Genomic DNA, 72,089 nt, shown 5'->3' with positions numbered 1-72,089 from the left:
AAATGTTCCTGGCTAATGCAATAGAAGGAAAAAGGCCATGCTCCTCAAAAGCAGAATGCCGTCTTTGGAGGTTAAATGGCCTGGGTAGCAGCAGTCCCTACACTCATAAATACCAAGCATGGTTCCTAGGTGGCCAGAAAAAATGCATGGGGTGGGGGCAGAGGGAGGTTTCTGGGGACAGCTGGGCTCAGTGGGGGTAGCGAGGGAGCTTGTGCTATCTTCTCTTCCCCTTAAAGGGCAGCCTCCCCTGCTGCAAGCTTTTGAGGTACCTCCCGTTAGCCCAGGAATCTGAACTGCCCACAGGTTCCTGTCCACAGGGGTCTGTGCATCAAGACCGGCTGCAGTCTGAGGTCAGTTTGAGGGTCATTTTAGAAACAAGGGAAACATTATTGATGAGGCAGAAACTCTCCCTCTGATCTTCAGTTGGAAGGGATTTTCTGAACTCTGATTAGATGCCGGGGATTCAACTGAGGGTAAAACGAGCAGCTCACATTCCTAATGTTAGACTAACCCAGAATTGAAGGACCATAAGGCATGTGATGAGTGCCATATTAGAGGAATGCTCAAGTTGCGGGGGACATAGGAGATGAAATGGTCAACACTGGGGTAGGGAGAGGTGTCAGGGAAGGTGGTCCTTCTTGGGAGCAGCCATCCTGAACAAGGGCCTGCACACATGTCTTGCGTGAGTGTAGGTAGATCCATCTGGCTGGAACATCAGATTTGGAAGTAGGGTTTGTCCTAGAAGGTCAGCACGAGACAGATCAGGGTTAGATTTGCATTTTGGAAAAGATCACTCCGGCTACAGGGTGACAAGGTAGGTTGGAGAGGAAATGGGAGATGAGTTGGAAGATTGCTGTTCTAGCCCTGCCCAGCCTGCCGCAGGGGCAGAGAGGAAGGTGGCAGAGAGACATCAGGCCTGTTGTGTGAACAGGCTTTGGTGGTGGAGGGTTATAGGAGGTGAGAATAATTTTCATGAATGTGGCTTGACACATACCCATGTATTCGACAGATGGAGACAGGAGATCCAGTTAGATGATCAGGTTTTGGGGGAAGATACTGAGTTCAGTTTTGGACAAATTGACTTTGAGGTATCTGCAGGCCATCTGAGAATGACCCGAAGGTAGGGAGCTCTAGTTTGGGGCTCAAAGACATTGTCAAGTCAGTTGTATATTCAGACCTGGGAAACATCAGCTTTAGAGTAGAAACGGATTCCAAAGTGGCTAAGATTGCCCGGGGAGGTTACAGACAAATGGACACTGGGCCTGATTAGCCAACAGAATTTGCGTTTAAAATTTCTTACATCGATGCCCTGATGACATCGAGAAAGGCAGCTGTTTCACTGTAAGGGTCAACCTCTAGACCTGTATGAAAATCTTGCTCTGGGTGCCTGTGTAAACAGGGGCATGGATTCTTGGTAGAGGAAAAGGGGTTTGAATTTGGCATATGTACTACCATAGTGGGTATTCATGAGGTGAGAGGATACCTAAGCTAGGAGATTATGATGACTAAATCTTGGGCCACTGGAACCCAGATCATGTGAAACAAAGGAATGTATTAGGAGGGAAAAGTGTAGTTATGTGAAAATCTGCCCCACGTGCTGCAAAGCCGAGCTCGTCCTTCTTTCCTGTGGCCAGAACTGTGTTTGTTCTGTCTGGAGTAAGGAAGGAGGCAGGTTGTTAAACATGCAGAAAGAGGCATCGATGAGCGATTGATATCCTAAACCAAGCAGCCAGCAGCATGCCAGCAATCAATTGCTTTTCTCACCAGTTTAAATGTCCCCATCAGTACACACTCAGATGCTTTTACTGTCTGTTGACAGATGTAGCTTACAGGCCTGTGCATCAGACACTGAAAACAAACACACCGAAAGAACGCTGCTCTTCACTTTTGAGTGGATTGCTTCATTTTTCTGTAAGTCATCTAGGGCAAATAAGGCCAAGGTAAAGGCTTGAAGAGGTGGCATTGTTGACTGCAAGAGGAGCATGGGTGGAGGAAGGCCTTAGCTTCTGGTGACAATAGCCTCTGGACGATAATAGGAAAGAGGAGATCCTGGATGTCCCAGCAGGTGTAGGCCCAGGAGGCAGGGTTCTGGGGACATCAAGCTGCTGAAGCGTCCTGGGCAAGGATGGGTCCAACATATATCCTAGGGGGCAAAGCAAGATCGGGGATAGTTCAGCTGCTGGAAGGATTATGCTCAACTCCCGACTCCAGCTGGTTCAAGTGAAGCAGAGTAGTTTTATCGTCTCATGTTACTGAGAAGCCTGGGGGAGGTCAGCATCAGGCGTGATGGGATACAGATGCTCAAAGGCACCGGGCTATGTCTCTCTCTATCTCTTTCCTCTGTGTGGCTCCATTTTTGGAGCTTTTCTCACACAGTGGTTCAGTGGCTATCAGCCGCTGTGGCTTCTTTCACATAGCTTAGCAACATCAGTTGAAAGACAGTTCTGGAAAGAGTCCCAGAACTGAATCTCATTTGTGTCAGATGGACCAGTTGTTCATCCTGGAACCCATCCTTGAAGCCACCAGGATGCTTGCTGTGGTGGGTGTGGCTGGGGTTGGGTGTCTACGCGTGGAGATGGGGAGAGGTGGTTAATGCTCCAGCCAGATGACACGGAATGGGAATGGGATTGAGAGAGGGGTGTTCTCCCACAGAATGTCAGGGTTCTGGATGAGCCAGATCAGTAAGAGAAAGCAATGGGAGTCTTGCGATGAGTTGGGGAGGGGTCTGGCAGCAGCAGGCTCTGTGTCACACTGTAATTCTGGGTGACCTCATTGTTCATGAAAGGACCCTATAATCATGAAGAGAATGGTTTTCTGGGGGCAGGTGGGACCTCTGGGACCCAGCTACTTTATTGGCATTCAATGTTGGACACTGGTTTTAGAGGGGGTCTGGGAGAGCAGGAAATGTACCTGAATAATTCCAGGGGGCAGAGGGAGGTCAGGGCCCAAGCCCAGGGCTGGAGATAAGGGCAGTGGATTTTAGACCATATGCCACAGAGCCGGGCGGCCTGTTGGAGATGTCTCAGGGTGGGGTGGCCACTGAGCAGGAGGGTCTGGGAAACTCAACCCAGCTTCACCTAGTCACTACCTGTATGTATTTTGCATGACAGGCTTCCATTTGAAGGAAGGATTTAGTTGTCCAAAAAGGCTTAAAAAATCCACTGGACAAGGTTGGTGGGAACTCTGCATCTCACAAACTGGACCTGGATCTGCTCAAGTGGACAGCATGGTTTACCTCCAAAGTTGCATGGTGACACCCAGGACACAACCTAGGTGCCCACTGCTTTTCTCATGGCAGTATTGGGCTCTGAGGTGGCCCCTGCAGGGGTGACCATCAGAGAAAGAGGAAGGCCAGGAGACAGGCAGGGACTGCTGTGACCTGAGGAATGCTCCTAGAGGCAGGGAGGGCTGGTGAGTGGGCTGCGTACAGGGTTTAGTGTCTGTTGTGCTGCCAGGGACAGATGGTGGAGAGCAGACTCCCATATGTGACCTCTGCCAGTTATAGGGGATTTGACAAGAATCATGATTTCATTCCAGCATGGTGGGCAGGTTGGGAATTGGGACCCCACCCCCACCCCCAATGCACAGAAGACTCTTGTCCAACAGCTGGTTTATTATCATCATTCTTGTTGTATTGTTATCTTCTCTTTACTTACTTTTTCTGAAAGGATTGGAGGTGACTAGGAGAAAAGATCCATCCAGCTACCCTTCCGCTTAAATGTATTCACCACCAGGCACTGTGTGTGGTCTTGGGCATGTAAAGATGACACCTTCCTGGCCTCCAAGTCTGGAGCCCTCAGCCCAGAGGGGGTGCTTGACATGACCATTGCCAAGTATTGAGATAAAGATAATGCTAGGGGGATGTAAAAGTTGTCCTGGGAGCCCACCAAGAGAATCTACCTTCTGACCTGAAGATTTGCAAGAGCCCAGCGTTGGAGCTGGGGCTGGCTGAGAGCAGTGGGGCTTGGGAACGGCAGCGCCCAGTTACTGACGTACGATAAGGCTTAGCTCGGTCCAAGAGGGTGGTTCCTTGTGCCTGGGACTTAAAGGGCTGTAGAGGGAAGAGGCCACGTCTAGGTTGTGAAGTGCTTACCAGTTCGGACTTCATTTCTTAGACGGTGGGGAGCCATGGAAGGTTTTGAAGCCAAGAAGTGGAATTTGCAGATAGAGAATGGATTAGCTGGTGGCGGGAGGAAGGATTTGAGGTGGGGGACGAGACTTGGGAGCAGAGACATATCGTGGATTGAGAGAGGACGAAGGCTGAACTTCTATAGGTGGCAAAGAACGGTTTCCCGGGTCCCAGAGATAGGGGGAAGGAGCAAAGGGAGAGAGCATCACTGCTAAAGTCACCCAAGGGTCCCGCATGGGGTGTGATTGACAGGAAGCTGCACTTGACGTTTCTACAGAGACATCAGCTACCATCGACTCTCCCTAACAGAGGGAGGTGCTCAGTCATATCACTGATTGTCAAAGTAAGTACCTGGGAACAACTTCAGGCTTCTGAGCCCCTCAATGACGCCGGTGAGGATGTAGGAAGGCTGGGAAGTCCCATGGAAGGGTGTGTGAGTGTGTCTCCTTGGAGAGGACAGTGGGCATGGGCCGGGAAATGTATAGAGCATAGAGTTCTTCCTGCCACAAGCCTTGCGGGAGAGGGCAGGCTTCCGAGGGACCCTTGGAGATTCTGTGGTCTCCTAAGTGAGAGGACACAGAGGACCAAGGTCTGAGCCATGTCCAGGGGTTGTGGGGTGCAGGAGTGATGGCAAGTGGACAGCAGCACCTGAAAAGCAGGCCCTTCTCCCCTAATCTGTCTTGTCCAGAAGGGCCACTAACCAGCTATGACATGTGGGGGAGGAGAGGAACGCTGGACAGCAGAGAGAGAAAAGAAGAGCCATGCCCCGCTGTCCCCTTCCACAAGCGGCTAGCCCAGTGGGGGAGAGAGGAGTGATACTAAGACGAGTTTGGAGTTAGTATCATTACTGGGGACTGGACATTCACATTTCTGAAACGTGGCTATGATTGTGATTTTATGTGTATTTTCTTTTAACTGTCTACTAAGATCAAGGAAAAAGGTTAAGGGGTTTGCCCAAATTTTCACTGAGGCAGAAGACCACCTGCACTGGATACATTTGAAAGAAGTAGATCCAGAGACGAAAATAAAGCTGTGCTTTGACTGTGTCCTGCAGGTGCTTGCTCAGTGCCCCGGTTGCAATTATTTGCAGAGCATCACTCTGGCTCTATGCTTTGACTTGAAGAACTTGAGAGAGAATGCTGGTGTTTCACATCCTGCTCCCTCTTCTCTGGTGGCCTGCCTTCTGCCTGTATCGTCCACTCCTCTGCTCCTGCCACTAGGTGCAGGGTGCAGCTGCAGGGCTTGTAACCTCAGATGCTGGCTCCACCCTTGCTGTGGTTTCCTTGCTCCACTGGGCCCTCTGTAAATTAATGAGCATCTAATGACCTCTACACAGCCACTCCTCAGCCACCATTCCAGATTGTCACTCCTCCCCCCTTAGCTGCCTTCCCTCTTCTCTCTTGGCGATGACCTCGCTAGTTTCCAAATTCATAGTGCTCATGAGGCCACCAGGTCCAAACTCCCTCAATTTCTTGTCCCCAAACCAATGAACATCTGCAGCAGTATCCACCTACGTGTCTGAATCAGGCTGCCTTTTCCTGTTTGATGTGACTCTCCCTCCCATGGGTCATGTCCATCAGCTGCCTCAAGACACGGCTAGCTGGCTAGGTCCTGATTCCGTGCTGTCACCTCTGCCTTGCCACCGATCCTGCCCCAAAGACACAGACCAACCCAAGTGGCTTCCTTCTGCAGAACATTTTCTCAGCCGGCACCCATCCTTCTGCCCTGTCTGCCTTCTGCTCTTTGGCAATTCCCAGAAAGAATAATCTACTCCCTCACCTCCTTTTTACCCTTCTTATCATACTTGTAATATGTGACTACATTCTATTGATTGATTGGTTGATTGATTTTTTTTTGGTTGGCTGACTGGTACAGGGATCGAACCCTGGGCCTTGGTGTTATCAGCACAGTGCTGTAACCAGCTGAGCTCACCGGCCAGCCCCTTTCTCACAAAACTTTACATGAAATAGTAGCATATGAAGTAAACAGAGGAAGCCCTTTCCATTCTATTCAGTTTCCTCCCCAGTGGTGTGAATCATTTCAGATGTTTGTACATGTGTTTACAACCTACATTCATATGCATTCAGGTGACACCTAAGTTTTCCCTGAGTAATTGGCCAAAAATCTGCCTTTGGCTTCTGTCTGGGCCCTCGCTTTAGGCCTGTGTCGGTGTAAATTCTGGCGCTCTTGAGCTTTTCTATGATCTACGATTGTGTGTTCAAGAAAATCATCATCATATCTAATTAGGGTCGTGATATCCACTTTATGATCAAGGCATGTCATTGAGATTTGGGGCTGATACAAAAATAGTCACTGCAAATATAGGCAGGGATTTGGATGTGATTTGAAGTGAAAATCTCTCATGTTTCAGTACTGCACTGTTGCTCAGTTGAAGCATAACTGTGTATACATTGTCACAGTGGTTGATGATTTGTGAATACCGTTCATTTTATGTACAAAACCATTATTAAGAACTTTCAAATAGTTAAATAAAGAGTAAAATAGATTAGCAGTAAATTCGGATATTAAGAGAGACAGTCTAGGATAACTTCATAAAGGATGTATTATTTGGGGGTCTACAAATGTTTATAAAAGTTTAAATAATCATATTAGGCAAAGTAGTAGAAATTAACTTATAACATATCGTAATTCTAATCTTTCTGGAAATGCTTTAGTACACTGCCATATTATTAGTCAACTACTGCTACAATCACATAATGCTGCAGAGACAACAATGTCAGCATCTTGATGGTTCACAACCACCACCATTAGCTGTTTTTGTTCACGGCTCTGCAAGGCAGTTGGCTCAGCTGACTTCGGTCCGGCTCAGCTAGACTTGGCTGGGTGCTGCTGGACCCCAGGCTGCAGGTCAGGTTCATGTCTGCTCCATAGGTCTCCATTGCTCTGCAGCTGGTGGTAATGAAGGGCAACTTCTTCTCATGGCAAGTGGCAGACGCCTTGGCCACACCACATCTCGCCAGCACATTTAAACATCTGCTTCTGTCATGTCTGCTAACGTACCATTGGCTAAAGCTGCTCACCTGGTCTGGCTCAATCAACTGTGGGGTGGGATGGAGAGTCAATAGGGACGTTCTGCAAAGTCTTATGGCAAAGGGAGAGGATGGGAAGGAGGAAGTAGAATACAACTTACCACAGTTGCAGAGGAGGAGATACAGCTTTTCTGTGGTCACTTTACTGCTAGAGAAGAAAGGAGCCTCAGGAACTTAGCATCAACTTCACTATCAGCGGTAGAACTAGACAAAAATCAACTTGCCTCTTACTAGTTCTAGCGTGTGTGTGTACATACACACATATATTAATAATTATTTACCTACAATTATAATATCAGACTTTTATAATCTGGTTATTAAATTTTTAATAATAAAAATGTAATTATAAATTATAATGGATTTTTACAGATTTGAGTTTACTTTTGGATCTGAAAAATTCACTTCTACATGGTGATGTTTGAATTCTTTATTTTTTTGGTGTCTGGCTGGTACAGGGATTGAACCCTGGACCTTGGTGTTATCATCAGTATCACGTTCTAACCAACCGAGCTAACCAGCCAGCCCTACGTGGTGATATTTGGGTGATATTTGGGTTTGCTCTCTATTTCAGCTTAATATAGATTTTTTTTTTTTTTTTAACTCTTGGCCATTCAGCATGTGGCTGGTGCACCTCTCCTATTTTGCTCTCTATTAGATGTATTGGGATCATATCTATATATTATATATATTTGTCCTGCAATATGTCTTCAAGCTTTTTCGATACCAGCACGAGTAGAGCTACTTCGTTGTTGTTAATGTCTACGAATTGTTCTGTTAGTTTACAAATAATACCATCGTGTGGTTTATTAACATATCCCCTATAGATGCACATCGGGGTTTCTGGTCCACCCTGTCGCAGCGCTGCCATTACACAGTCCCACTTTAGCTCACTGCCGTCCGGTGACTGCCTGCACTGCTCTGGGATGGAGCCAACAGCCTCCTGAGACGTGCGTGGAGTGTCCCCTCTGCTCCCACCCTCCTCATGCCTCTTGTCCTTTCAGGAGCGTTTGATGCTGTCAGCCTCTCCCTCTTTGGGGTTTTGCGTGCTCCCTCTCTCTGGCTATTCTGCTCAACACCTTATGGCCACTCCTTCCCTCCTTTTAAAGCTGTTCTCAGGGACTCTTCTCATTTTCTGTTGCTCATTCCTGCCTAGACATTCCCTGGATGGTCCCCCACTGCACATACCCTGCTGCCTTTGGGATGGTCTGCAGCCTGGACCTCTGTGCCTGGCCTCTGGCTTGGGAGTCCCTGCCTCCTGGACATGCCACCTGGGGGTACTACGGGCCCCTCACTCAGCTGTCACTCAGATGTGATCTTCTTCTATTCTTGCTAGTTTGGTAATCAGTGCCACCATCCACCAAGCCTCCACAGACACTGCCTCCCCTCCGTGCCCCCATCTCATGGGCGCATCCAGGTGTGCAGATTCTGCCCTCCGGTCCTCTCACATCCACCCCTTCCTCTAATCTCCACAGCCAGTGCTCACTTCAACTTTTACTAGTGGTCACTCTGCCCACCCCCTGCCCACAGTTTGTTGAAGCCATCATGTGGAGGCCATGGCTGTTGCCACACTGGCAAACCTAGTAGGGTTAGGGCCTTGCTCTCACCCATGGTGCCCCCTGCCCTGCAGCAATGTAATCACAGGCACTGCCTGCACCCCCACTCTCATTTAAACTGCACATCACATTACAGGCCCACCCCAACCCACTGAATCCGAATTCCTGTCCTGGGGCCCAGGAGTCTGCATTTTTGATGCACTACTCAATGTACTCTTATGTGTGTGCACACTTATATTTTCTGGGGTCCAGTGCTATAGAACAAATCCAAGATTTTTTCCTGGCACATACAGTGTCCTCTCTGAGCTTCAGTTTCTTTATGTGCAAATTCAAACTCAGTTCTTGCTTAAAAATCTTGGGATTGTGTATGGTAACATACGTGAAACACAGTGCACAGCCTGGAGGTTACTAGACGTCAGTACCTCCATCTCTGCTGAGTTCTCAGGCTCTTCAGGTCCCATGTCAGTGCAGGGCCAGACCCTGACTGGCCCCATGAGGGCTCTGACAGTGAGTGGCTTATGCTTTGGTGCTTGCATTTTGCATGGCTTCTGTAAGCACCAAATTAAAGAGTTTGCGAATTTGATCCCTTGGTATCATATCAGATCCGAACTTGCAGGGTAAACCCAGCCTGTGTGTTGGTTCTTGAGTGCTTGCAACTCACTGTAATCTCTGGGTTCACTGTCACAGTCCTCAGTTTCCCCTCTCCCTGAGGGTTCTAACTGACTCATGTGCTACAGGCATCTCCCTTTGACATAGCTCCAACTGTCCAAGGTCAAGCTGAATTCTGAGCAGAGAATGGACCCCTCCCGGCTCCCCACACGGTACCCCATTAGGAACAAATGATTCAGTGTGTGCTGGTTATTCCTCCTTTGCCTCCTGCTCTCAAGCCCCATCCGTGTTCTGCCCTCTGGCCATGTTCTTTTGTCTGCTGGATTCCAGTGGGGCAGCTGCATTAGTCTGCTAGGGCCGCTGTAGCAAAGTCCCACAGACTGGGTGGATTAGACACAGACATTTATTTCCTTACAGTTCTGGAGGCTGGAAGTCCAAGATTGAGGTGTCTGCAGGGCTGGTGTCTCCCAGGGCCTCTCCCCTTGGCTTGCAGATGTGCCTTCTTGCTCTCCTCACGTGGTCTTCCCTCTGGGTGTGTCCTAATGTCCTCTTATAAGGACACCAGTCGTATTGGATTAGGGCCTGCCATAATGGCTTCATTTTAATTTAATTACGTCTTTACAGACCCTGTCTCAAAATGCAGTCTCATTATGAGGTACTGGGGTCAGGACTTCAGATTATGAATTTTGAGGGGACACATCTCAGCCTATAGCAGTAGCCACGTGCTGGAGACCAGAAGGTAGCAGAGAGGTTAGGATGTCCTCCTGGGTCCCCTCGACTCTGGCACCTTGGATGGGTAAGGGCAGCACCTCTCCTTCCACACTTCCTTCTGGAACCTCACTTCCCTCCCCCAGGAATTGTGATGACCTCCCCTGGCGTTTGTCCCTGGGTGCCTCAGCATCCCTTGTCCTGCTCACACTTCTAAAACTCTCCCTTCATTAGAGTCTCTCCATTTGAACCACCCGAGTTGGATTCTGTTTCCTGCCGGGGGGTTGATGGGTATAATGTGTTCATTCACTAATTTCTCAGCCCTATCTGTCTTCTCCCTGCTTGTCCCAGGCACCCAGGGACATCACTCCTACCTGATGGAGATCATTGGAATCCATGATTACGGAACATTGTGACGACGACACCCTAGAGGAGAGTGGAATTATTTCCTCCTCTACTTAGAGGGAAGGCTTCCTGGAGAAGGCGGCACTGGGGCTATAAGGGGGCACGGAGCTGGGTGAGTGGAGAGGGCGTGAGGTAGGACAGAGGTCACAGCAAAGGCCAGAGCGAAGAGCCCTCAAAGCAAGTCTGGCTCTCTACAGGCTGGAGTCCATGGTGTCCACGTGTCACCGGGCACTATCGTCAGCCTTTCCTTCTCCCTCCCCTCCCGTGCCTGGCCTGTCACTGAGGCTTGTTGTGTCTCCTGACAGGTCCTCATCTAGCTGTCCCCTCTACTCTGTCTCCTCTGCCACACCTGCTTGGTAGCCCGGGTATCTTATCTGGTCATTGCACGGCCAGAGGAAATGCAAACAGATGAGCCTTTTTTGGCACCAACTAGATGCCTTGCACTATGCCAGGCAGCTTAAGTAAATTGTCTTTCACTTTCATAATATTCCTGGGAGCCACAGCAGCATTATCCCCATTTGCAGACGAAGATACTAGAGCTTAGAGGGTTGACAAGCTGTGTGGTTCCCTCTGCTGGCAAGCTCCTTAGGATTCAGGCATGGGGGTGGGGGGTGACAAGTTTTGGTGGTTGTTTGTACTTCCTGCAGCCTCTGGGACTCGACTTGGGCAAGTTCCTAGGGTTGATGGATTGTAGTGTGCTCCAAATCTCAGCTGCTTAGAGACAGAGCTGATGCGTGGAACTTAAAGAGCAAGCTCTCCAGAGCCAGCTGGAGATGAAACCTTTCAGGAGATCTGGAAGCTCCATGAAGGGATGTTTTATTTCCCTGGGCATCTCCAGGAGCATTTTTACCCAGTGGGCCCCAGAGGGGAGACTCAGACAAAATATACGTATATTTTTGTTCTGAGTGCCTGTGAAATTGAGAATATCTTCAGCAGATTGGAAAGCTTTGGAGACATTACTCAGCGCCCTGCTCAGAACAGGCACTCAATAAACCTTTGCTGAACGCTGCTGAATGTTACTCATCGGCACAAAGACCCTCCGGTGAGTGCGCGCATTAGGGGACTGGAAGAAGATGTCAGCCAGCCTGATCGTAAAAAGTAATCTTTATGAATCCATAAAAAAGAACATGGATAACAGCTAGAATGTCAGCCGTGAGCACAATAAATATTTTCCCGAAGTTCCTTTGCCCATCAGAAGGCCAACAACGCATGCACTTTCAAAACCAGTGGCCTTTTTCAGCTTTATGTAAAATGCCAGTTTTTTTTATTGGAGCTGCTTGGGTTTGCAATTAACCAAAGTGCACAACAATCATGCCTGCCTTGATTGATGTATGGGGCCTAGAGTGCGCTTTAGAGAATTACAGAAGAGATAGAGAGAGAGATTGGAGTTTTAAGCACTGCCCAAATGCAGTTGCTTTGATTTCATAAAACTGTCCACTGCACGTGTTACAGAAAGTGGCCATCTATGATGGTGTGTGGTTCCTTCATCCAGTCATTCAGCCAGCGCTTGCTGAGCTCTTGCTGGTGCCAGGATGGTGCTGGAATGCAGAGTTGAGAAGACAGAGATCCCATCCTCAGGTGTGCATGGCCTAGTGGCAGGAGGGCGATGACAGTGGCGTGTCTCAAGTGCTGTGAGAGAGGCAGGCCCAGGCTATAGGAGAGGATGGGGCAGTAGATGGAAGGGGGAGTGGAAAATACGGCTTGGGTGGGCAAGGAGAAGTTCAGGAAAACTGAGGCCATTCTAGAAGGGAGATCCAGAGAGCAGTTGGGGCCTCTGGGCCCAAGCAGAGGCACAGACCAGCTGGAGGACTGGGAATGTGGGTGGCTGGAGTCTTGGTGGGGGACCATGGCAGGAGCTGGGCAGTGTTCTCATGCCTGTCAAGGAGCCTGCACACTATATCCTAACTGCTGCCTTAACGGGGACTCTATCTGCAACTTTCTAACTTGGAGAATTTGCTGGCTCGTTTCCTCCTCTTTCATTACTTTAAGGAAGTCTGTTCTCCTGAAGATGTGTAGAGTTGATGTCTGCCGGTGTGCTGAAGAGTTCCAGCAATGTTAGGCTCTATTGTCGCTAACCTGACACATCACTTCTACAGCAAATGCAAAGCCCCACTTCCTCCCAGCCCCTTTGGCTTCCTGAAAGGATGTCACCATCTGATCGTAAAGAACAGAAGGAAAGAAAATTGTGCCACTCTCTCCCTATATCTTTTACAGTCAAATGTCATCTGGGCAAGGACCTGCTTGGGAAAGTTGAGAAGCTGGAAGCCTGAGGAGATGGTGCTTGGAAGTGAGGTCCCTCTCACAGCCACTGTGTCTCTTACCTTTGTGTTGGAAGGTGGCCAGGCTTGCCCAAGAGCTATCTGTTGAGGGTTTGAGGCTTGGCATGGGGCTCTTGTCTCCCAAGTGCTCATGAAGGAAGGATCCCCAGGATTCCATGAGCCAAGCTTTGACCCTGCTGAGGGGCTACTTAGAGGCCCAGTGACCTTAACTGACTTCAGAGAGCAGCATTCCCAGTACCACTGGGTTTGGGCTTGTCTCCAGTCACAGGCATGTTGGCTGGCTTTGCTGCTGTTCTCTGGGGAGAAGGGAAAGTTTGCTCTCCAAAGCCTGACTCTGTGGCCTTCCATCCACCCTCCTACTGTCCCCACCACTCCAAGCGAGCTTTTTAGGATAGCCTACCTGCAGAGAGTTGTCCTGAGTGCACGGACTCACATGTGAGTGTGAGACAGTCTCAGATTCACACTACTTATGGATGACACCAGCTATGGGCGATGCCCTCTCAGCTGGCATGGGATTCTAGAACACTGGAGTTGGATGGGCCCTGAGGTCACTCTTCAGAAGGTGGTAATGCCGCCAGTGTGGAAGGTGGGCAGACAGCGGATTCTCTCTCATCCCGTGAGGACAGGAAGGTTGTCCTCTTTTGTGATGGAAATCTGTCTCCCTGAGGTTGGAAATCAGTGACCTTTGTTCTGACCTCTGCAAGTTCACAATAAATCTATCCTTCCTTCCAAGAATTATTATTTATAGCTTATGTTTTTATGGAGTTGATGGTTAAAAAGGATACCCATTTTGATACACGGTAAGTTCCCCTCTAAATCTAAATCTTCTCTAGGTGAAATATCACGGCCTCCTTCAAACATTCCTTCAGTGGCAAACTTTCCCTTTCCACACAGTCCAGAGTGTCAGTTTCAATCATAATTTTTTCCCCCAATTTAGAAAAGTAGTAAATGCTTGTTGTAGAAAATTAGGAAAATACAGAAAATGAAAAGAGGCAAAAACATGCCCAATGCATGGGCACTCCTTTCGGCCACACTCTCTCCAGACTGCCCCCACCCTGTCCCTGAACCTGCAATGGCAGTTTGGTTCTGTGGTGCTCAGGGTCCTCCGAGGTATTACCATTCAGCCCAGTGTACCGCCTCAATCTCAGGTTCAATTTAAACCCCACTGCTCGCCTTCCTCTGCACAGGCTCGAGCTGGGACCCTGGCCCTTAGTCCCTCTCGCCCTGCCCCTCCCTCGCCAAACAGCCCCTTCAGTGCATTGGGCCTGGAGCAGGAAAGAAAAGCCACTGCTGTCCTTTACTTCTTTGACATTGTCGCCTTCTTTTCTCACTAGATTTCAGTGCTCCCTGGACTGCAGACCTGCGAGGGCTGGTGAGTTTGTGAGGCACGTGGTGAAGGGGAGTTATTTGTGGGAAGCTGTGGAGCTCCACAAGGCACTGTTTTCCGATGGAGAAGATAAAGTTCTGGTTCTGCATGACATTTTAAAACATTTTTATTTTTAATTGGCCAATGATAATTGTATATATTTATGGTGCACAATGTGATGTTTTGATGCATGTGTACTTGTACATGGTGGAATAGTTAAATCAGCCACATTAATATATCCACCACCTCACAGTTATTATTTTTCTTTTTTTGTGGTGAGAACATTTAAAATCAACTTTTTTAGCAATTTTGGAATACAGTTATGAACCACATAATGACGTTTCGGTCAATGACAGACCACATATATGACGGTGGTCTCATATGATTATAATGGTTCTGTCCTATAGCCTAGGTGTATAGTAGGCTATACCATCTAGGTTTTTGTAAGTAAACTCGGTGATGTTCACACAATGACAAAATTGCCTAACAATGCGTTTCTCAGAACCTATCCTGTCGTTAAGTGACACATGACTGTATACAATACACTGTTATTAACTATAGTCATGGTGCTGTGCGGCAGACCTCTAAAGCTTATTCTTCCTGTGCAACTGGAACTTTGTACACTTTGACCAACATCTCCCCGTTTTCCACCCCACCCCTCCAGCCTCTGGTAATCGTCATTCTACTTTTCTGCTTTTATGAGTTCACCTTTTTTAGACCCCATGTATAAGTGAGATCACGCAGTATTTGTCTTTCTGTGGCTGGTTTATTTCACGTAACATAATGTCCTCCAGGTTCATCTATGTTGTCACAAATGACAGCATTTTCTTCTTTTTTAAGGCTGATTAGTATTCCATTGTGTATATACCCCACATTTTAAAAATCCATTCTGCTGATGGACATTTCAGTTGATTCTATATCTAAAAATGAAGGGTAAAAAATGTTGTTGAGGATATGGAGAAAGGGGAACTCTGTATGCTGTTGCTGGGGATATAAATTAATACAGCTATTATGGAAAATAGTATGAAGGTTCCAAGAAAACTAAAAATAGAATTACCACGTGATCCAGCAACCTCACTTCTAGGTACTGATCCAAAGGAATTGAAATTGGCGTGTCAAAGAGATAGAGCACTCCCATGCTCACTGCAGCACTAGTCACAGTGGCCATGTGACCTTTCTCCCCCTCCACAGCTCTCCTGAAACCTCGGGTCTGTGTTCTTGCTGTGGGGGTTTCCTTGTCCAGTGGGCTGCCCTCCAGGGTGACACACAAGCCACCGTTGCAGGTGTCACTGGCTTTACAGGGAGCACATGCATCCTTGCTATGGCGAATGTCAGGTGTGTGCGCAATCTACCACGTCTCATCAGAAGCTGCCAACATGTTGATGAACTATCAAATTCAGTGTGCTAGGATTTAACTAGGATCTTTGTATCCTATTACTGAAATTTATTTATTCTTTTTTTTTGCTATATCCTTTTTAAAATTTTGTTATTAATGCTATGCGAAATTGATCAAATAAATTGAATTGTATTCCACCTTTTTCTGTACTGTGGAACTGTTTTTATAACATGAAAATTATCTGTTCCATGAGCATTTGAAAGAGTGTGCTGTGATAACGATCTGACTTTATAGCTTTTCTGGGGAGGCAGTTCTTTGAAGCTGGTTTGCTTTCTCCCATGCTTGTTGGTTAACACAAACTTTTGTACTTCTCTTTGAGACAAATTTAGTAATTTGTGTTTTCCCATAAAAGGATCCATTTCATTGAGAATTTCAAAAATATTAGCAAAAAGTTCTACTACTGCATTCTCTTCAAGTTAAAAAAGAAAGAAACAACCCTCCATATCTCTTCTTGTCTCATTTTTTTATTTTTCGAGATCTCTGTTTCTCCTGCACCCCCTTTCTTTGCTGTACAGTGTATTAGACTTTTGAGATGTATGTCTACTCAAATGCATGTTTGCAGAAACTGGTCTTGGAACTATTGGTCATTTCTCCTAGTAGTCGATTTCCGGGATTTCTGCTGTATCTTATTATGTTCTCTCATCTGTTATCTTCGGGTTAAAAAATTCTTGAGTTGACTGCTTAGTTTATTTAGTATTTTCAAGTAATAAAATATTTACGTCCGTGAGTTTATTCTCATAGTCCAACCTTGTTTCTTTCTAGTAGTCCCCCGACTATCAGCCGCAAAGCTTCCACACGCTCGCGGATTTTTCCCAGGCTCAGAAGAGCCTATCCTTCTCCACCGTGACTCTCAGCAACCCCTCCCTAGGGACGTCCTGCTGTAGCAAATCCACCTTGCTGCTTGCTAGAGCAAAGCAGCCAAATGGAGGAGCCAATTAGCACGTGCGACTCTCATCTCTGCTCTAGCTTTTGGGATCTGTGCTCCAGCCGTCATGGATGGGAATGCCAAGTAAGAAAGCCACTGTTCTGTGTGTTTACGCCAACTGCACCAGCGTTTCCAGTAACAACTTCTGCAGGGCCTGCTGGTTGGACTGGCTCCAGCCACTTATGAGTTGTGCAAAGCCTTGCCCTGTCTGTCTGTCTGTCTGTCTGAGCTCCTCGGCACCCAGCAGTCAGGGATGGGGAACAAGGAGAACGTGAGGAGCAGCAGTCTACTCCTCTCCTTTCTTTTGAGCAGGACCCATTTCAAGAGGAATCATCCCTTTCCCCCTCTCTTTTCTTTGTATTCGTGCTTTGATCTGAGTGGATGGATGGAAATTCATGTATGTCATCTGATGGTTCACATTGCCTGGATTGGAGATATCTGAGTAGTTATGAACTTGGACCCTGACTTTGCCTCGGGTGGTTCTCCATCCCCTCTTCTGCCCCCAAGGTCGCTTATGATGACAAAGGATGGCACCTGGATCCCTGTGGAAGTCATCAGTCTGGAGAAAGGAGAGACCATCTGACTCATCCCCAAAGGGGAGAGGGACCTCAGCTGGAAAGATGTGCACAGTCTGTTCCTGGGGAAGTGGTTAAAGACTAGAGGGGATATGTGAATAACTCTCCTTTTTCCAACTATGGACATGCACTGTCCCAAATGGCTTTTCATGGTTGTCCCAGGAAGGCACTCAATGTAAAACTGCTCATGATGTTGGACATGTCCACCCTCTTCCCAACATAGCTGAAGGGGACCTTATCGATACCTTTCTCCCAGATGCAATGGAATGCTATGGAAACCATTAATCCTGGTGTCAGCCAGAGCCTATGGAGAAACTTGTAGTTAATAGCCTCCAAGAGCCAGGGAGTGGACTGAGGAGATACAGACCTGCACGGAGGAGAGCTCGTTTCCTCTTCCCTTTCTGTGGCACAGCAGCCAGCTGGCTCAGCAGGTCTGAGTTAGATCAGTGGCAGAACCAGCCTCTGAATTTGAAGGCTGTCCCCTCCCTCCTGAGCAAGAGCTTCCCTTGTTACTTAGTTATGTGTCTGTAGCTGCCCCACGGCCCTGTGGATACGTGGAGCTTGATGGGGACATGTGCTCTCCTGGAGCTTTGGCTGTGGGTTGTACGGTCCAGCCATGGCTGGCTAAAGCTGGGGACAATGGTGGCTGGTGGGATCCCCTGTGCTCTACTACTTCTGTGCTTGTGAATTTCCCCCAGTGAACCCAAGTTTATATCTGAACCAGGGTGCCAAGGTGCATGTCCTTTGCATGGCAGTGCTAAAATCATTGCTGCTACCCTCTCATACCAATCCTACTCTAATCTCTGCCCTTTCGTGACTGTGAGTTCCAGTGTTGAATGGGTATAGAATCCATCAAGGCAGCTGCTAACAATTTCTGAGTGCTACTACAGATTGGGCTCTGTGCTAAGAGTTTTATATGTATTAACTTATGCAGATAGGTGCAACCATCTTTTCTTTTCTATGCATTTCATGTTTTTTTTTTTTTTTTTTTTTTTTAGAAAAGGAAATAGACCTATAAATGGTGAGACTAGGATTTAAACATAGGCAGTTTGCTTTTAGAACCTGTGCCATTAAACTCTGTGCTGAGGATTTGCAGGTGGGTGGAGGGAGAGTTCGGGGGTAAAAAAGAATTTTGTCATCTTTAAGAACAGTACTTACAGTCCAAGATGGCTGCACTGTTTTCTGACCCCATGTTTCAGAATCTGGGCACAGGCAGCAGGAGAGGGAGAAGTGTCTCTTAACTTTCTCTTGACCCATGTTTACTTGCTTCTCACACACGACAGAGCCCCTGGCAGCCACTGGTTGTGCCCTCACGATGCACCCTGTGGGTCTTGTATCTGATATCATTGCTTCCGAGATTTCAGCAGTAGGTCAGCTGCAAGTCCTACGCTTTCAGAGGTAGGATTTCAAAATTTGTTTGCTTGCTTTATCTGTGTTCCTAGATATATAAATGGGAAGTGGGGTGGGATGAATCCTTCAGAGGGACTTGCCATGCTCCCCCTGGAGGCTGCCGAGCTGCAGCCTCCATTGCCCACAGTCCCTTGCAGCTCGGCTCTGGCTGGCGGCCTGGCTTCCCCCCAGCGGACCGCCCGTGAGGCTTGGAAGGAGAGGAGGGGCTGCATTTCCACTGCTTCTGCATGACTGTGGGTGTGTTGGGTTTTCCTGTGACAGCTGCAGCAGAGGTCCCAGTGTCGGGGAGGCAAGGCAGTCAGAGCAGGCAATGGGGTGGCTCTGGTGACAGCTGAGACAGTGGCCTCCTCATACCCTGGCTTCTTGACCATGACTGAGGCAGCAGCTTGTCCTTTGAGAGTTGTTCCCAGAAGCTCAGCTCTGAGCCTGCCCCACCAGCCCTTTCACCAGCTTTGTAAGGACCTAAGTCACTGTATTAAGTCCCTTTCACATGAACTAGGTAGAGTGTTTCATGTTATTTGCAACTGAACCCTGCTGATACAATAGGTTTTTGTTGTTGCTGATATTTAGTGAGAGTTTTTTTAAAAAATAATTTTTTCAGATTGAGCTCATGCTAAGCTAAATCCTCAGATTTCTTTCCCCATGAATGTTCTTATGGCAGGCACCCCCCATTCTGGGTGTGTGTGATCACCTGAAGTCACCTGCACTGGGCCCATCAGCACAGCAGGTGAGGGCCTTTTGAATTATAGTCTCAAAATTACGGGAATCACATTGCTCCTACTGCCAAAACCTTGTCCCAGGGCTCCAGGATGCTTTCTCCAACTGGGTTCCTGCCAAGGGTTTTCCTGGCTTGTTTTCTGCTCCTGGAAAGGAACAGCCTGTCCTCTAGTGCTCTGCTCTGCCAGGGAGCCCATCAGTATATCTACCTTCCTCTCTGTGTCTCTTAGGGGACCTCCGGGTTACTGGCTCTGACACCGTTCTCCTCCCCCTCCCTTAGGGCAAGTGTCCATGCTTTGCCAGGGGTTGCCTGGAGAGCCTTTCACAGCAGTGTGTGAGCAGGACCACTAGGTACAGTCTGAGTACATTTTCCTTGAGAATTCTTCTTAGAAGCATGTCTGCCCCAACTTCTCCAATACTCAGACCTTCCAATGGAGGGTGTATGGGAAGTTTCACTCTCATTGTAGTTCTCAAACTACAGCTTATGACCCTTTCACAGGATACAAGATTGATTTAGGGAGTTGTCCAGCACTGAATATATAGAACAGAAGTTCATTGTGAGTACGAATGGTGAGTACTGTCTTGAGCATCTTTTGCTAGTTGCAGGCAGGTGTACGTGTGGATCGGTCAGGGTTCCTCCATATGTATACATATATATATCTCCAGCAATCCCTTGGACAACATGGGTTTGAACTGCACGGGTCTATTTATGCATGGGTTTTTTTTTCCAATAAATATGTTGAAAAGTTTGTGGTTAGATATTTCATTGATTGTGTGACATACCTAACCAAACAGTTAAGTAGCCTACCCAGCAGTAGGCTATTAGTAGGCTAATAGTGCAATGTGGTGTAACCTCAACCCCAGAGAAAGTGCAGCACATTTTAATACTAGTTAAGTAATTAAGTTTGGGGGAGTCAAAAGTTATACTGGATTTTTGACTGCACAGCGAGGGAAGTGGTCAAGGCCCCTAACCCCTGAGTTGTTCAAGGGTCAACTGTATCAACTGTGTATACAGGAGTGTGTGTGTGTGTGTGTGTGTGTGTGTGTGTATTTTTTTTTTTAAAAGATTTATTGCAAGGAATAGTGTATCTGATGCGGGGGGCTGGCCAGGCAGGCAAGTCAGAAATCCTTTGGGCAGGAAGGTCAGCTAAAGCTCTCAGGCACAAGTTGATGTTGCTGTCCCCAGGTAGGATTTCTTCTTCAGGGAAGCCTCAGTTCTACTCTTAAGACCTTTCAACTGATTAAACTAGGCCTCCTCGCCCCCCATGTCTAGGATAATCTTCTGTACTTAGAGTCAACTGATTGTAGACTTTAATCGCATCCACAGAATACCTTCACAGGGACACCTTGCTTAGTGTCTGAATCACTGGGGACTGTAGCCTCGCCAAGGTGACACATAAAACTGATGATTGCAATTGATTGCAATTAAAAATGAATTTCTGACTGTAAAATGTCATTTGAAGAACTTAGGGGAAGATCATTACCTTCTGTTTGTTTTGGGGACAGACACCCTCAGACCCACCTTTTGTCACTCACTCATTGTCATTGTAGTTCTCAAACTATAGCTTATGACCCTTTCATAGGATACAAAATTGATTTAGAGAGTTGTCCAGCACTGTGTATATAGAACAGAAGTTCATTGTGAATAGGAAGGGTAAGTACTTGGAGGCTTTTCATGTATTTGGAGAGAAGCAAGCAGGCTGATGTGTATTTCATTTATTACTGATATTTCAGCTTCCTCCAAGAGCACAAGTCAGCCACACAAAGGGGGCCCCCTGATGCACAGGGACTGGCTCACTGGACTTGGGGCCAACTGGAAATCGGCGGGTGCTCACAGCCAGGCTTTAAGAATGAGCCTAGTTGTGGTGGGTGAACAGAAGGGAGAATCTGCTTCCTGTGTATTCAGGGTAGATCTCAAAATTCCAAGAACCAAAGTCCTACAAAAAGCGATGGGTAGTCCCTGAGTGGAAAAAATCTCATAGTCATACAAAACTTCCCAATCCTGACATGTCAGAAAATGTCTAAGGAATCAATCTGAGTAGAATATAGGGTATTGTTTCCCTTTTGCGGTTTCTCATTCTCTTTCTACAGTCCAGCTTTCCCAAGTTGTTTTATAAAGGAACAGATTACTCATAATTCCCAAGCTGGAGATACTTCTAGAGAAGGAATAAGTGACATCATGGATAAACAGAGAAGTTATAAAGTGTTAATGTATATAATAGGGAAGCCTCATAAGTGGAGGTTCTTCAAATTGTGTGTGTCTTCCTGAGGGAGCAATTCATTCATTCCATAAACATCCATGAGCCATGCAACATTCGAGGTGCTGGCAATATTAAGTTAGCTAAGACAAGACAGTAAGCTGTTAAGAGGAGACAGACAGCACTATGGATTGAATGTTTGTGTTCTCCCCAAATTCACGGGTTAAAGCCTAATCTTCAAAGTGAGATTAGGCGGTGGAGCCTTTGGAAGGTGATTAGGTCATGAGGGCAGAACCCTCTTGAATGAGGTTAGTGCCCTTATAGAAGAGGCCCCAGATAGCTGCCTCACCTCCCCCACCATGTGAGGACACAGCAGAAGGCATCAGCTGTGAATGAGGAAGCCTCACCAGACTCTCAGTCTGCTGGCGCCTTAATCTTGAACTTCCCAGCCTCCAGAACTGTGAGCAACACATTTCTATTGTTTAGAAGCCACCAAGTCTATGGTCTTTTGTTATAGCTGCTTGAACAGACTAAGTGCTGTGGTTTGGATGTCTCCCCAAGCTCATGTTAGAACTTAACCCCCATACAGTGGTGAGAGTGGGGCCTTTAAGAGGTGATTGGGTAGTGAGGACTGTGCCCTCATAAATGGATCGATCCATTCATGGAGTAATGGGTTGATGGTTTAATGGATGGTTACAGGTGTGGTTGTGATGGCGTTATAAGGAGAGCAAGTGAGAAGGTTAGCTCTCTTGCTCAGGCCATTCCCTTGCCAGGTGATACCCTGAGTTACTGTGGAGTCATCACCCAGAAGACGACCCTCACCAGATGTGTTCCCTGGACTTTGGACTTCCCAGCCTCTGAAACTGTAAAAAATACATTTCATTCCTTTATAAATTTACTCAGATTCAGGTATTCCATTATGAACAACAGAAATGGATTATGACACTAAGACAGCAAGACCGGGTTGGCAGTTCAGTGAAGTGAGAGCCCTGAGGAGGAAAGCACATGCCAGGCTGGGCAGGAAAGGCATGAAATGGTGATAGCCTACTACGCACCAGGAGCTGTAGTGGGCACTGGGAACTGAGTGGCAAGCACCACGGAGATGGAGCTTAGGGTCTCGGTGGGGAGACAGATGTTAATCAGTCACCCCCATAAATGGAAGATCTTCTGCATGTGTGCTGTGCAGTTGAGGCACCCCCATCATGAGGTCATGCATTGTGTTCAGCAGGTGCACTGTGCCATGGTTCAGGTTTCCTGTGGAATTCCCACTCTGGAGGATCTACTTGCCTCCCCAGCAACTAACATGGATGACTGAGCTTCTTCTTTCAAAGGCCCACCAGTGGGGTAAGAATCTTATCTGAGGAAGTGACATTCCCAAGTAAGGTCACTATGTTAAAGAAACTGCTCAAGTTCTCTTGTGGTCAGATTCCCTGTTGACCAACTTGGCTTAATCGATGAAGTTTGTGTGAACTGTTTCTTTCAGTTTTTGAAGCAAACCACCAATATTTTTCTTCTTTATCTCTCCAAAGAGCTTTCTTGGCCCATTGCATCTGAATACTTATTAGTTTTTCCTTCTCGATCCCCTGCTGTCCCAAACTGTCCTATTTATAACTTTCAGCTGTTGGCAGGTCTACAGTGCTGGCCTTTGGGGAGACGTATGAAGGTCGGGATGCTTGTGAGTTGTCTGGGAACACAGGCTGGGGCGATGTAGACACCCAGGCGAGTCTTTTCTCTCAGAATTTATGATGAAAAATTGGATTCCAAGAGCCAGGGGATGGACACCAGCCCTGTGTTTGTAATTTGCGGGAAGACAGGGAAGGCACATTCCTCTCAGGCCGGAACTGGCTGAATCCAGCTTTTTGACTCACAAATTAGTCAGTAACTCTCTAGCAAAAATTAGAAATAGTGGTTTCAGTTACAAATTGCCTCTGTTAAAGTAACTTTTTTTTTTTTAAACACAAAGTGGAATATTTGGGGCAGAATTTAAATGAGGGTTCTGACCAGAGAATGTTTTCTGGACAGAAGGTACAACTTTAGTTGGGTCATTTTATGGCATGGAAATGACTCTGGTGAGAAATGTGCCTGGAGGAGGTTCCTGGAGGTGGGGATGGGTGGACTCTTTGGGCAAGCTTTAGGTTTAAACCATTCACACTGGGCCCACCCTGATATGTGTAAATAATTCCAAGATGACCTCTGATTTGGTCTCAGGCATTCAGAAAGGTCTGCTTTCCAAAGGCTTTTACCTGCTCATTGTCAAGGCTTGAAATAAACACCATTTGAAAACTCCCTTCCAAAATCTGATTTGCCTCATTCTGAAGAGCTGCTGCTGAAGTCTTTCCTTTTAACTCCTTCACCCCCAATTCTATCTATCAATTCATTTTGGATCATGATTCTTTTTGGACCATAAATGAAAAGATCCTGCTATAGCAATGTTATCCTAACATCTCCTGGGCTTTTTTTTTTTTTTTTTTTTCTCCCCATTACTGTTTTTGGGATTTATGACTATTCGATTTTTCACTTCATGGAGGCTCAGATGAAAATGTGTTTCTGATGCTCAGTATCTTGGCCTGTGAGAAGCATGTGGGAGGCCTTCTTCCCCTAAATTTGTTTCAGGCTTTAGCATGTCAGAACTAGTTGTAGTCAAAGCAGCAGAGCCCCAAACCTTCTGTTGACACATTTGCCAGAGGAGCTCACATGCTTCAGAGCAGCCTCGGCCCGTGGGTGGTTAAACAGCTAGAGTTTGACTGGAGGCCGAAATACTGTACCCAAAAAGCCTTGTTGAAGTGTATCTGTGTTAACTGGCAGGGAAGTGGGACATTTTTGTCACCAGTCACGTGGCGTTCTTGAGTGAACAAGCGAACATTATTATCCCTCTCCAGGGCTCGTTATTCACGGAGCCTGGGAAGCCCTAGCCTGGGAGTCACAGCACGTATTTCTCTCTTTTCTCCTGCAGGGCAGGGTCTGTGTGGGAGACCTATCTTCAGTGTCCAGGCCAGTGAGTGGCCATCAGTTGGCATCAACAGACGGCTGTAGAATGACTGAGTGAGTAAATGATCCGTCCCTGGCCTGTGGGGTCAATGTTGCTGTTATGGTGTTTACTTCACTTGGGACTTTTCCAAAATTGGGAGGTTCTGGGTGGGCTGTCAGGGGCTGGGCCGGGCTGTGAGGGGCAGAACAATGCTGGCCATTTCAGCCTGACTTCTCGGAGCCTGTGTTCCCTTATTTGTAAAAAGATCCACTAGGAGAAGAGAGTTTCCAAGAATCCTAGCACAGTGAGTTCTTCAAAGAACTCACCGGCTGTCTCATGTCTTTTTCATAATATTCCTGTGAAGCAGAGAGAGAGAAGGGAAATGAGCTGTCTGTGCCATGTGGTGGATGTATACGAGGTGGTGGTGGCACTGGCGGCTGAAACTCCAGTCCAGTGACCACCAGCCCTCCCAGGCCAGCCTCCCTCCACATCAGCAATTATGTTATAATGCCCTGTCTGCTCTCCTGAAAGGAAATTCATAGTTTATACCACCTACCTACCTATATAATTAAAATAATATGGCTTTCACTGTCGAATAAAGGAGAAATAACAGGAAATATTTTATAAGAAAATATTTTGTATTTAATAATGAAATAGAAGACTTGGTGAATACCTTTGGATTTATGGGCTGTAATATAATATTCAACTAAATAATTTTGAAACTTTAGCAATATATGACCTTTTCAAATAAGGGCTAAGTATATCTATTTGTACATAGTCATGGGGATATTGAGAATGGGGTAGCTTCAGATATAGATCTGTGAAGGTGTGTTTATCAACAACCGGGATACCATTGCTGCAGGTGATAGGATTGTCAAAAATGAACAACTCTTGGAAAAGTTTTTAACAAAACAAAGAACCAGTTTTCATAGTAATTGCATTCCTGGAAAACTCAATCTATATAAAATAATTACCTTGGTTATATATCTAAACCAGAGTTAGGATTTCAGCTCAGATACCATAAGCAGATTTTTCACCTATGTGATGTCTGTAAGTACACTTGGAAGTTGTGCAGAACAGTCCATGCATTGAGACATCTGACATCCTTGTCTCCTGGCTACTAAATGCCAGTAGCACTTCATCCCCTGCCATCCTTATGACAATGAAAAACTCCCACATTTCTAGCATGTTTTGCATTAGAGTTTCTGCCCTCCATGAGAACAATTACTTTGAATGGGCACACAAAGCATTTACAGAGGATTGATTATGGGTTCAGGATCATGTAGAACAGAAAAAGATAATCTTTGAGAGCGAGAAAGTAGGTAAAAGGGATAATACGGAGTGAGGGGGCAAATGATGAATATTTTATTGACATTACTAATATTAATTAGAATGCTTTGGGATGCAAGTAAAGAAAATTCCTTTAGAGCTGATTTAAACAATAAGGAAAGGTATCATGGTGACTTTATATAACAGGAAGGGAGAGGTGCAGAGTGCGGGCAACCACGAGGTGGTTCAGTGCAGTGAGTGCAGACTCTGGGCCCAGACTAGCTGGGTTTGCACCCTAGACCACCATTTACTAGCTAGTTGTATTGTCTTGGGCAAGTTACCTAACTTTTCTCTGTTTCAGTTCTACCATCTGCAAAATGGGGGTAGCCGTGTAACCACTTCATAGCACTAAGTGATTCAATATAAAAGTAAAAATACTTCAGAACAGTGCTTGATAACTAAGGTTAACTATTATTATTATCATCATCTCCTCTTCCTCTTCCTCCTCCTCTTTCGTTCATCTCATCAAAGATAATTTGGCTGTTTAGAATCACCTGACTTCAGTTTAATAAGACCCTGAGCAGAGAATCCAAACACATTAAACCTGGAATTCGGACTTACAGAAAGTGAGAGATAATATATTTGTTGTTTTAAACTGCTAAGCTTGTGATAATTTGTTATATAGCAATAGAAAATAAAAATGGCATCATCCTAAGGCAATTTCTTTCGGTGTTTGTACGAGGCTTCCAGGAGTAGTTGGTGCCAAATGCATCTCCAGTGAGAGAGGGACCACCTTGTCTTCTTGATTTTCCTTAAGGGCTGGGAAACTTCCCCCAAAGTCCCCATAAAACTTCCTCTTATTTCTCATTGGCCGAAAGAATTGGGTCTTGTGTTTGCTCCTAAAGCCATTGCTGGAGATGGGACTTGGTTGCCATGGTTTGTTACACAATGTTAACTTTTAAAATGAGACAAGTAAAAATATACTTGAAAAGGAAAAATGTTGGCAGTGAAGACATAAGATAAAAAACTGTCAAATATTTAAATCTCTGCATATTCCTCATTCCCCTTAGTGGCCTACTTCCAAGCATATACAATGTACCAAAATCCCAATGAAATCTGGATCCTTGGAGTGAATGGGATTTAGGAATTTAAGATGTTTAGAAAGTCTAACAACTGGTTGTGTTTGGACTGTGAGGAAAGAGAGGAATCCAGGTTCCTGGCCTCGGCTTTGGGTATGGAGAGTTTTGAGGCACTTACAAGATTACAAGATAAAATGTTTGGTGGACATTTTGGAAATATGAGTCATGAACTCAGCAGTGAATGCCAGTGATTGACTTGGGTCCCTTTGGGACTCCCTTCTAAGTGATATTTTTTCTTCCACCAAGCTTCCAGTGGGTAAGTGCTTGGCTCTAAGGCTTGGCAGCTCTTGGGTAAGAGTGTGTCCTCCATTTGTAAGGCTGTCTAACAGCAGATTTATCTATCTGGATTTATATTTTTACCCAGAATAAAGCTATTCAATAATTCTACAGCAGCTAACATTTTCATCTATTTCACACCTGCCCTTAGTTCTTTTTTTAAAACAAACACACAGAAAAAACAGATTTATTTTAAAAGCTGCCTCTCAAAAATGAAAACAAAAAACCCCCAAACAACCAACTTGAATAGACATTTCTCCAAAGATATACAAATGTCCAAAAAGCACACAAAAGATGCTTCACATCATAATCATTAGGGAAATGTAAATCATAAACACAATATCAAAAAATCATGTTGTATACCTTAAATATGTACAATCAAAAACAAAACCAAACCAAAAAACCCACAATGAAATACAACTTCACAGTCATTATGACCACTACTATCTTTCTTTTTATTTAATTAAAAAAATTATTTATTATTATTATTTTACCTTCAAAGATGTTGTTTTGGAGCAGTGGGAGGGGCAGGTGGGAGGGGGGTAGGGAAATGAAGGTGGAGGTGGGGGGCGGGGCTGGCCTGACTGCAGAGGGTGTTGGGGCATGGCTGAGGCCCTCATACCCTTCCCACCCCAGCTCAGGAGTTCGGGGGGCTTCCTGTCCTTCTAGGTTTTATAGGTGTTCTCTGGTGGTGTTAGAACTTTACTGGTTAATATTAGAACTTTGTCTCTGATCTGTGGGTTTTTGTGTTTTCTTTCACTTCTATGTTGGATTATTAGCTACCCCACCACTTAAACTCTACACTGGAGCTACTCTGTTGTCCTTTGCTTACTTCTAAAGTGGGAGAACTTCCTGTGGGGACCAGCACTTGAGTCCTGTGGTTGAGCTAAAATGCTGTTTTGCTGCTGATTCCCTGGAGAAGGCTTTTTGTGCAGCTCAGGTTTTAATTGTTGATCTTTTAAGCACTTCTGGGTCTTGTGAGGTCTGGTACACCTGGGTGGTGTGGAAACTCTGGCCTGGGCCTGAGTATTTTCAGCAAACTGCATCCACTGCAGATCTATATACTCCTGACTAGTCTCCACTGAGTGGAGCTGTGCTGATTGAGGGTCAGATCAGCTGTCCATGCTGTGCCCCAGTGTTCCCCTGGTGGGCCTGTCTCCCCCACTGTCCACACTCCAAACACTTCCCATGGAATGGTCTGTGTGCTGGTCCCTTGCAGGGACTCACCAGCCTCTGAGTGGCTCCTTTTTTTAGTTGTCTGTGGTCCCTCACTCCTGTGTGGGTCCATGGGAACCCTGTCAGTGGTCTTGCTGGCCTCGGGGCCACCAAGGCCCTCTTCTCCCCTGTAGCCTCCAAGCAACTTCATATGAAGGGCACAGCTGCAGCTTTTGCCAGCTCCTGCTCCATGTGCTCATTAGGGCCAGCCTTGAAATGGCCGGGGCTTGAAACAATTGGAGCAGTCCTTTCTTTCTCTCATTGTGGCTTCACCCACCTTCGTGAACTCTGTAGGCCTCTTCTCCTCTTCCCCTGAGCTCTAGTGGCCCCAGATTGGCTGCCATTGCTTTTTTAATAGTTGTAAATTGGTCAATTGTGGGAGAGAGTGACACTGGGGACTGTCTATTCCACCATCTTGATTCTCCCAACTCACTCTGCCCTTAGTTCTATCAACCCGTGTTTTGTGTCTCACTGAGAGCTGGTTTTATTTCTAATAGAGCCAGACAAGGTAGGTGTGACTCAGCTAAGATTCATGAGATCAGGGGTGAATAGGGTATCCATCAGGTCCTGGCAGGGGCGAAATGGCACAAACCAAAAGAGCAGTGGGAAAGATCTGGTGGAAGAACTATTTACATGTGAGCAGTGTTGAGGGGACCAGCTGGGCTTGGTGGAGCACCTTTAGGCTAGCAACTGCAGGGAGCTGTTACCTCCGAGAGACAGAGTGCCAGCTGGGGGAGACTACACAGCCACTACCAGACTGTGGCCCAGCAGGGTGGGAACTGGGGAGGAAATGCCCTGCCCTCTTTTCTTTCACCTCTGATCTTCTGCTTAGGACAGGCTTCAGAGTGATGCCGTCTGTATAGACCGGCCCCCGGGCAGCACAGAAGAGTGGGGAGAGGATCTGGAGGGGCAAACGGAGATTATCCAGCGTAGTTTGTGCAAAACACGTTTGTGCCTAGTCTCCTTGATTTTGATACAGAATGACATTTATAGTCTGTCTATATTTATCATTTATCATCTCTATGTCTTTTTTAAATAGCAGCTTTATTGAGATATAATTCACATACCACAAAATTCACCCCTTTAAAGTGTACAATTCAGCAGTTTTTAGTATATTCACAGTCTGTCTTGAATTCTAAAAAGGAGACAAATAGATTCCATTTGAACCTGGAGACAGAAGGATTCAGTTTAAGGAAGATTTTTCTTTTCTTTTCTTTTCTTTTTTATGTGGTAAAATATATATAACATAAGATTTACCATTTTAACTATTTCTAAATGTACATGAGGAAGATTTTTAAAGTCCTGCTATGTGTTCAAAAGTGCACAGGCAGAGTGGGGAAACAGATGCCACAAGTGACACTGCACTGAAGCAGTGCTACTCTGAGTGCCTGAGCCGAAAGCACAGTTTTAAGATTCCAGTTCCTGGTGGACTGATATGTGGTCCCACCACACATGACTAGTTACAGCTTGGGCCACCTGCACCTCTGCACATGAGTTCGACAATGCCCAAACTGATCTGCACCCTGATCCAGTAGCTGGTTCCCTTGCGCTCATGGTTGGATATTGTGGCAATTTCAAATTGCTACACGGGTTCCAAAATCCTCATTCTCAATTTGTGGTCCAATTAGAACAGGCTGAGGACCAGCACTGGTGCATGAATCACCTTTTAAATAACATTGCACTAGAGGAAACTTCTAGAGAATTAGTACCCCCATGGTTTTCTTCCTGATTCTCTATTTTAATTTTTTTTAATTGAAGCATGACTGTACATAATTTTTGGGGTGCAACATTGACCACCATCACCTGTGTACAGCATGTGCTGATGTAATCAATATGGTTCTCTTTCTTACATGCAGACTCTTTTTTCCCTAGAGGAGTCCCAACTGACTCAGTCACCTCCTGGGCTCAGCTGTGCCTTCTGAACTCTCTACTAAGCCATATTGCCATTGGAGACAAGTCCGGAATCCTGCTGACAGGTGGTTGGCGTGTGGCCAGGAGCCCCACTCCTCTGCAGGGCCAGACCCTCCTGCACAGCCACATGTGGGCTCAGCTCCAGTTTCCTAATCTCCGTGGATACTCATGGATACTCAGACACCTGGCAAAGAAACCAGTCTGGAAACCAAAGGAAGAAGCAGAGCTGGGAGCTTCCGGGCCCTCAGGCAATTGTTAAAGAGAGAATGAGAAATGGTAATAACAGCGGGGACTGGAAAACCTTTATTGAGATGTAGCAGTCAAACCACCTAGTTGTTAAACGACCGTAACTATGTCTTAAATAATCAGTTCAGCTGGTCTCTATTTAACATAATAGTTGCCTATTAAACCTAAATTAAGTACAGAGTTAAATGTCTCTAGGACACGAAAACCCCAAGATGCCTGCCAGGTCCAGAATGAAACCTCTGGCTGGAATGGACTGTGAGTGTGTCCGCCTGGTCTGGGTGTGCTCGGATCTGGATCAAGCGGGAGGGCCAACCCTCTGCCCAGCTGTCTGTGCTTGGAGAATCATGTTTCCCAAGGTTGGGGTGGGATGGAGGACAAGCTTTGGAGTACATTTCAATCCCGATTATATCTCATAAGTTTTTTAGTTTTGTAGACATTCCTGAATACTCCAGAAATATAAAAATGCCTCTAAAAAGCGCTGTGAGGCCTCCATGGCCTGGAATATGCTGGAATGATAGTGAGTTCTGTCCCTCCTGTTTACCCCACTCCCCTGTCATGGAATAGGTCCTCATTCCATGCTCAGACCACAGTAAGAGCCTTCCAGCCTCCCCAACCTCCTTCTAGCCCCCCCAACCTTCTTCTAGCCCATCCTCTATCCTGCCGCTATTCATTTACTCATTCATTCACCCACTCATTTATTCAAGAAATACTTACTGTGTACCTACTATGTGCTAAACACTCAGATAGCAATATAGTGGCAGCAAAAGCAGATCCTGTGGCTTCTATTTTGGTGGAGAGGCAACCATTGCTCAGAGTGGTCTTTCTAAAGGCAACCTGCCTCCTGAGCTCTCAGCCTCCAGGAGTAAAAGGCCCTGTTTATTCCACCATTCTCATCTTCTGTGCCTGCCTTCTTCCTCCCTAGGGGCCAGCCGAGTACACTCAGTGGTGATGCTCCCAGCTCCTCCTAGGGACTCCTGCATAGAAATTCCGTGGAATGATAACTAAAAACGCACATTCTTGGGCTCCTACCCAGACCTATGGAACTGGAAATTTTTTACTGGTTGGGCTGGAGAATCAGCCTTTTAATTTTTAATCAGGTTCTGCAGGCAACTTTGCTGCATGCTAAGGTTGGCAAGTCACCACTGGTTAGTGTTTCCCCAGTGTTTGCCATGGCCAGGCTTTTGTCCCAAGCCTCGCTCTGCCTGGATATGCTATCAGTCCTCTGGATCTGCCTGGGGACTCTCATCTGTCAAGACTCAGCTCAGTGTTATAACTGCAGCAGCTTTTCCTGACCCTACCCCACAGCAGGCATGGTGGTTCCCTTCCAGTGTCCTGTTGTCTCTCTTCAATGCACTTACCTGTGGAGACCTCTGGGGCCTTAAGTCAGTGCAGACCTAAGTCAGTTAGCTGTGCCCTCCAGACTCAGAGTCCCCCAAGGGCTGGCACCTCTCCATATCCCAACCCTTAGAGGGACCATCCCTCTGCCAGCTCTCCCCAGCTTGCTGCAGGGTCAGGCAAGTGCTGCTGCGTAGAGCACAGCCGTTAAGAGAAGCTCCAATCCCACCTCCCAGGTTTCTCTCTAATCTCTCTGGTTCTCTTAATCTCCATCACCAGAGCCTCAGCAGTGCTGGGATTGTTATTTTGGTTTTGAGCACCACCTGATTTTTCCTCTACTGGAGGAGATTGGCAAAGCCAAGTATCCCTCAAAGTACAAGGCAAGCAACAAATTTCATCTCTTTTCTGTAAGGATAGTGCTATGGATTGAATGTTCTCCCAAAGCTCTTTGAAGCTTGACCCCCATTGTAATAGTGCTAAGAACGTAGGAAATCTGATTATGGTATTTGGAAAGTGGGGCCTTTAAGAGGTGATTAGATTGTGAGGACTGTGCCCTCATGAATGGATCAATCCATTCATGGAGTAATTGGATGTGGTTCTGATGGCTTTGTAAGGAGAGCAAATCAGAAGCTTAGCTCTCATTGCAGAATGTGTCCTATGTTCCTGTTTTGAGCACCTGTTTGATTCTAGGAAAGCATTTTGTCACATTAAATTCATGTGATTAAATTGTATTAAAAAAAAAAAAAGGAAGCTTAGCCCTCTCTTGCTCATGCCATTTCTTACCATGGGATACCCTGGTTACCATAGGACCCTGTAGAGAGTTCCCACTCAGAAGAAGGCTCTCACCAGATGGGTTTCCTGTACTGCAGACTTCCCAGACTCCAAAACTGTAAAAAATACATTTTTTTCTTTATAAATTATCCATTTTTAGGTATTCTGTTGTAAACAACAGAAATGGACTAATACAGACTGTTTCATTCAATATGGCAGGAGACCATTCTTGTGGGATGGCTTGGACCAATTAGTCCAAGCTTGGCTTTCTTTGATGAGGTGGAGCTGGAGCTCATCTCTTGCTGCCTGCCAGAAAACATTTCCTAAGAGTGCAGGAATTGCTGTTTCATGTGGACTACCAGACTGTTAAGGATAAGAGCGAGAAATTACAGTGTTCAAGATACAATCAATATTTTGCTTTCCACATTTTAATATACTGAATTCATTTGCTGTATATAATAGACTGTACATGTGTTTTCTTTGTTTTTCCACTTACTCATTTGTCTGGGAAGATCTATTTTGGGGAGTAATTTTTGCTTTATTGAGAAGAAAATGCAATCCATAATGAGAAATTTTCCATCTTCACGCTTGCACTGCACCTGCTGTCATTTTTGGTTCTGCCCCATGACTGAAGAAGGGCTTGCCGGGGGTGGGAGTCACAGCCCCCAATTCAATGTGTGAGCTGAAACCCTGGGTTTTTCTTAGCATTTTGTTATAAATGCTAGGTCCAAAGGCACAATTTTTAGCCCTTATTTTTCTTTAATTTAGCAGGAGATTAAAGTGTAGTTTTTTCAGTCAGACAATTTGGTTTCAGTTTCTAGTTAAACCTCTTACTAGCTTGGTATTCTTGGGCAAATAGCTTAAACCTTCTTTGCTGTGGTTTCCTGAAGGGTAAACTGGGGGATCATGATGTTACCTCCCTGCTAGGATCGCCGTGAGGATTAAACGAGTTGGCGTGTGTTGTAAAGCTCTTAGCACAGGACTTTGTCCTTGGTGGCTATTCTTTTTAGACAACACTGTCTTTGTTAGTCTCCTGTTTATTCCTTCTCAGTGTCCTTTCTTGGCATTTTGTTTCTATCTTCCATTCAAATGTGGGCTTTCCTGAGGGTTCTATCCTTAACCTTTTCTTTCCTCCTTTTTTTTGTGGCTGGCCAGTATGGGGATCTGCACCCTGGACCTTGGTGTTATAACTCCATGCTCTAACCAACTAAGCTAACTGGCCAGCCCCTTCTTCTTCTTACTTAACACACATTTTGGGGGTGACTTACTCCTGTGGTGTCCACTTTCCTTTCCTTGGTTATAACTTGTAAATCTGAGCTTCCAGCCCAGCCTCTTCATTGCAACGTTCAGACCACCTTTGCCAAAGGCCTGCTGGGTATTCCCACGTGGCTGTCTCATGGGCACCTCCACGTCTGAACTCATGTTTTCATCATGGCCCCCTTTCTCCAGCAACATAAAGTCAGCCATCTCTTCATCCCTGGGTGTCTAGTCTCTAGTTCCTTCGCATCTTGGACATTGCCTTTGGACATATGTCAATCAACTCATATCCCTCAATAATAATGATAATATTAAGATATGACATTTAATAATTTTTAAAAAGAAAATCAGATGATAAAATTCTTGTCCTTAAAACCTTTCCTTTGCGTGTATGGTGAAATCAAAACTCTTCATGGTGGCCTACCACATGTCTTATTCTGCCTTCCTTCGTTGGCTGAGCATCAGTAGACCCTCTTGTTGAGCTATCCCAGGTGAAATAAGCACTAAGGTGGAGAAATGACACTTTTCTCCAAAGAACAATGTCTTTCTACCAAAAGGAGAGCTACAAAGTAGCTCGTAACTTAGTATATGATGAGAAATGACTGGTATTCAGAAAGAAAGTTGAGCTCAAAAATGGACGGAGGAGGAGTTCATGGATAACATCAGCACATTATCACAGCTTGATGTTTACCCAGCCAGGAAGTGAGGGGGATTTACAAAATTTCAGTTAATTGCTCTAATCCTTGACCTCGGCGTTAGAAGCCTCTGGTTTTCATCTTGGCTTTCTCTTGAACGAGCTAATCTTTCTCTCTGAACCTGAGTTTGTCTACCTTTGTAGTGAGGGGGATTGGACTCGATCACTGGTATTTGCAGGGAACATTTTGAAAATTTGTGGGAACATTTTTGATTGTCATAGTCAATGAGGCACAGGGATAGGGCAGGATTCTATTAGCATTTTGTGGGTGGGGATCAGAGAGTCATGGTATCCTACAGTGCACAAGGCATCCTGGGCCACATCCCACCAGCGTTTCTTTTCTGGCCATTCAAGTAGGTGAAAAATTTGTTTGTAATTATCTGGGCCTCGAACCCAACTCTGTTTTACATGTAAACTCAGACCATTATTTCATGGCCTTAATATACGCTGAATTTTCTAGGAAGTCATGTATTATGTAAATGGAAGAAAGTGTGTAACATTTTTTTGTTTGTGGCTTTACCAAGAGTGGTTCACCATTTTGAAAATTCATGTCACTGATGACAATGCCTTTTCTAGTGTTTGAGATGCCAATATAGTGCTTTCTCACACTGCACTTGTAGGGATCGAATTCTTGGTGATTCTATTCTTATTGTTATTGTACTTATTTAGCTCTTATCTCCAAATGTCAGCTAGAAAGGATAAATGGGGACAATATATCATAAATAGATGTAGCATCTGATTTATTTATTATGTTTTCTAGGTATATTTATGAGAATTTGCATATTGGAAATTCATCTTATTTAATTATGAATTACTTTATTTCTCATTTACATTATAGGGCATTAATTTATTTTTTAAATGATATATTTCAGTAGATTATACACCTATAGTTCCATTTAAGAAAAGCAAAAGGGATGTCATAAAGTATTTTCTATAAAAATGGGATGCTGGGTCTGATGGGATGAACAACCTTTGGACTGGATAATTTTCACCTCCATTATTTTAGGAAAATGAAATGACATCAAATAAAACAAAAAGATCAGCCAGGACTTCTAACAAAGAGCATGAGCAACACAGTGACTGAAGATATTGCACATGCCCTTCACAGTAGCAAGACCCCCCACAGCCCTCCCCATGTTAAACAAATGCCAATTATGCAGCCCTCCAAGTCTTCGTCTCCCCTGGGAGTTGAGTCCATCCTCATAATCTTCCCTGGCAACTGTTGCTAGGAAGATGCTGCCTCTTGTGCTGACCTTCCAAAGGCTTGAGATCACAGCTGGTTGTCTCCCAGCTGCTGATGAGGGGATCAATTTTGCCCAGGAGAGTGATGGAGAAATAAGCAAACAGAGCACAAATAGCAGTGACATGCAGTGGATGCCAGGGACAATATGTAAGCCATGCGGTTAGGGGCTGTTTGATATTGTTATTGTCTTTCATTGCAGGAGGCATGGGAGAAAAAAAGGACCATTACAGTGGTCTCTCCACTGCACTTTCTCATTATGACAGTGACGGGGACACAGTAAGGGAACCTGCTCACTTGGCCCCTTTCATGAAGCCTGTCAGCAGAGTCCGGGGCTCACAGGCAGACAGCGTCCACTTCACGGCTTCAACTTCTGCAGCTCTGCTCTTTTGATACCGCTGAATAGTGATAATGATTATGACAGTGATAATGACAGCTACTATTTGTCCATACTTGCTTTGCTCCTAGCATTGTCCTAAGCGCTTTACATAAAGTACTCCATTTAATTTCCACGGTAGCCCTCTGAGGGAGATATCACAAACTCCCCTATCATACTAATGAAGAAACTGAGCTCTGAGAGATTAAATCTCCTGTCCAGCCCCACCCAGCCAGTGAGCAGTGGAGTGGGAATGATCTTCGGTGTTTCTGGCCTCCAAGCTGGCCTAAGCCCCGCATGAGTAGTTACCCTGTGCTCTACACTTTATTCACTGATTTTATGCGTCATTCACTGATTTTGATCACTTGCTTTTGGTTTGAACAGATACAGGTGACGGTGCACACGGGAAGATTCATTCATGCACTCATTCATTCACTCATTCATTCATTCATTCTTCATCAGATGTGACCCAAGCCTGGGCTTGCTGCCAAGCTCACCGGAAACTCGATGAGTCCACACCCTTCCCCAGGCAGCTGAGGGTTCTGTGCAGAATGGAGTACCCGCCGAAGGCTCGTTCTTAAAGCCCACAATCTCTCTGATTTTGTTGGTCTGTGAGGGGTGAGCGTGGGGGGAGTATCTGGGTGCACTTTGCGGACTGTGGCAGGATGCTCGGCCACACAGGTGCTCATGAAACACTGGCTGAGTGCTTTACCTTCCACCTTTATCCTAGTCTCCCAGGCTGGGTGCAGACCTTAGGATCAAGGGGTGGAACAAAGGCCACACTTGTGTGGTGCTCCTCAGTGTTGGCCATTGTACTTGATCCCATTTAATCTGCAGAATGACATAGACCTGGCCGTGTAGGCTCTGGGTGTGTGGCGCAGGAAGAAGCTGGCTGGGTGGAGGGTAGGACTGGCTGGAGCACCCGTCGTCACCTCTTACACTCAGCTGGGCATTTAACGCAGGCTGCTGGTTCAGTTAGGCATTCAATGCAGTCTACTGAATCTGCTGTGAGCTTTCCCTCTTTTCCTGACTTCCATTTGCTTCTGTTCAGGAGGACTTGGGTCTAAAAGGATTGGACTGGAACGCACAGGTGGATGTGGCAGAATGTTTGCCTCCAGATGTAGGGAGCTGCTTGACCAGACTGTGTCAAGGGCAGAGTCAGATGCCAGAAGATGCCTTTCTAGGCCATCACTAAAGGAACTTGTTGAACTCCTGCGACTTCAGGCTTCCCTTTGCCCACAGGCCTCGCACTGGTAGATAATGCTCTGTCAGCTTCCCCACTGCAGCCTCTGCCTCTGCTCACTCACATCTGGGCCCAGAGGGGACAGAAGCCAGGCTGGCTCTCTGGACTGAGCAGCACTGAGCTGCCCACCCATGTGGCTCATGCAGTGGTTTCCCTCCCTTCCCCCCCCTTCCTTTCTTCCTTCCTCTCTTTCTCTATTTCTTTCTTTCTTCTTTTGGGTACGGGCATTAAACATTTTGAAAAAAATTTATTTTGTATTTTATATATAGTGAAATTCACTCTTTTTGGTATACAGTTTTTTGAATTTTGACAAATGCATAGAGTCATGTGACTACACCACAATCAAGATCAAGAGTGTCTTATCAACCCCCTAAAATATCCCTCATGCTGCCTCTTGTAGTCAATCCACTGCTGCCCACCCAGCCCCTGGCAACTATCGGTTCTTTGTTCCTGCAGTTTTGTCTTTTCTACTATATAATATAAATGGAATCATACAATATTTGACCTTTTGTGCCTGACTACTTTCACTTAGAAGTGACATTTGAGATTTACCCATGTTGTTATATGTATTAATAGTTCAATTCCTTTTCATTGCTGAGTAGTATTCTGTCATGTGCCATTTGGGTTGTTTCTAATTTTTATGATTACAAATAAAGCTGTCATAAACATTCACATAGGTGTCTGTGTGAATATAGGTTTTTATGTCACTTGGTTAAATACATAGGAGCAGGATTTTTGGGTCATATGGCATGTTTAACTTCATAAGAAACTGCCAAACTTTTCCAAAGTGGCTGTGCCGTTTTACATCCCACTGCAACATGTGAAGGTTCTACCTGCCCCTGTTCCTCTGCAGCACTTGCTATTGTTAGTTTTGGTTTTTTTGAAGTTATTCTAATAAGTGAAAATGGTATCTGATTGTGGTTTTAATTTGCATTTCCCTAATGAGTAATGATGTTGAATATCTTTGGCCCATTTAAAATAATTGGGTGGATTGTTTTCTTATTATCGGGTTTCGAGAGTGTTAAAAAATATATTCTGGACAGAAGTCAGGTATGTGTTTTGCAAATATTTTCTCCCAGTCTGTGGCCTTGGAGTGGTATGTGTTATTTCCACTTGCGACCCACTGACCAGGACTGGTTGTGTGGTCATATGCAGTCACAAGGGAGCTGGGAAATACAGTTCTCCACTGTGCCTGGAAAGGCAGAGAACTGAAGATATTTGGTGACTAGCACTAAGAACCGTCATACACATTGCTTATATTATTTCAGAGCCTGCATAGCAATATTTCATGAATGTTCTTCCATGTTAGCAAGTATTCCTCTGTAGCAGGATCAGCAATCTACAGGCACAGGCTAGATGTGGCCTGTTATCTGTTTTTATTTGGCCTGCAAGCTCTTTTTAACAGGTGAACATTTGAAACTGATTTGATGATAAAGAAAACTGACTTTGAACCTCAATTAATCAAAATGTTATTAGTCCAAAAAGAGTTAGATTCTTCTTAGTAGTAGACCTGTATTACAAAAAGTTGTATTCAATTATTCTTGCATCTTGAATTTGTCCACAAAACTTTGTGGAAATTTGTTTTCTCTCATTGTTATAAGTACTACATAACATGTTTGAGTTTGCCTATTGGCCTGCAAAGCCTAAAATATTTACCCACCTGCACTTGATTGAAAATGTTTGATTGTAAACATTTTTATATAAAATAGTTTTCTGGAGCTGCATGGTATTCCATAATTTTCAATGATATGTACATATTGTAACATTCTTATACTCATATCGATCAACTATATTGTTTCTAGATTTTTTTCTATTTAAACAATGCAGCATTATAGACCCTTGCACATATATCACAATAATTGTTGATTATTTCCTTAGAATAGATTCCTAGAAGTGGAACTGCTGACTCGAAGGCTGGGTACGTTTTGCAGATTTTGACTCAGTATCTCTAAGTAATTTGTCAGAGTGGCACTATTTCACATTCCCTCTTGCCCTGGGTAAATGTGCTTATGTACTTGCACATTTCCAAAGCTGATAGTATAATTCCACAATATCAGTTGTGATTTGGTTGGGGGATAAAATGTCTCCTTATTGCCATTAATTTGCCTTTAAACAATTATAATTTTATATGCATTTAAGTCATTTGTACCTCCTCTTTTGTAACTGGCTTCTTCAAGTCCTCTGTCTAGTTTTCTGTCGGATAATTTTTTATTCTTTATTCAGCATCCAGCAGTGCCCTGGACAAGTGGCTGGAAAATTATTTGCTGAAGTTAAGGCTGAATCAAACCTGGCCCAGATACTTTTCAGGGGACCCATCCAACTGCATTCTCTGGGTAAAGGCAAATCTGGTTACTTTTCACTGCTTTGTTGACATGTGCTGTGGTTTTAAAAGACTTTCCCCTCCAGTCAGTGGATGACATCTGCTGCTTTGCAAGAAGATACAGCTCCATTTTCCTAATCTGCCAACCCCTGGGATTTGAAAATACAGTACTAAGGATGCTAAAAGATGTACTGGAAACAAGTCTTCTGGTTTGGGGTTCATGAGAACTTCCTGGCTTTCAACCAGACCCAGCTTCTAACAGTGATGGTGGCAGACACGTGGTGGAATATGGGGAAGATTCTGGGAGCACCACCTGGCTAGGAGATGCTTAGGATATTTTTCCATGGTTAGAAATAGAATCAAATCAATGTTTCCAAAAGTGGTAAGAAACGGGTGGGGGTTGGGGATGAGTATCCCCGTTGCATTGTTGAGGACTCTGCAGTTCACTCACAGGTCAGGGATGACATACGAGTTGAAGAAGGAAGCCAGGTTGTCTCAACAGCGGCAAGGCCACCCTGATACTGGGGACGCCATCGTCATAGTGGAGGCTCCTACGTAAGCTCCCATCCTTAGGAGATCCCATGGTCATTCTTATGATGCTCACAGTGTTTAAAGTCACGCGTGGGTGGAAGAAGACCTTTTCTGACCTATATCCTTGTCACCACTGATTTCTGGAATTACATTTAAAAAATTTCCAGGCAAAATGTCCACCTTTATTTTCAGTTGTTTCTCCACTGGTTTAATTGTCACCTGCCATACCAGAACTCTGAGACAACAAATTCTAAATGAGCTCTTGACATCAGTGAACAGGCTCATTCTAATTTCCTTGGGTTTAGAGATGTGGAGATATAAGAAAAGAAAGTACGTCTTTGCTTTCATGCAGCTCACAGACTAGCGGCAGAGACACCACTAAACCAATGATTCCAGTACAGAGCGAAAGGTCCAAGTTGTTCTCGGAGCATGTAGAAAGAGTGAGAGGGAGAAGGTGGTAGGAGAAGGCTTTCCAGAAAAGGGAAACTGAGCTGAGTTTTGGGGAAAAAAAGTAAAAAAAAAGTAACCAGCCAATGAAGGGGCACAGGTAGAGAGCATGCAGGTAGAGGGAAGAGCAGGTGCAGGCTGCCAGTCACCCAGCCGTCAGCTAACACGAGGATCTCCCGAGCTGTTATGGCATACTGGGCATTGCCCTTTGTGCTGTGTTACAACAGTGTTCTCTAGAGTCTCAGTTGGAGTTTTTATTGTATCTCAGAAGTTTACTCTCTTCGTTTTACCCCATAAAAATTCTCAGGCTGGTCGGAACAGAATTGTCAGAAAAGGGCAGAGTAGATAAAAAATCTCTCCTTTTCCTGTTGTGTCAGAAAGTTCCCCAGGAAGAGACTGCCAAGCACAGGAAGATACATATATACATGCAAATCCCCTACAAACTGTTTGCTGGCCCCTCACCTCAATGCACTAGAGGCTTCTATTAACAGGAGTCATCACACACCAAAACTCAATGCAATGGAGAGCCTACCCTGACCCTCTTTCAAGTGAGTTTATCAGAGACCTCTTACATCTTAGGGTTTCAGAAAGGGGCTTAAAATCAGAATGAGACAGGCTCACAGATATTACCCAGGAACATCCCTGTGGGGAGCTATAGCCTTGCCCAAAGGATGAAAGTTTGGGTGTTCTAGAAAGATGTTCAAATGAACCAGAAGAATAAAAAGAGCTTGTATTTGCAGAGCTCTTTCCCATTTAAAAGCCAATCCCTTCACCCTCATGGAGAATTCTCCCCAATTTGCAGATGTGAAAATTGAGGTTTGGGGAGATTGAATGAGTTGCTACTGAAGGGTCCGGACCTAAACCCAGGGCTCTGATTCCAGATTTGATGTTTCCTCTATGTATATCCCGCTTACTGAAATCTCCTTAGACAATATGTTTTCTAGAAAATTTGATGGGACACATTTCTCTGTCTCTCAAAAACCTCCAGTGTGCTTAAGGGTAAAATTAGATCTGGGTCAATATTGTCTTTTAAAATTTGTCACTTAATTCTTTACTCTTCTGATCTAAATCCAATTTGGTTTTACAGTTATGAGGCTCACGTTGGTTTTTAGGTTTGTTCTTTGAATGTTGAGGACTTCATCACGGTCACTTTGGGGCAAGGCAGGAGGTTTATATTGAGGAGAAAATCTGTATTTTTGTTGTTCACTTTGGGTTTCCCTGGAATGAGATCTCAAGTACAATGGAAACCAAGAAATCAGGTCTTCAGAGGAGAGAGGAGGATGGGGAGGAAGATGGGAGAGCTGGGGAGGAAGCCACAGCTAAGCGGGAATGGAGGGCCGAGAAAGGCGAGAGAGTGCAGTGTCTCCACTCATGATGGTGCTGCCAGCTCCAGCCGGAGGCTGGGCTCAATGTTTGCTGAGTTGAACTGACTCATACGCAGCTACTGTCTGAATCAGGCTGTAGGGATTGGAATGCATAAAGGTGGTTCTGGAAGTATCACAGGGAGAAATGCATCTGAAAGGCAGGAGCACCTTGTCACTGGCATGCCTGTCCTTAAAGTGCAAGTGGATTGTAGAAAGTCGAAGAAAAAACAGGCTGATTCTGAGACTGCCACTAACACTCCCACCAGCACCACCACCACACCCAACTACCACCTCTACCGCATCCAGTTACCACCACCACCACCACCATCACATTCAATTACCACTTACCACCACCGCCATACCCAACTACCACCATCACTACAGACATCAGTACCACCATCTCCACCATCACTATCACCACCACCTCTAGTACCACCACCACCACTGCCTTTTACTGGACCCTTGTCATGTGGCAGGCACCATGCTAAAGGCTTTCAATGAGCCTGATCTTCATGACACTTCTTCACAGCAGAAATTATTAGTCCTATTTTACTGCGAAGGGAACTGAGGCTCAGAGAAGTTAAGGAAGTTGCTCAAGATCATATACTACAAAGCTGTAGAGCCAGGATTTCAACCCAGGTCTGTGTGTTCTTCCCATAGGTGGGGCACAGTGGTTCAGAGATCTGTGTTGCTGGATGCAAGGTGTATTAGTCTGTTTTGTGTTGCTATAACAGAATACCTGAGACTGGGTAATTTAAATAGAAAAGAGGTTTATTTGGCTCATGATTCTGGGACAGCTGCATCTGGTGCGATCCTCAGGCTGCTTCTACTCATGGCGGAAAATGGCAGCAGCTGGTGTGTACAAGCAGATCACATGGTGAGAGGAAGCAAGAGAGAGAGAGAGAGGGGAGGTGCCAGCGTCTTTTAAACAACCAGCTCTTGTGGGAACTAATAGAGCAAGAACTCACTCACTACCCCCACCCCACAGGGATGGCATTAATCCTTTCATGAGGGATCTGCCCCCATGACTCAAACCTCTTCCAATACTGCCACATTGGGGATCGGATTTCCACATGAGTTTTTGGGGGACAATAACATCCAAACCCTGTCACAAGGCATCTGGCTGGGCTTGTTTGATGTACATCTGGGCCACACTGTTTGGGTCTGAGGGCCTCCTTGTGGACCGTGACCAAGACTGACAATCTGTTTCCTTCCCTTTTTCTGACTTACTTTCACACATTCTGGATCATATGGTTTTTCTGGTCAGAATAAATACAAATGTTTTATGTAGCCCCTTTTCTGAGCTTTGGATGTTACTGTTTGCACACAGTTCTAGAAGCAGATGGAGCCTGATAGAAATCCCAGATGATAACTCAGACTTGAAAGCTCTGTGAAAACACCCACATAGCATCAATACCTCTGAGTGTATAAGAGAGAGCCAGAGACAGACACAGAGAAAGACAGAGGAAGACAGAGAGAGAAAGAGAGAGAGAAGGAGACAGACAGATAGAGGTAGAGATGGATGTAGATAGAGGCACAGAGAGAGTGCATGCTGATGACACCACTCACTCTATTTTGGGGTCTAGTTGTTCCAGGGCCTTTGGTTACCCTGTGGTTCCTGGTTCATTAGTGCGTTGAGGAGTAGGGGTACTGCCTTATCCTGGGAGAAGCTTCCCTGGTGCTACCAGAGAACACTTGCTGAGCACCTTCTGTGTGCCTGACCTTCTCTTAGGGTGAGCAGGACTTCTCTCCCTCCTGACAGAGGCCATGGTTCGAGGCCAGAGTCAGATGTGTCCACGAGAAGCCACAATTCATTGCCGGGTGTGCAATGTGAACTTCAGGTACATCTAGGCCTAGCAGAAAGCATCCCCTGAAACAATTCCAAAAGTCAACCCCCTGCATTTAAATGCAAGCTCTGAGCACTGTGCTGAAATCGCCTACAGTTCAATTGAATTGGAGCTTCATTAGGACTCTGACCCGTAATAAACCACCCGTGGAAACAGCTTTACAGTGGCATATTTGACCTGGAGGGAGGAGCTCAGCAGCCTTATGTTGTGCTCTGGAAAATATGTAGCTCAGAACCTATGGAGAATGTTGGTGTGGAAACCTCGATGCTGAAATCCTACAAGAGGATGACCTGTGAGCAGAGAGTGGGGTTTTCTGTTTTCTGCAGCCCTTGCTCTGAATCTTCCTTTGGAATTTTTCTCTCACCTCCTGTTTGCTGCCTCTTGCATTTATCTCTTCTTTTTTACCTTGCCTACCTCTTTGGGTAGCCCAGGCCACCTGAGAAGGTGGCGGTGGAGTTTGGAGAGAAGGACTGCATCTACTTTTACCTGCCTCTATCTGCATGACTTTAGCTGAGTCACTAATTTCTTGGAGACTCATTGGTACATTGGAAACACTGGTGGCCTTCCTGCCTATCTTGCAAGGGCATTTGAAGGACAGGAAGAGATGACTGTGGAGGATATTAACATTAATAAAGCTCATGTATTTCACAGGGCCTAACTCATAGCTTAGTAGGACCACAGTCCTTAGCTTTAGAAGGGCCAAAGCCCTTTAGCATAGGCTGTAGCTTAGTGAGTGACAGCTCTGTAGTTTAAGGTATAGCCTAACCTTTTAGTATTATATAAAGAAATGCTAAGCTTGCGAAAAACAGAAAACTTTCCCAGGACTAAAGTCTCTGTTGTAGATAAAAAAATTATAACACAGCAAAAATGCTGGCTCTAAGGGCAGATGTCCTTGGTGCAGCCCAACCTAATGATGGGAAAGTATGTGAGCTAAAGGCTTCAGGGTTGTTGGTTGGGGGATGTTCCTCATCTTGCCTTCAGTTGTTTCTTTAAGTTTCTTGGGGAATTGAGTGTTGCCATGACAATTATCTCACTGTTCTTTTTTGTAACCACCTATGTTCCTTTTCTGTAACTTTCTTGCCTGGACAATAAAAACAGAGAAAACCTAATTCAGTGTTGCTCCTAGAAATTCTCACTTGAAGAAATTACTCCTGGGATTAACCCCTTCTGGGCCTCTCACTGCTCTGGAGGAATGGGCTTTGAGTAATCCTTTGTGTCTCTGTCACCCTGGGAGAGGTGGCAAAGACAATCATAGAAGTACTTCTCAAAGAATGAAGCACTGTCCAAAGGCCAAGGGTTAATGTTTCTATTATTATTATTTTCAATTGTTTTTGAGAGGTGGAGGAGACCATTAGCAGCTTGTGGATAGAATACAGGTGGCTCTTCTGTACAACCTTGACCCCTGTGACCTTGGCCAAGGTCTTTAGAGCCTGAGCACCTTCATCAATAAAATTGGAAAATAGCACTGCCACGTCCTTGGGCTTATGACCGTATGATGTGAGGCTCCAAAGCCCGGGTGCGGAGCAGAACGTACAACAGGATGTCCTCAACCAGTGAACAACAGTCAAAGGTGAAGATGGAGGAGGAATTCTGTCATTCTTGGGGTTGCTCTCAGTGTGGGGTGATCATAAGTTTTTAAAAATTTGTTTGGCTTCGTTTGTACTTTCTAGATTTTCAATAGTAGCAACCTAAATTTTCCATAAAGCATTACCTTTAAAATTCAGAAGATTTAATGAAAGATGAAATTCATGTCTGTAGCTTATTTCCCAGTCTCCTCCTGGCACCCACCTGCCTCCTTCTCTGAAAGTTTCCCCCAACCCCTCCCAGAGCTGGCCTGGCCAGTTTTGCCTTGGGCCCAGCAGAGTGGACAGGGACTGCCCCTGGGGAGAACCCAGATGGCCCTGCTGGAGGGGCTGGACTGGGCAGCCTGTGTTGATTCAGGATGGTTTGGAAGCTTTACTCCAAGATCTGCCACAGCATGAGAGCTCCCATCCTCTCCCATAGTTAGAGACCATATTTAGGCTGGAGCCCTTTGCAGGGTGTGATCATGGACACTTCCCTGTGCTGAGTTTGCACCCTGCACCAGCACCTTTGTGAGCAACATTCCATCCAATTTTCCATCAGCCCCGAGCGGAGGATTTTGCCACCAATCCTATTGACTTTGCAGGTGAGGATCCTGAGGCTCAGAGAGGTTTAGCAACTCCCCTAAGTCACACAGCCAGTTCGGAACTGAGCTGGGATTTGAACTCAAAGGTCTTGAATTCCAAAGGTGGGACACTTTCCACCAGCAGGAGCCTAATAGGGGAGTATTTTGGGAGAGATGGCTAGTGGATTGCACTGGATAGGGGACATTGAGGAAGGAGGGGGTAGGGGGCAAGGGGGGAGCGTTTGAAGTGGGGAACACTTATGCAAACCCCAACTTGATCATGTGTCAGCAGCCAAATATGTATCCCTTCTGGTGACACAGGAAGGAAGTTAGCCCAGTTTTTCTCAGGAACAGGAGCAGATGGGGGCTTCGTGGATCCTGCTGACTCCAAGTCTTTCAAATCCCTGCAGTATAAAGTTCCCACAGTCTGGGTAAAAATTTTACTTAAAAATCAACATATCTATATTTCTTGTTAAAAAGAAGATCTTATTTTTTAACACAAAACGTGACAATGGGATTTTGTTAAGAAACAGAAATTCAGGGCCTAACAGGTTAATGTGGAACAGCAGGCAGCTTCCCTTCCTTTTCTGGCAGCTCCTCTGGAATGAGGCTTGGTTCTGAGAGTGGCAGGTCATCCATGAACCCAAGTGACTGGGGTCTCTGGTGCTTTCTCTGGTGGTTACAGCATCACCTGCAGGTTCAAGCCCTGCGGGAGGGGGTGGCAAGGTGACGAGCATTATGGAGGCACCAGAACTTTCCACAGGCTCCGCCAGTTCATCCCAGCAACAGCCAAACCAGTTGACTCCCTCCTTCCTCATGTAATGTTCTCTTTTTCCAGAGGAGGAAAGTTAGGGGCAGCTAAGAAATGACAGTGCAGGATTCGAACCCCAGGACTGTCTGGGTTCAAAATCACTTGATGGTTTCATACCACCTTGCTGGCCTGGGTAGGGCAGGAGCCCCTAGACAGGAGAGGTAGTCTTTCCAAAGTTAAATTGTGAAAGATGAAGAGAGAGCTCTCACGCACAGCACACAGCCATGGAGGAGCATAGTTTCCCTCTGACCACACTGTGGGGACGAGGACAGGCTCCTGTGTCCCCACTGGGTCAGGCACACTGCAGGCATCTGTCTTTGATTGGAACAGGCCATGGCTCTGTGGGGACAGGTAACATACCTGTGGTCTCGGGCCTCTCTCACACCGAGAAATGCCATTAACAGAGGGGGAGGAGGGAGAAAATGTGAGAAGACAGGAAGGAGGAAAATCAACAGACACATGGGAGGTCTTGGGAGGAAGGGTCACAGCCCAGGGAGGGAAACGGGCCTCAGCCACAGGTCAGGGCGGACACACAGAGGCCCAGGGCCTGGTGTGCTGCAGGGGCCATGCTGGCTCCATGGGGGAGAAGAGGGTCACCTGCGTGTAGCAGCCTGGAGGGAGCCCTGCTGCTGACAGCGGCTTCTCAGCTGAAAGGAGAACAGGAGGGTACCTTTCAGAGCCGCCTTGTCGCCTGGTCATGGCACTTCTGGCTCAGGCCTTCTGCTGGTCCTCACTGTGGGGGCAGCAGGGACCTGCAGCAGTGTCGGGGAAGACATTCTGGCCAGAAGTGACCCAAGGAAGACACTCATGGGCTTCCAGTAAACTTCGGGGAGAGAGCGTCTTAGGCTGGCCATCTTTTTCCTCTCTGCCTTTTGTAGTTAAGGAACTCAAACAACTTTACAAGAAAAAAACAAGCAACCCAATTAAAAAATGGGCAAAAGAGCTAAGTAGGCATTTCTCTAAGGAAGATATACAAATGGCCAACAGACATATGAAAAAATGCTCAACATCACTCAGCATCCAGGAAATACAAATCAAAACTACACTGAAAAATGACACTGTTGACCTGCTGGTGCTCTGAGCTGCGTGCTGGGGTGGAGGTGGCTTCTGATGGCTTCTTCCACAGTGTCGGGCTGGCTGAGGTCCCCCAGGCAGGGTAGTGGTGGGTGCGTGGGGGAGAAAATGGAGTGATGCAGACCCCAGCCCCACCGTGCCTGCTCTGTGATCCCTCAAGTAACCCTCTCCTCAGGTGTGGGATCCGCACTGTGCGGGTGAGGAAACCATGAAGATCTAGGCTGAGTTCCAGAACAACACTGGGAGAGACCTGCTGGGTTCCCACCATGGAGACGCTGGCATTGCTGCTGAGAGGTGAGGACACCCCTGGGCTGAGGCATACCTTTCTGAGTGTCTGGGACAGGGGCCAGGCTGGGGAAGATGATAATAAGAATGTCTGCTCTTCTCACTGCCCAGGTTTACAGTCCGGCCAGGGGAGGCATTGAATGTGGTTCTTCCCTGTGGACTGCAGACCATGATCACGTGTGTTATGGGCTGAATTCTGTCTCTCCAAAATCCATATGTTGAATTCCTTGACCCCAGTACCTAAGAATGTGACTGTGTTTGGAGACAGAGCCCTTAAGGAGGTAATTAAGTTAAACTGAGGTCTTTAGGGTGGGCCCTAATCCCATATGACTGGTGTCTTTATAAGAGATCAGGACATAGACACACACAGAGGGAAGAGCATGAGAGGACACGGGGAGAAGATGGCCATCTGCAAGCCAAGGAGAGAGGCCTCGGGAGAAGCCAACCTTGCTGACACCTTTATCTCAGACTCCTAGCCTCTAAAATTGTGGGAAAATACATTTCTGATGCTTAAACGCCTCTGTCTGTGGGACTTAGTTATGGCAGCCTCAGCAAACTAAGACAACATGTTAGTTGTGACCATCACTAGGACTCTGGACGTATCTAGACAGATGAAGGATGACACCCCAGTGCCTGGGGATGTGGCTATGCTGGGCTCACGAGTGGGTGAAAAACCTTCAGCCCGGGCAGTCAGGAAAGTCCTCACAGAGGAGGCAAACTCAGCTTTGGTTGTCTAATCTGTAAAATGGGGATGACAATAGTTTCTCAGAGCTGTTGGGAAGACACAATGGCAGAACTCATGTAGACTGTTGGGTACAGCACCTGGCATCAGAGGATGCCTTTGGTGAATTTCAGTATGATTTTGCTAATATTATTCAACTATGATGAGACCCGGGGATGGGGAATCAAGCAGCGTGGGGGAGGGCAGAAGACAGGGGAGTGGACAGTGGGGAGCCCGCCGCCCAGGCGAGGGCAGACGTCGTATGGTCTGCCAGAGAGAGGAGAGAAAGCATCGGGGATTCTATGTGACATCAGGAGGGTGGTGGTGGTCGCCATGTTTTTCGTCATCTGAGAACTTTTCCCCAAACCAGTTTTAAATGCTCCTTTGTGATCCATTTTCCTAACATCAGAGTCACCTATAAAAACTGTAAGATCTCAAGGAAGCAGTGGACGGTCCAAGCCAGGTCCCTCAATTAGCATGGCGGTATCGGGCTGATCCTCCACGTCTTCATCGGCCTCCTGCTGCAGAAGAAAGTCCTCATCTGGGACTCATCAGCCATTTTACAGGAGGGGCCCAGGCCTACTGCAGCCTCTGTTTTCCCCTTGTCACTTGATTAGCCTGATACCAATTCCTTCCTTCCTTCCTTCCTTCCTCCCTTCCTCCCTCCCTCCCTCCCTCTCTCCCTCCCTCCCTCCCTCCCTTCCTCCCTTCCTTCCTTCCTTCCTTCCTTCCTTTTTGCCTGCCTGCCTGCCATGTGCTGGGCATCGGGCAGGTAGTGGTACACAGGATGGACACGGTTCCTGTTTCATGCGGCATTTCTCTTAATCCAGTCTGTGGGGGACTTTGTCTGCCTCCTGTCCAGATCCTCTGGCTGGGATAATTCCTGTAGAGGGGAAAGGGGAGCAGAAAGTCTGTCCCGACAGCACATGCACGCCAGGCCTCAGTAGGAGGGTGAGGTCTGTCATGGCATCTTTGAGGGAACTGTAAGAGGAGGCAGTGAAAAATGTACAGCAGGTCTGGGATGGTTGCCATCAATAACACACAGGCTTCTAATCCTGCTTTTATCTTAACAACTGCTGTAACAAACATTGCATTATGCACACTAATAATAGCCAGGGTCTACCGGAAGGCGTGTAGCTTATTACGGTAAGACCTCTTGCCAGAAGTTGCCAGAGGGCTGATATCTTGAGGTCTGGAATGGCTGTGAAGCTCACATTGGCTCTTGATCCGGGTCTGCAGACACCTACTGAGGGTTCCCTTACCCCATTCCTACACCTGTGCCAGGCAGCACCAATCAACCGTCACCCTCATCCCTGCTGATCTCATGGTCTGTCTCAGGAAAGTCCCTGCCTGCCGAAATTAGCCCGGGGCTCACACTTACTTATCGCCTCACCTGGGTCCCTTTATGCTGACCTAGGCCCAAGACCTCAGGTCCCCATTTCTTGAGGCATAGTCCGTGAGCTTCCTTCATCCAAACCATTGGAACCTGAGCAGCTTGTTTAGAGTATAGATTCCTGGACTCCTCCCTAGAACGAGGGAATCAGGATTTCTGCAGAATTTTCATTTCAAAGCAGTCAAGCTTCTACAAATGTTGCTACCCACTGTGCTAGGGCCCATGTGTTTTCTTTTTGTCCTATGTGCTGGAGGGAGGGCGCTGGGTGCTGTCAGAAGAGAGGCTTCCCGAGCCCCCTGCGCAGGGTTAATTCTGGCAAAGAATTGTCTTCAGGCAAAAGGTCTTATTCGTGCTGCACTATTTAATCAATTGTTGGCTATTTTTGGGTGTAAGAGGCAGGATCAGGTAGGAGTTAAGAGCACAGTCTCTGACAGCCTATGCGCAGGTTTAAATCTCAACCTCGCACTCACTAGCTGTGAAAACTTGAGAAGTTTCCTTAGTCCCTTCTGCCTTAGTCTTCTCATCTGGAAAATGGGAATAATCACATAATCCACCTCATAAACTATTGTGAGGATTAAGTGGGTTAATACGTGTGAGCACTCAGGGTGGTACCCAGCCTGACCAATAGCACAGTAAGTGTTAGCTCTGTTTTTTTCTTTTTAAACCTTTGAGAAAAAAAGGTCTTTACAGGTTGTCTTGTCTATTCTCCAACTTTCAGAAAACCCGTCGCATAACAACATTTGCCAAAGTTAATAGCTTACATAATCAGTCCATTTTTACTTATTTCTGACCAAAAGGACTGATTAAAAAAATTTTTTTAGGTGAAATGGAGATCAGCTGGGTACTAGATATGCTATGTATTTCTATTTCAGTTCTCAACTGGGGGTGATTTTGATTTTGCCCCCTGGAGACATTTGGCCATGTCTAGAGATGTTTTTGGTTCTCACAGCTGGTGAGTGTTGGGGCTGCTCCTGGCATCTAAAGGTGGAGGCCAAGGATGATTAATTCCTCATTCCTGTCTTCAGTGGAAAAGTATTTTCATTCTCCCTCTGAGCCTTCTACATCAGCGAGAAGATTCTTGATGTGTGTGTTGTTGGCCTCATTTTTCAATGCTTTCATCATCTTTGTGGGGTTCTGCTGAATTATGCCCAATTTTCTCAAGTCCTTCTGCTTAGGAACTAGACTCAAATTCCCCAGGGCCAAGGAATGGGAGAATTATTGCAAAATTCCTACACCGACACTGACACTTATACATGCACTGTGCCTTCTGGATGGCAACTGTACCTGGCTGACACGGTGTCATCCGGCCGCCTCTCGGTCCTTTCACCTGCCTTCTGCATGTTTATGCATTCCTTCTAGTTAAATAAATTCTTTGTCTCCCAACTTTCATAATAAAGAATTATCAATGATTGTTGATAAGGAGATAGAAATAAAAAAAGAGCTCAGGGACACATTGTAAATGAATAGGCACAAGGAAGCTATAGTTAAAAAATAAAATAAAGACCCAAGAAGGCTTTTGGTAGGAAAGAGGAAGGGACTAAATGACATGGTAAGTTGAGGGGCAACTTTGGGTGTAATGAACCAGCCTTCACGGTGCATTGGGGAAAAGAAGTAACAGAATGGGGGAGCAGCCTGGCAGGAACACCAGTCCCCCTCTTTGGACTCCTGGCTGGTCTGCCCCTGAGAATCTGCAGCATGGAGCTCTGAGGCCTAGATCCCTGGCATGAAGCAGCAGGAGAGGGCTATCATCAGAGCCTGGGCTCTGGCATTAGGGATTTAATCCTGGCTTCACCATTCACTGCACTGAATGACCAAGGGCAAATTACCTCCCTCTTCAAGACTCCAATTTTGCAAGGGTGAAGTTGTAAAATTAATGGTAATAATGATTCCTCTTCCTAAAAAAGTGTTGTAAAGCAACTTGTGTAAATCATTGAGCACAGGACTGGCCATGTGGTAAATGCTCCGGAAATATTACTGGTGAAGACGAAGATGACGATGATGATGACGACGATGTGTCTGCCTGCTCCTAAATGTCTGCTCTGGTTGTCTTGTCTGGTTATACTCATGTACATACCTGACTGAGTGTACACGAAAAGCTAAAATACATATGAGTGTGTGTACACATACGTGTATATGTGTGTATATATCTATGTATACACACAGATACATACATATACATATAAGCAGATATATACACACATATGCATATGTGTATGTATTTTAGCTTCTCACGTGCATACACTTGTGTCCTGGAGCTGGTTTATGTGCATCTCTTCCCAACTCTCGGCTCAGTAATATCATATTGGTAGCTTGCTCATGATGGGAATATTTTATAGCATGAAAATTGGCAGAACTACACATCAGGGGTTTCTTTCCTTCCCCCATCAGAGAGCCAATCTGCCAGCATACCACTGTGTATATGTACCTTGTACCTCCAATTAGACTTGGGATTTTTTTAGGACTCAGGATGTGCCGTATTCAACCCCCTCTTTTTTAGCGTGTTGACCGTTTATGATCCCCACAGCGCCTTGCATGTGTCTTCTGTGCAGAAGGCTTCAAAGGGTGGTACGAGTCAATGGGATGAAGGGTGAGTGCATGAAAGCAGAGGAGAGAATATAGCAGAAGTGACTTAATAAAAGGGAAAGAAGTTGTTTCAGAAAGTTATTTCTGAAAATAACTTTGGTTGTTATTTCTGGACAGGTGATTTTTTCCTCCTCTCTTTTGCTATTTTTTTCCTATTTAAAAAACTTCTTTAACTAAAAATTTAAAAAATTTACAACATGTTTTCCATATTGATCTTCTCTCCTTATATATGTGTTTGTATATACATACAGTCTTTACTGATAGCACTGACTTTTAGGGTCATGGCTTCCTTAAGATTGTTAGCAAAGTGTTCATGAAAAGGCCTGTGGGCTAACAAAACATTTTCTTTGATTTGAAAATGTATCTGTCTAAAAAGTGTATCAAATCACAGTTATAATGCTTGGACACTTAGCAAATTGCTTTGATTGAGGAGCCAGTTTCATGAACTGGGGATGTCCGGAAGAATTAAGGAGTCTGCAGCATGTTCTGGGACAGGCATCGCGTTGTTGAACGGTGACACTCCAGCGCAGCTGGGCAGCTGGAGGGTTCCGTCAGAACGACAGGACAATTCCAAACATACCAGCCTCCCGGAAACGCTGCACTGGCGATTGGAAGACCTCTGGATCCCAGGACAGCTCCACCAGATTCAGGGTCTAATGAACGGCAGGTGTTAGGACACAGGCGAGAGTTTCCCATGGCAAATCCTCATTTACAGATGGCAGTTGCGTTTCTGCCCTCAGGAAAGTAGGTCAGTGGGTGGCAGTGGGAGTTAACAGAGATTTCCAAAAAAGTGTAGAAAGAGTCCTGAGTGAGCAGGCACAGGAGAGAGAGCCTCAGTTGGTGGTTCAGTTCATCTTCTACAAAATGATGGAAGAATTGAGAATTTTCCACATGTCATTTTCCTGAGAGGCAGGATGCTGGAGTGGCAAAGAGCCTGAACTCTGGAGCTGGAGGGAAAGGTTTGAAATCTTGGGTAGGTCACAACTGCTCTGTACCTCCATTCACCAGTGTGTGAAATGGATACGATAAGAGTCCCTGACTCATAGAGTTATGTGAGGGTAAACTGAGGTAATGCACGTGGGGTGTCTACAGCAGCGCCTGGCGCTCAGGAGGTGCTGTGGAGCTGCAGGTGGACGGTTATTCCTTGGGCTTGTTCCCTTCTCCCTCCTGCCTTCTCCTTCCCCTACTTTTCTCTCCTCTTTTTCCTCCCCCTTTTCTGCTCCTTTCTGCCTCTTTCATCCTCCCCACACCAGATTCTATAATCAATGGAGTAATTTTCACATTCTGAAGGAAAATGGAATTGTCATCTGAGATTTTTTTCTTCTAGGATAAGATCTTTCCTTTTGATGCTGGTGTTGAGAAGAACAGGTTGCTTTTTTACACACTGATTCACTTATTTATTTTATACTTATTTAATAAATAAATCAATACGTATTTATTTTCCTCAGCACCCTCTCTATGCTAGGCACGAGGATGAGTGTTTTACCTACATTATTTCATTTCATTGAGTTATCATCCTACCCTCAGAAAGGTTATGGGACCCATTGAAGGTCCAACAGTTATCTGGCTCCAGCCAGTTCCAGTGAGGGTGAGAGCTGTGTTACATACTTCTGTATAGCGCAGATGACCTCCTTGCATTGCTGTGTGGATCAAGGTCAAGGACTTTCTCCCAGAATCCCTCAGCAATGGCACAGCTGTGAGCATTCCAATGTTGATTTGCTACAGCTCTTAGGAATTCACCAGTACATAACATAAAGAAAGAGTTCTTCTCCTGCATCAGAAGAGGGATCTTTTGCTACATTTTTTGAATTGTGGTAAAAAAACACCTATTGTAAATGTTACCATCTTAGCCATTTTAAGTGTACAGTTTAGTAGTGTTTAGTATATTTCCATTGTTGTGAAAGAGATCTCCAGAACTTTTCCATCTTGCAGGACTGAAACTCTGTACCCATTAAGCAACCACTCCCTATTGCCTCCTTCCCCCTGCCCCTGGTAACCACCATTCTAGTTTCTGTAGCTATGAAGTTGACTAATATGGATAACACATAAAAGTGGAATCATACAGTATTTGTCCTTTTGTGACTGGCTTATTTTACTTAGTCCAATGTCCTTAGGGTTCATCCATGTTGTAGCATGTGACAGGGTTTCCTTCCTTTTTAAGGCTGCATAGTATTCCATGGTGTTGCTTTGCCTCATACATATTTGTCACCTCTCTTCCCCTGGGTGACAGAGCTGCAAAAAGGATTACTCAAAGCCCATTTCTTTCAAGCAGTTAGAGACCCCAAAGGGGTCAATTTCCCAGAACCCTCAAGAGAGAGGCATTCCTTCCTTTGGAGATTAACCACCAACTGGGGTTTTCTCCCTGCATTTATTCTCCAGACCAGGAAGTAACAGGAAAAGAACATAGGTGAAGTTATGGCCAATTATAGTTTAACAATAAAGGCTGGTAACATCAGTGAAACAAGCAAAGTGACATTCCATAATGCAGTTTACAAAAGGTTGAGTCGATCCACCAACAAAAGCTTGATCTTAGCAAACACTGTTTTTCCCTACAGCAATTTCCCAGTATTTTACATATCAATCAAATAACTTGTCTGTCCTTGAGCCAGCAACTTTGCTGTGTTACAAAGACTTTAGCCTTAAGAAAGTTTCCTGTCTTTTGCAAGGTTAGCATTTCTATATGTAATTTTAAGAAGTTAGGCTAAACCTGAGACTACGGGGCTTTTGAAAATAGGTCCTGTGAAATACTTTTGCTTTATAAATGTTAGTGCTCTCTGCACCATGGTATGTATATACCATGTTTTGTTAATCCATTTACCCATTAATGGACATTTGGGTTGCTTCCACCTCTTGGCTATTGTGAATAGTGCTGCTATAAACATGGGTGTCCAAGTATCTCTTTGAGACACTGCTTTCACTTGTTTTGGATATATACCCAGAAATGGGATTGCTGGATGATATGGTAGTTCTATTTTTAATGTTTTGAGGAACCACCATTTCCTATAGCAGCTGTACCATTTTAGAATCCCACCAACAGTACACAAGGGTCCCAACTTTTCCATATCCCTACCAACACTTGCTATTTTTCTTTTTTTGATGGTAGGGATCCTAATGGATATGAGGTAATATATATCATTGTGGTTTGAATTTGCATTTCTCTGATGATTAGTGATGTTAAATATCTTTTCATATACTTGTTGGCCATTGGTATATCCTCTTTAAAAAAATGTCTATTCAAGTTCTTTGCCAATTTTTAAGTTGGGTTATTTGATTTTTTGTTGTTGTATAGATGTTCTTCATGTATTCTAAATATTAACCCCTTACCAGATATGTGATTTGCAAAAACTTTCTCTCATTTCATAGGTTACCTTTTCACTCTGTTGATTGTGTCCTTTGATGAACAAAGTTAAATTTGATGTAATCACATTTGTCTGCTTTTGCTTTTGTTGAATTTTGTTGCCTGTGCTTTTGATGTCATAGCCAAGAAATCATTGACAAACCCAAAAAGCCAAGAAGCTTTTCCCCTGATGTTGAACTTTAAAAATTTTTATACCAATTTATATATCACAGGAACAATCTTGCCAAAGATAACTCCATGTTGATTAAAAGATTATTAGCTAAGTGGAGAAGAAGGTGTGTCAGGTAGGCAGGGTGTGTGTGTGTGTGGGTGGGGGGAGATGGGCTTATACCCTGAAGATATATAAATGCTGATTTGGGGCACAGCGATAAAATGCAGTGAATCTACAGTTTCTGGTGAATTTGGTAATGCTATTGATGAGTTTTTTTGTGGGGGGACGGGGGTGAAGAGTCTGGGAAAAGGGGCACATCCTGAAGAATGCAACTTCCCTTATCTCCCTCTTTCTCTCTTCCTCCTTCTTGTCTGTGTAGAGTAACATTTTCTCCTGCCCACATTCAGGTTCTAGAAGCTCAGTCGTATCCTATATAAAATGGTCTTAGTGAAGAATTTTCATATTTTCTCAAAGTAAGTCAGTCTATCTCCACAAGGATTCTTCTACCAGCTGCTTTGACAAGAGACAAAGAAAGGTGTATTGTTATTGGTGTATTTTTGTAAGGCTTAGTAATATATAAGGTATTTTTACATTTATCATTTTAATCAACTACCAGAAGAGATTTTTTTTTAAATGACAAGTCTGCATTCAGACAATGTCTTGCTCAAGGTCATGTTCTCATGCTTGCCTCTGGGCACACATGCGTGGATATCTCTCTAGAAGTGGACTTGCTGCATCAAAGAGCACATGCATTAAATTTTGATGGGCTCATTCAAAACACCTCCCCCAAAGGCTGCACCAATTTTCACTCCAACATCCAGCATATGAGGATCCTCATTTTCTTGTACTTTGGCAACACAGTCTTTAAATTTTACTGATTTGATGGATTAAAAATATCCCACCATTTTAAATAACATTTCCCCATTTTAGTAGTGTGGTTTATTATCTTTTCATATGTTTATTTTCCACTTGTATTTATTTTTGTTTTTTGAATATTATTTGTTCATAGTCTATGGTCACTTCCTTATTGATGTGTGAAATCAGTATACCCTGGTGTACCATTTTACCTTCTTTCTTTTACTATATATTTTTGAGTTATTTTCTTAGCAGTTGCTCCAGGCTTGCCATTAACATAATAATTTATAACAATCTAGTTCGGATTAATACCATCTTAATCTCGATAGTGTATAAAATCTTTGCTCTGAGATATCTTTGTTCTCCCTCATTTCTTTATGCTGTTATCACAAATTACATACACTATGTGCCCATCTACATGGCCCATTAATAATCATTTTTCTTCCAGCTTTATTGAAGTATAATTGACAAATAAAAATTATATATATTTAAGGTGTACAGTGTGACATTTTGAACTAGATTGTTAGTATGGGGTAGAGGAAATGGGGAGATATTGGTCAAAGGGTACAAAGTTTCAGTTATAAGATGCATAAGTTCTGGAGACCTAATATATAGCATAGTGACTAGAGTTAATAATAATGTATCGTATCATCACTTTTTAAATAAACTTTTTATATACCTTTGTAATTTATAAACTTTTTGTTATGGACTGAATATTTGTGTCCTCCTTCTCGCCACCCTCCCACCCCCAACCCCATTCACATGTCGAAGCTTAATTCTCAATGTGATTGTATTTGGAGGTAGAGCCTGTGAGGAATTGACAAAGGTTAAATGAGGTCATAGGGATAAGTATGTAATCTGATAGGGCTGCTGCCCTTGTAAGAGGAGAAAGAAGTGACCCCAGTGTTCTGTCTTGCAGCCATGTGAGGAGGACACAGAGAGAAGGTGGCCATCTACAAGCCAGGAAGAGAGCCCCATCAGGAACTAAATCAGCTGGCACATTGATCTTAGAGTTCTAGCATCCAGAACTGTGAGAAATAAACGTCTGTTGTTTAAGCCACCCAATCTGTGGTAATTTGTTATGGCAGTCTGAGCAGACTAATACACTTTTTATATACTTTTATAAACTTTCTGCATATTTTTATAATCTGTAAAAATGTTTATAATTACTGCTTTATCCAGTTGTGTTTTAAATCAGATAGGAGAAAAAAAGAACTCAGAAATAAAAAATGAATTTATACTGTCTTTTATATTTACTTATATAGTTACCTTTATCAGTGCTTTTATTTCTTCATGTATATCTGAATTACTGTCGACTGCTCTTTCATCTCTGATCCAAGGACTCTCTTTATTATTTCTTTTAGGTATGTCTGCTAGTGATGTGTATTGGGAGCACACTTCAATCCTCAGGCAGGCAGTTCACAACTCTGCCTTAGCCTTCAGCTCCTGTTTGTGCCGTCCCTCTGGGTTGGCCAAATGTGAGACTTTAGAGCCTTCTCAGATCTTCACTGGGTGTGTGCATATCCTTGGACATGTGCCCTGGGCATGCATGTGGCCTTCCAGATTCCCAAGAATATGTCAGACATTTCCAAAGCCCTGTGCACATCTCACTCTCTAGCTTTTCCTTTTCTTTTTCTTTTTTGGTCAGGTTGTTATTTGCCCCAACTGGTATCACTGCTTCAGCCAGCTGCAGTGTTAAATAACTGCTGCTAATTGTTTTAGGTCATAGCTCAGGGAAATGCTGTTTGTACAGAGCAAGGTCTGAGTCAGGTCACATACAGACAAATACTGTGAGCAGCATTTTCCAGAAAAGTACCAGATAGGACAAATTATGACAGTTCTCTGGGAATGGGGCTTTGAAGGAGCTCCAAACTCAACTCATTTTATTTCTTCCAGTGGTAGCTAGGCTGCTGGTTTTCAGCATCATAGTAGGGCTGTTGATTTTCAAGACTACTGCAGGGCTAGAGAGAAGGGATTGGGAATAGGACAAGTTAAAATGCTGTGCAACTGGCTGTTCTTACTGTGATTCAGCCATTTTTCTTTCACAGATGCTCCATGGATTGCTGCAGGTATTTGGTTAACTTCCACGGTTCTGAAAAAGTTGATTTTGACAATTTCTGCCAGCATTTTCATTTCTTTAGTGGAGGAGAGGACTTTCAGAGGTCCTTCACTATTCACAGTGATATCAGTCCTTATTAATTATTGTTAATTGTGTATGTAATGTGAATGAGTAACACACACTCATGCACACACAGTTATAAGTTTTTCTCTAAGGACTGTCTTAGCTATACTCCCACAAGTTTTGATATTTTGTGTCTTCATTATTATTTATTTATAAATATAATTTTCTTAATCTTTTCTTCTTTGGCTTTAGTGTACTATTACTTTCCTCTTTTGCCTTAATCCCCTCCCATGCTATTATTATCAAGGGTTTATTTCTCCTCCTCCTTTGCATTATGCTTCAGTATTTATTTAGACTAAATACATACTATAGACTAAAGTGTATAGTATACTTTATATTGTAGTCTAAGTATATACTATACTTTAGACTAAAGTATAAGTTTTATTTATTTATTTTTTAACCATTATTTCTTACATCTCACATCCTTCTATTTCTAAATTAGTTTTTTATTTTTTTAACAATTTTTAACTAATTCTCTGGTGACAGTCTGAATACAAACATTTTGAGTTCTTCCTTTTATGGTTGTTGGTTTTGCTACATGTAGGATTCTAGGTTCAAAATAATTTTCTCTATGACTTCGGTGCTTTCGTCTTATTTTTTATGGATTCCAAAATCCATGTTCTCTACAAAAATTTTGTAATACTAAAAAAAAAACAAGGAAGCAATGCCACTAATCCTATCACCATTGTAGAGATAACATTAATATTTTCTCATTTATTCTTCCAATTTTTTATGCATATGAAAGAATGGAATTCTACTGTACATTCATTCTTGTAACACATTGAGTTTATGTTACATATTGTGAACATATTTGCATGTTGTTAATTTTCTAAACTTTTTTTTTTTTTTTTTGGTAAGTGTATAATATTACACGTGTATACCAAAATTTATTGGCTCACTTCTCTTGCTCATGAACATTTGTTTTTTAGTGCAGCAGTGAGCATCTGCACAGATAAATCTTTGCTCACATATGTCTATGGTTATTTCTTTAGAATACATGAGGGAAAGATCTTGCAGAGATTGGAGACTATTTCCTTTCATAATTCCAAAAGGGTATCCAGAGAAGTTACACCAAATTATGACCCTACCAGCAGCAGGGCTGTGATTTAATGTAAGAATTCCTTGGCTTTGGGTGGTGGATATGAATAAGAACATAACTTCATTGAATATAAAGCTTTCCAAAGCTGGCCAATTGCCAGAATTATCCGGAGTGCTTATTTAAATCACACCGTCCTGGGCCCACCCTTGGAAATTCTGATTCACTAGTTCTAGTGCTGGGCCCAGGAATCTATATTTTTAACACACTGCCAGGTGATTTAATGATCAACCAAGTTGCGGAAACAGGATCTAGCAACCCAAGAGCCTGGGGCACTGGGGTGGGGGGTGGGGTAGGCGGGGCTGATATGGGATCCCAGGGGTTTCCCAGCAGAGGAAGGGGTGATGGTGAGAACAGAAAAAGGGCGTTTTGAAATTAGGGCTGATGACTTTGGAGACCGTTTTGATGTGCAAAGCTCCATCAATGAGGACTTGGGAGCACTAGAGACTTTGACGATTGTGGTGTCTTCAGTTTTTTGGAGGGAAAACAGAGCATTGCCCAGGAATGAGACCTGGACTCCAGCTGGCTCTGTAGTGGGTCTGTCCTCTGTGAGGCTGGGCAGCTGCCTTTCCTTCTCTGGGCCCACAGTGTTTGTGTAAACTCATGGGGTTGGTCAACATCAGGGACTTTTCAAACTGTGGGAGCCCACAGCCACAGTAGTGGAGGGGGTGCTGAGCAGGGGTAAATCCTTGCTGTGCCCACTCCTACCCTTCCCCAGGCACCCCAACTTTATCTGCTTTATAGTAGGGTCCCATGTAAGATTTTGTTTGCAAAAATTTTTTCTGCTGCCAAAAAGTTTGAAAATCCCCAGACCAGCTGATCTTTCAGTTCTAAAATGCCATATTATTTTGTGAACTAAGGCCAGGGGGAGGAATAGTCTGGAACATGAGGCTGAATGGGTCAGAGGAGTGATGCAGAACAGACATTTTAGGCTTCATTTTAATTTGTAGGCTGACTCTTTGGGTTGTGGCAGTAGCTCCCAATTTCCATCTCAGAATCGGTGTATTGCCTGAGTCTACTCAGAGTGACCTCCGAGGAGGAATTCTGGCTGATTTCCCATTAGAGTCTTGTATGTGACCTGCTGGAGGAAGCCCCTCACTTTACAGGACCCTGGAGCCTGGAGAGATGATGGTGGTTGGTTTATTCATACTTTGGTCGTGTCTTGCTGTTTTAGAGTTTTTCAATAACAAAGTATGTATGACCTTCTTTCAGCCTTCTTTCAAGCTGGGAATTTAAGGTGTTCTGCTAGAGGCTGAGCAAACAAGGCTTTGGCTAACTCGCTTTGATCTCCGAGAATTCATAGGAGCAAGAAGGGAGCAGATGAGCTAGGGGCCCAGGAGGAATTAACTGTGAAAACCTGGCCAGGCTTTGTTGGATGGGAAGCTGGGGTGGAGTGTCGGGTATCTGGGTAACAGATGTGAGCTTGACTTGATCTTCTGCAGCTGCAGACAGAGGTTTGCCAGAGGTGAATGTGAGTTCCCGTAGCGTCCCAAAGTCCTCTTGGTGTAGCCCACTGGTGGTCCCTCCCACCAGAGCTGGAGTTAGTGCAGGGTTTTTGCAATTTGATTCCGGCAACCATGTAACAGGTTGGATGGAGGAAGGATTTCTTTTGAGAAGCCGGGGATTTGGGGGGTTTTATCTCTGTGTTGTTATATTCATTTCTAAACATTCCAGAGAGGTGATGGAGGGACAAAGCCAGCCTTCCTCAGTAACCTGTTATTGCTTTGTGATCTCAGTTAAAATGATGGGCAGTGCAGGGTAGGGCTGGGTCATAGAATGAGCTGATTCCCCTAGAGCAGCATGTCCCTGAGTTTGTTCCAGGGAATACTAGTCCCAAGAGATGCTACAAATGATTCGTGATCAAATAGGTTTGGTAAATTCTGCATGTTATGTTTTCCTCTGGAGATTCCCAACATGTGTGTGAATACTAAAGCCTCTGAAATGCCCTGTGGTCAAAAGGTCTCTGACATTATTAAATGGAAAATTTCCCAAACTTAATTGGGCAGGAAATTGGTGGAGGAGCAGCACCAATTGATGCTAAGTAGCTGGAGCTTCAGGAAAGGCAGATCTCCAGGCTGGGGAAATAGAGGGTCCCATTATGTGTTCAGAGTGTGGTGGGTTCTGGAAGTTACTTCTTTCATCCTTGGTGGCATCCACCACCTGGCATTCTTCACGAGCAATTCTAGGTAGAGCAGCTCTGCTTGCGATTTCATTTGGAGAACAAGACCTATAAGCTGAAACAAGCTTGAGTCAAATTCCCACATAGAGGAAAAATTTCAGGAAGGAGCCAAAAGTGGCCAGAATGTGGCATCCTCTTTGCTACAGTAAATATTTCAGGAATGGGTAGTTGACCCATAAACGAGTCAGGCCCAAGTAGAGCTTATCTCGGGACTTTTGGTGGAGCAGCATAGCTGGCACTGTCTTTTCCACTGGGCTGTGGCTGCAAGGACGTGAGCCTGTTGACACCTATCTTACCATGAGAGAGAGTCTGAAAAAGGAATTAGCCAAGAAATGGGGGCAGATTGGGCCTGATGAGTCATTTGAGCTCCTGGATCCAGCCAAGCCTGAAGTCTGTTCTATTTGTTTATGCCAAATTTAAGTTTAATTTTCTACTATTTGAAACTCCAACTGCTTTTAACAAATACAGTTCTTATCAGAGATCTTCTTTTGGAAAGAAATGTCTGAGATGACAAGAATTCATTTAAACACCTCTTCCCATCTTGCTCCACCCCTAAAACCAGAGCAAGCACTATTAAGGAAATTAAATTATGACAATCATTATCATATAATTAATAGTAATAATTCACTCCTTTTTTCTAGAAGATACTTAAAAGTTTATCTAGTTCAAAGCTGCATCTGATCCTTCAGGTACCTCTACAGAATGTCCACCAAGACATTTTCTGGCTTCAGCTTAAATACCCTCAAGATCAGGCAGCTCAGGACTTCTTGAGCAATCACACGCCTTCCTCAGGCAGCTCTCATCAGGCTAATTTGGAATCTGCCTGTTTGTCATTTCACCTTTAGGTCCTGGACTGACTGCAGACCAAGTCTAATCTCTCCTCTATTGGGACAGCCTTCCAGAGTTTTGAAAATATCTAAGCCTTCTTACACACCGAAAACACACACACACGCACACGCACACGCACACGCACACGCACACGCACACGCACACACACACACACACACACACACACACCCCACCAGCCTTTACCCAGGGGAGCTAGTTTTGATTTTCCTCTCTGCCCCTCCCTGAGCACACTCTAGCTGGGTTGTGAATTTGTTTCAACTCGGATTGCTTTCATGTGTGATTCATTGTAGACTGTTCAGAAAAGTAAGAGGAAAATGAAAATTCACCTGTAAGCGAGCAGCCAAGATCTTTAGGTGAATATCCCTCCCTCTGCGCTGGATCTCTGCCACCCTTCTTCCTTCTCTGCCCAGGAGGCTGGCCTGCCATGGACCATGCTGGCAGCAGGCTTCTGTGCCCCCACCTTCCTGCCAGGTTTAGACAATGGGGTGCTCAGGGCACAAATATGACAGAGGAGAGAGGTCAGGGTGTTTATGTCCCCAGTTCCTCCCTGTGAAGTTGCCTGGGGCTGTTGTGTCCCCTGGCCACTGCCCCCTCCCCGCCAGGGCTGTCTACTCAATACTTCTCTCTCCTCCTCCAGTGCCTGTAGTGGCTTCTGCCCTTGACCCTTTGCTAATAGCTCTGGGCTACTGCACTATTCTCTTTGGTTCCCCACTCCTTCCCCTTTGTCAACGAACCATCCTCTGATTGTCCTATTTGAGTTTGCCATCTGTTTCCAGTAGGTATTTTAACTGATGCAATTGTATTTTACAAATATGAAACACACAGTGTGTGCTGATTTATAACCTGTTATGTCATTTCTTGGTATATTAAAAACCTCTTTTCATATTGTTAAATATTCTTCTACAACATTTTATTAACGACTGAATGAGTTTTATATACTTTTAAAAACAAATGTACCATAGTTTATTTAAACCTTGAGAAATAGAAAGTTATTTTTTTTTCTCCAAACTTATTTTTTTTCTATTACTTTGGAAGTACTTTGATGAATATCCTTGTCGGCAAATCTTTGCACATGTTTATGATTATTTCCCTAGGATACATTCATATAAGTAAAATTTCTGGATCAATAGAAGTGAACATGTGAAAAACTTGTGTGTTGCCAGATTGCCCTCCAAAAACTTTTGTAAAAATTTACACTGTTTTCAACTATGTGTAGGAAGATTTGTTTCCTCAGACTCTCTCCAACATTTAATATTACAGTAAAATAATATTTGCAATGTGATAGGTGGTCTACATTCCACTCAGTATGAAGTTTCTAGAAGTGAACACAGACTCCAGAAAGGAAAGGAACAGACTCATCACCTTCTTTCTCCTGAGCATAATACCTTCATTGATACAGCCTAAGATGACAGTCACTATGGGAGGCTGAGTAAGGCCCCCTCTTCCCAAATGTCCACATGCTAATCCCTGTGAATATGATACTTTTCACATGGTAAAAGGGACTTTGCAGATATGACTAAATTTAGGATCTTGAAATGGGAAATTATTCTGGATTATCCAAGTGGGCCCAATGTAATCACAAGGGTTTTCTTTCTTATAAAGAAGAAAACAGTGATGTGGCCATGGGAGCAGAGAGAGAAGGAGGGAGAGGCTGGAAGATGCCATGCTGCTGGCTTTGAAGATGGAGGAAGGGACCACAAGCCAAGGAACACAGGCGGAAAAGGCAAGGGAACAAATTCTCCCCTAGGGCCTCCAGAAGGAACACGGGCCTGCTGACACCTCGGTTTAGACTTCTATCTCCAAAACTATGAGAGTGAATTTGGGTTGTTTTCATGCACGAAATTTGTGATAATTTGTTACTGCAGCGATAAGAAACTAATTCAGTCAGTTTCTTGTTTCCCATTGGCTTGTGTTGAGAATATTGTCTGCTAAATCTATTTTCTTTTCTTTTCTTTTTCTGGCACATTCTGCTGCTAAACCATATCAACCTTCTCTTCAGTTGTGCCCTTGGTTCTCAGGACCTCAGCGGGAGCTACATTTGTCTCTGTGCTTGAAGTTAGGGGTACCAGAGCAATCCCATAATTGTGAGGTTGTGACAAACATCTTCAGGGAGCTAGGTGGGGCGTGCTTAGGGAAGGGGCCCTTTTTTGTACACCTTCTGAATTTTATGTCTAAAACATCTTCTTCAAATCCTGTAGTCGGAATTCTTTTCCCACACTTTCATTCCTCTTTTTCATGACTTATGGCTCTTTCCAGTTGATCATCAGAACATAACAAAACAAAACAATCTCTAATACTTGTAGAGGGATTTTCTCTTACAAAGTGCTCTCACACAAACGATCTCATTGACTCTTCCTAGCATGGTGCTTAGCACATAGTAGGTCTTTAATTAATGGCCATGCTCCCTTACCATAAAGAAACATTTTACTCCCGGTGTATCCTTGTATCAAACTCTAAAGGTCTTGAGAACAATAAGGATATGCATGCACACTCGCACCCACAAATAAGGTGCACACCTATGTGGCTTTTCATTTGTGCACACACATGGTGTGTAATTCCTCTGGGCTCAGAGGAATTGAGAAGAATATGTTAGAAGAGATTTTTATTCATGCTGCAAAGATAGTCATCACCTTTTTGTGCTGAAAGAGAATCAGGAAGTCCCTGATTTCTTGGTAATCTGAAAAAGGAACTCAAACTCTGCCACCATGACCTGTGCAGACATGCGTCTTCAGTGGTAACTCAGGCCTGGCTTTGCATGAGCCCAGCCCATGGCTGAAGTAAGCGGGAGAGGGACTTGTGAGGCAGTCTGAAACTTTCTCTCTCTGCCAGATGTCCTGCTGCTTACTGCTGAGAATTTTCCAAACCTCTTCCCTGCTCCTGAGGCTTCAAACTTGAAATCGGAGCCCAGAACGGACATCCAGTCTGACTGTGGCCCTAAAGCATGCCAGAAGCCTCGAGGACCTTGATTCCCCTGGTCTGTACTAAGGGTGATGCCTAAAGGCTGTGGTTTACCTCAGTCTCAGCTTGCCTCTGGAATCTGTTTGCAGGAAATCTCTGTGAAGGCCCTTCGAGTTTGGAAAACTGGACTTTTCATTAATAATGGCTCCAGAGGGCTTACTCCAGAGCTGGGTTTCCCATGGGTGCGCTTGGTAAAGACCTGCTGATAGATGGGTTACAACACCCCATCACATTCAATTTTCCATTTTGAAACAGCTTTGTTAGAGATGTCCAGAATGCTCTTTTGTTAGAGCAGTCCAGGAATCAAGTGATGATGCTGTCTGGTCTCAGCAGCCTAGAAAGACAGCTGTCATGAGCATTTCTCACCAGTGGGCTCTACACGCTTCCCAGGGCCCTAATGCTGCCTAGGCTCTTGTCCGAGGTGTGCACTTTCAGAGCTGGGGAGAGGAGCTGTTTACTGAGTTTTCTTTTTTATTTATTTATTTATTTATTTATTTATTTATTTATTTATTTATTTATTTATTTATTTATTTATTTATTTATTTATTTATTTATTAATTTTATTTTGTCGATATACATTGTAGCTGATTAATGCTCCCCATCACCAAAACCTCCCTCCCTTCTCCCTCCCCCCCTCCCCCCCAACAATGTCCTTTCTGTTTGCTTGTTGTATCAACTTCAAATAATTGTGGTTGTTATATCTTCTTCCCCCCCCCCCCGGTTTGTGTGTGTGTGTGTGTGTGTGTGTGTGTGTGTGAATTTATATATTAATTTTTAGCTCCCTCCAATAAGTGAGAACATGTGGTATTTCTCTTTCTGTGCCTGACTTGTTTCACTTAATATAATTCTCTCAAGGTCCATCCATGTTGTTGCAAATGGCAGTATTTCATTCGTTTTTATAGCTGAGTAGTATTCCATTGTGTAGATGTACCACATTTTCCGTATCCACTCATCTGATGATGGGCATTTGGGCTGGTTCCAACTCTTGGCTATTGTAAAGAGTGCTGCGATGAACATTGGGGAACAGGTATACCTTCGACTTGATGATTTCCATTCCTCTGGGTATATTCCCAGCAGTGGGATGGCTGGGTCGTATGGTAGATCTATTTGCAATTGTTTAAGTAACCTCCATACCATTTTCCATAGAGGCTGCACCATTTTGCAGTCCCACCAACAATGTATGAGAGTTCCTTTTCTGATGACTATTAAACTGAATGAGTTGTAGTTTGTTCAGAGAAAAGGCTTACAGTTAGGATAAAAGTCACATACAATGGGTTTCTAACCAACAGAACTTATCTTGGAAACCTTTGTGGTCAAGTTGAAGGAGTTAACCATTTGATTTCAGAAGACCTGGGTCCGAGTCCTGTTGTAACAACATACTGTTCCTGTGATCCTGGGCAGGTTATTGTGAGCCTCAGTTTCATCACCTGTAAAACAGGTATAATGATAATCATAACTTATGAGGTTGTTGGCAGCCTCGAATGAAAGAACAAATCTGAAAGCATGTAGTACCTGAGTTTTGGTTTCTACCAAGGTTAGATTTTTGCAGGTGAGCGTATCCTGCTTTGACAATTTCTGTTGTGAAACATACAGTTCAGTGCTAGCAAGTGATCCAAGAAAATTCCAGATTAATGCAACATGGGAATTAGAGGCTGATTATTTTGCTGTTTGAAACATTTTACTTCAGTGCTCTTTTTGATACCCAAATCTCTTAGAGAGCACTGACGAATAGAAATATGGTGCCAGCCACATGTAACTTCAAATTTTCTAGTAGCTACATTAAAAAAGTGATCAGGAACAGGTGAAATTAATTTTGATAATATGATTTAATGTAACCCAATATATCAGAAATATTACCCTTGCAACATGACATCAATATAAAAATGATTGAAGAGATGCTTACATCATTTTTTGGTACAAAATCTTTAAAATCTAGTCTGTGTTTTATACCTACAGCACTTCTCAATTCAGACATGGAATTTTTACCAGAAACACTTGATCTGTATTTAGAGTTCACAAAATTTATGATTGAAAAAGTAGCTTCCTATGCTGAAGTTGTTTAAAATATACTTGAAAGCTTTACAATAATAAATCAAGTATCTGTTTTTAAATTTAAGTTTATTACAATAAAGAAGATAAAAAAATTCAGTTCCTCAGGGACACAGGCCACATTTCCAAAGCTCAAATGCTACCTATGACTATTGGCTACTGTACTGGACAGTGTAGCCTTTGAGTGATTAAAATTTGCCTTTGACATTGCAGTTTAGACATGCTTTCTAGAATTTGGTCTTTGGCAGATATTGAGGTACAGTTGTACAGATAGATCTGTCGTTCTCGGATCTGAAGATCTATTAAAAATACTGATGCCTGCGTCCTCTTGGATTAACAGAAAAAATTTCTGGGGGGTGGGCCCAGAGCATGAGTATTTTTTTTTAAGCTTTCTAGATGACTGTAATGTGTAGTCCAAGTTGGATGCTGTGGAAGATGAGTTTGGGGCTAATTCATTGCAATGTGATGCTGCTTATTGGCTGAGCAACGTATGGAAACATGGACAGAAACAAATTGGGATAAGAGGGCTTTCTCAGAGCTAAATACTTTTAAAATTTAGATTTTATTAGTATTCTTACCAAGTGTGAAAATTATATCAATAAGTTTTTGTCTGCTTTAGTACTTTATAAATAAAATGTTTTGTTCTGTTGCCAATTTATTTAAAAATGTTTGGAGAAGCCTTAACACCATGTTAATGCTTTTACCTATACTTGTTCATGAAGTGTGTGATCCTAACGAGATCATGCACGTCAAAATTACGGCATGGCTACTTCTTGCCAACATATATTGACATCATGGCTATCACTGGATTGTGACTCACTACAGCTGATCAGTCTGATTGGTTTTAGCAACATGTCTGATCTAACTGCAGTGACATCATTGTGGTTGAATTAGTTTGGGTGAATTCCATGAAGATCTTCTAGTTCCGTGTCTGAATTTGCCAATTGGTTGCTTATCTACCTGTCCTAGTTTTCATAGTGTGAACACTTGTATTACTTTACTAATTTACAGTTCTCATTTCCAGAAACCTAGCAATACTTATTCATTTTACTTATTCAATCAACCAAACTTTGTGGTGCACTTGCCTTGCTGCAGGCACTATGCTAAGTCCGATTGGCAATTTGGTCTCCTCTCAGTTGCCAACTTTACTTGTTGAAAAGCATTCTGAATTCATGCCTAGGCTCAGTGGGAAAATAAGTTGTGATTGATTAGTCATATCTGCTGTAGACATGGGAACAGACAGCAGGTCCCATTGGCAAAATATTTGTCAACCTGTGCTAGGAGCTGGGGATATAAAGATAACTAGCACTTATTAAAGCAGAGGAGACAGATAAAAATTTAGGAAATCATGTGATAAGTTCTATGATATTGGTTTATAGAGAGTTCTATAGAAACACAGAGGAGAAAGCAAATGACGATATAGCCTGAGCAGAGGCAGTAGTGGTGGGGGATCAGGAAATTATAAAGAAATTGTCACAAAGGTAATATTTCAAGTGGCCTGAGAAGGAATTGTAGGAATTCATCAGAAATGAGGAGGATTCTTTATGTGTGTGTGCTTTATACTTTGATATGTTAGTATTTAAAATAAATGAAATTAATTGATTCTATCAGTCAAGTTTAGATACATTAATTTTTGCAACTAATATAAATCCTTAAATCTGGTGTCCATTTGTGAGAAATTCAAAGCACCATGCAAATTCTGGCCTGATTTCATTTTTGTTTTTGTTTCATTTCATTATATTGCTGTTCTTTTGCTAAAGTAGTGAGGTTTATATAAATAAACTGGGAACACTGAGAAGCTGAGAACACTGCCTGGTACATAGTAGGCAATACATATTTGCTGAATCAGTGAATGAACATGTTCAGATTACCTATATATTTAGCATGAGTAACTGAGATCCTATCATATACACCTGCCATAATGTATATCACACACACACACACGCACGCACGCACGCACGCACACTCTTTCCCACTATGAAAGCAACTACAGTAACTGCCAGTGGAGCAACACAAGCAGGCAAGATGACCCTATGACAACCTATTCAGATCATGTTGTTCTGCTCAGGTCCCAGTGGTTTCTCATTTCTCCATGGCCTCTTCTCTGGGTGCGAGCCCCTGCCCCCTTGGACAGGGCTCCCTTTCTTCCTGTGACTCTCGGCCAGGCTGATTCTTCCCTTGGGGGATGGTCACTTACTCACTTCCCCCCGTTTGGAAATTGGTAGCTCAGGATGTCCTTGTGACTGGCCCCTCACCTCCTCAAAGGGGCCTTCTCATGGAGGCCTTTCTTAGCACCCAAGCTTAAATCGCAGTTGCCCCCACCCCACCCTGTCATTCCCCACTTCCTTCCTTGGTATTTTCCTATTGCAGGTGTCACTGACATGCTTCAGATTCTATTACTTATCTTGTGCATTGTCTGTTTCTGCCCTGTCCTCTGGACTCTGTTTATGGTGTTCTCTGTTGTGTCTCTGCTGCTGAGAACATAGTTGGTGGTGGATACTTGAATCAATGAACATACTCATATTACCTATTTTTTTTAGCATAATTAATTGAGATTCTGCTCCATACATACTTTTTACATGTAATTTGCAAATTTATATCATACATGTTTTCTACATCATAAACATTCTCTAACATAGTTTTTACTTACCACATCATTCTCACTCATGAATATGTAGTAATATGTGCTGTGGAGTAGATGTTAGTGCCCCCCCAGGCTCATACATTAAAATCCTAATGCCCAAGGTGATGGTATTAGGAGGTGGGGACTCTGAGAGGTGATTAGGTCATGAGGGTGGAGCCCTCCTGAATGGGATTAGTGCCCTTCTACAGGAGGTCCAAGGGAGCTTGTTTGCTTCTTCCACCACGAGAGGACACAGGGAAAAGGCACTGTCTACAAACCAGGAAGTGGGTCCTCACCAGACACTGAAGCTGCTGGTGCCTCGACTTTGGACTTTCCAGCCTCCAGAACTGTGAGAAATAAATTTATGTTGTTTATAAGCAACTCAGTCTATAGTATTTTGTGATAGCAGCCTGAACAGACTAAGACAATTTGCTATACAACTTTCCTCTTCCTAGGTGGTTTCAATCCTTTGCTGTTCGAAGTCATCATGAATCTTTAATTTATAAGTTCTTTTCTTCTGTATTTCCAGAAGTGGTGTTGCTGGGCGAAAGGCCATGAATTCTGGATCCACAAGTTGTCAAACTATGGAGCTTCCTTTGGAGGTGGGATTGCTTATTTTTGTCATCTCTCCTGGTAAGGAACATGCTCTTAGCTTTTCAGAGGCACAGACCACAGAGCAACAGCTAAAGGGTCTGTGGTGAGCCTTTGGGTGTACTAAGCCAGTGACCGGGTGTGTGGGCTTTAGGCCCCGAGGTGAGTAACAAGAGTAGAAGGATGAGGTGGGGTGTGGCACGTGGCTGGAATGACTTAATGGGGTGGAGTGAACCACTGTGCTCATCGAGAGCTGACTTTAGGATCATGATGGATCCCAAACATCTTGGAGTACTGGAAAGAGCTCTGGATGTGGATCAGAACACCTAGGTTCAAATCCTTCCCTTTCACTGACCAGCTCTGTGACCTTGAACTAATGTCCTCTCTGTAAAATGGGGTAATAATTCCTATAAGAA

General features: G+C 44.4%; 2 long non-coding RNA genes across 6 annotated transcripts in view; both read left to right on the top strand.

Moving 5' to 3' along the window:
• The first annotated feature begins 19,069 nt into the window (after positions 1 to 19,069).
• On the top strand, positions 19,070 to 58,183 carry LOC134373012 (uncharacterized). 5 transcript variants are annotated; one of them, XR_010022921.1, is made up of 6 exons: positions 19,406 to 19,473; positions 19,622 to 19,692; positions 22,546 to 22,664; positions 24,274 to 24,362; positions 47,976 to 48,094; positions 58,066 to 58,183. It is a non-coding gene; the product is annotated as an uncharacterized LOC134373012 (long non-coding RNA). The 5 variants fall into 5 exon arrangements; XR_010022924.1 differs by lacking the exons at positions 47,976 to 48,094; positions 58,066 to 58,183 and adding exons at positions 30,044 to 30,374; positions 31,959 to 32,348; XR_010022923.1 differs by lacking the exons at positions 19,406 to 19,473; positions 47,976 to 48,094; positions 58,066 to 58,183 and adding exons at positions 19,070 to 19,132; positions 30,044 to 30,557.
• Positions 58,184 to 71,609: 13,426 nt separating this feature from the next.
• Positions 71,610 to 72,089, top strand: part of LOC134373013 (uncharacterized) — a 7,054-nt gene continuing 6,574 nt past the window's right edge. The window contains exon 1 of the long non-coding RNA XR_010022926.1: positions 71,610 to 71,684. This is a non-coding gene — a long non-coding RNA (uncharacterized LOC134373013). The remainder of the gene's footprint in view (positions 71,685 to 72,089) is intronic.

The sequence above is a fragment of the Cynocephalus volans genome, chromosome 3 (genome assembly GCF_027409185.1).
Source record: "Cynocephalus volans isolate mCynVol1 chromosome 3, mCynVol1.pri, whole genome shotgun sequence".
Taxonomy (NCBI): domain Eukaryota; kingdom Metazoa; phylum Chordata; class Mammalia; order Dermoptera; family Cynocephalidae; genus Cynocephalus; species Cynocephalus volans.
Note: the sequence above shows the minus strand (reverse complement) of the source record. Positions and strands in the feature narration are given on the sequence as shown.